The sequence below is a fragment of the Meles meles genome, chromosome 12 (assembly GCF_922984935.1).
Source record: "Meles meles chromosome 12, mMelMel3.1 paternal haplotype, whole genome shotgun sequence".
Lineage (NCBI taxonomy): Eukaryota > Metazoa > Chordata > Mammalia > Carnivora > Mustelidae > Meles > Meles meles.
In genome coordinates, this window is record NC_060077.1 from 51,216,900 (window position 1) to 51,288,988 (window position 72,089).

Here is a 72,089-nt window from a genome sequence, read left to right on the forward strand (position 1 = left end):
CTTTTATGTCAGCTGCCTGCTTGTTGCCTTTCCTTGTTCCTCTGGGGGACAGAAGGCACAGGGTACTGTGAGAGCTTTCGTGCTGTTCCCTAGAGATTAGGAACTGTCTCAGGTTCTCTTTCGCAAATCTGCTTGCTCACCTACCATTCTGGCTGTTTTGTAACTCTAGTAATTTCTAAATAATTGTTTAAGAAAGTATAAAGATAAAGCGGGTGGGGCATTGTTGTTATTAAACCTGCTTGCCAACTTCTTTATGGAACTAGCATGAGATTAAATCATTTGGATTGTTCTTTGATAAAAGACATTCCCCATGAATGCCGAATATCAGAAAAGAATGTTTTCTTTGAATACAACTGTGATTTCTCAATGATTAAGTAAGCCACAGATCTTAAAACAAGAGTCCCTTATTTTAAGGTTTCATTTTTGCAAAGTCTTTTAGAGTTGAAGGAAAATTTAGGGATAACTGAATCCCCCTTCTGATTTTCCATGAAGAAAACTGAGTGGAGGAAATGACTTGCCCTAAATTAGACAGAAGTTAGATTTGGCCTGGTCTCCCATTTCTGAGTCTTTCTAATTCATTGCAGTCCTCTATCTCTACAGACAACTAGCAAATAAATCTTTGGGGAACACTACTTTGAACTTGTCATTCTCCTATTTAAAAATTCTCAGTGCCTCTCTATGGACTGCTAATTAATTAAAGCACTGACTCCTCAACCCAGCAGTAGTTCCCTAATCTAGCCCATCAAACTACCTTTCTTCTCCTCTAGATCCTACTCACATACCAGCTAATCTGGAATATTCTCTGTTACCAGAAACCACTCTCTGCTTCCTTTTTTTTTTTTTTCTAATAAAGATTTTTATTTATTTATTTGACAGACAGAGATCACAAGTAGGCCGAGAGGCAGGCAGAGAGAGAGGCAGAGAGAGAGGAAGGGAAGCAGGCTCCCGGATGAGCAGAGAGACTGATGCGGGGCTCGATCCCAGGACCCTGGGATCATGACCTGAGCCAAAGGCAGAGGCTTTAACCCACTGAGCCACCCAGGTGCCTCTCTGCTTCCTTTTAAATACAGGATTGCCCATACTCTTTGCTCTTTGCCTTGAAAAATCTTTTCCTATTCCTCCACTGTAGTAGGAGCCTAGTTCAAACTTAAAAATTCAGCTTGAATGCCACTCCTTTTAATATATTATTTCTGAGTTTCTCCACTCGTGGATGTGATTTCTCATTCTTTCATATTATCATAAAAAGTTCTTTAATGTTATTGTATTAAATTTATCATATTCTGAGTTTTAAAAAATTTGCATTTTCTCTTCTGAATTATATGATCCTTGGTATAGAATCTTATTCATATGCCTATCTCCACAGAGTTTGCCTGTACAAAGGGGGAGCTAAATAAATATTTTAAAATTAAATTAAATATAATGGGAAAATATAAAAAAATAAATCAGTGCAAACAGAGCTAGAATAATATAAATTACACTTAAGAGAATTTAGTAGCTTTATTTTCTGTGAATTTGTGCCACTAATTATTCAGAAAAAAATAGATGATTCATTTATTGAAAGAGAATCTTAAATTCAATTTTAGCTTGCAATTTCAGGGAATATGAATAGGCTTTTAAATATTCCTATGAATAATGAAAGACTATTGTTACCTTTTATAGAATTATTTGAGTTTGTCTGACTTATAGATTAGAGAATGCACTAGACATCTAGGATTGCCTCTGTTAGCTTCTCTAACTCTTGAGCCAAATGTAGCTGTAGCTCCATGATGAAGGTCATCAGCTTCTCATGAGGTCGCTTCCATCAGCAAAGTTGAGGGCTTGGAGGCCACAAGAGGTAGGTGAATGTTACACTTTGTCCTGATCTTCTCCACTTTGTGTCTATCTTTCCTCCCCAACTGCCTACTTTGGTCACTACAGACATTCCAGACACAGGAGCAACAGCCATGCATAGACTGTTTAACCAGCTTCCAAATAATATAAGGTCAAACCCCCACAATAAATCTCTTATTGTGTTGTATATCACTCCTTATGGTCTGCTTGTTGATCAAACTCTGACTGCTACAAAATTTGGTACTAAGGAACAAAAACAGAACCTTAAGGATGGGTTCTCTAAATTACCTGGAATTGCTTCTTTTAATCAATTAGATTTAAAAACAGTAATAACACTGTTTACAGTCATAAGAGGAACACTAGTAGTTCATCACATCCAGTGGCAAACATTTAATTAAGTTTTCCTCTGTAATAAAGTGCTCATAGAAGGTATGGTTTTAGGTGATCAAGTATTTGCTACCATATTAGTGGGATTAAGGAGTATTAATAGGATTGTTTGGTTGCTTCTAAATAGGTGCAGAGCTTGGGGAAAGAAAATGATAAAATCTGTGCTTTAAATTTTTCAGTACAAGATCTACATAAGGAACTTGAAAGTCTCTGTGAGTGCTCCCCATCCTTCCAACCCTTATATTCTGTAGGTACAGGGCTGAGGTTCCTGAAATCAAACCCAAATTCTAATCCTGAAGGTAGCTGAGTTACAATATAAAATAAGTTCCCAATTTCACTGGCTCTCTTGGTTAAATAAAGTACTGATTGAGAAAGAGAGGGATCTTAAATATTGGAATGGAGAACTATGGGCATATTCTCATTAAGTTGGGGATCTTGAATCCTGCTGATCTTGAATCCTTGTTCTCTGCCAGTACACGCAACCCTTATCTTCCTACCTGAGACATTTTTTTTCAATATATAGCTCCAGAAATCTGGGAACATGTGTAGAAATGGATCATACGGTGTAGGATCAGGGTGAAAGGTATAAAAAGTTAGACCCAGCTGAAACAATTCAATAGTGGATGACTGGAATGACTGGAAGTAGTAATGAGAAGATCACTGCTCCTTCCATAATGGGCGTGATGGTATGTAATCATTCAGTCATCAGGTGACTGGTTGGTGCTGCTGGGGACTGATATGGTGTCATATTAGGATCAAGAGTCAGTTGGGAGTGGACTATGATAGTGTTTTCTACTGTTGGCAGGTTTGGTACTCAGTGGCTCTAGCCAGATCTGCTGGGGTGAACGGATGTACATGTTTCTGAGACCTTATATAACATAACTTCCATTTCTGCCATAATGACTGCTGTTTTCATAAGCCCATTGAGCCCCTTGTTCATAAGCCAGGTTAGCAGCTGCTGCTGCCTGCATCCGATTTTCATCTTCCACGTAATGGATTTGTGGTTCCCATAGGTCACCTGCATCAAGGAAGATGGAGACTTCCAAGTGGCAAGTGACTGGGCAAGTGACTGACACAGGTACACATTTCTCCAAGGCTACAGCTTGCCCTGCTGGGTTCCAGTTTGTCCTGCTCTCACCCACTCCACATGCAGTTATCTTTCCCAAATGCTTGCCCTGTCTAGCACCACACACGTAAACATCAGCCACGCACTAACTCTAATGGTTTCACATGACTGCATAAAACAAAACCCCTATTTAAAAATCCCTCTTTCTATTCCACTCCTAGTGGTTCTTCTTTTATGATCAAACTCTAACTGACAAAGTCTAGGGGATCCGTCCTAGAGAGCAAGAGTCAGAGACAAGAAGAGTGAAGCAGAGAAGGAGAGAGAGAGCAGACTGAGAATTCATTACCTAGTTGATTGCCATTAAAGTTGATTTATAGCCTGGTATTGAGGAACTGTCACAGCCTCTGGAGCAACAACAACAACAACAAAACCCCAGCATCTCAAGAAAGAGAATTTATCTGCCAGTTCCTATTTTTCATTGGCCAGAAGTTCACCCAGTGTGGTATTGAAGCTCCCATAAGCTGTTAATAGGGAAGTCCTGGGAAAAGACACAAGAGACCATGAGTGCATGCCTAAGGTAAGGGGCTGTCCGTGTGAGCCTGTGTGAAGTTAGCTGGAGCCCATTCAAAGCAGGTTGCTTCCGTGGTAGCTGAATAGAAGATGGGTAAGCCTGAGAAGGTCTTAAGTGGTGTCTGTGAGGTTTCTGATACTGTTCACCCCTTGTACCACCCTCATCCACTTCTGCCTACCATTATCTCCCCTCACACTATAATATCAGCCTCCACTTTTGTGAAGACAAGTTACACTCACTTTCTTCCCAAGTGGGAAATTATAAATCCAGTTGGATAGAGTTTCCTTCAAAACTGAAATTTCTAAAAGAATAAAATAAGAAGTTTCTCTCTTGCTGCAGCTTCTCTCAAGATCATCATAGATACTCGCTGCCGGCCATGTCCTTCATGCATTCTAAATTTCCTCACTCTCAGCTGGTACGTTTGCTTGTTTGGAGTGCTTGTCTGGTGTCACCTGAAATATTTCGTGCTTTATGCTCGTTGGACTGTGGTTGCTGCAACTGTTAATTTACTTTTCTCACTGAGAATGAAAGCACCAGGAGACATTCAAAGAATCCACTGAGTTCTAGGCTTCTGTCTTCCTGCCCTCATCAGGTTGTAGCATCTTTAGTTTCTTATGGAGATCAGAATCAAGCTCTCTGGCTCATGACTTTTTTCTTTGCCGGTTCCCCCAATGGCTTGAAGGGTTCGAAGTGTTCAGAAAGTTAATGGAATTTATTGTTTTTCCTACTTGAAAATTTCCCCTCCAGGAACGTGGAAATTGAAGCCAGCAGAGTTTGTTTCCAGGGATGGGAAGCACAAATTCTGCAAGTCATCCACTGTGAGTAATGGCGAAGGGGACCAATCCTTCCTCCACCATGTATTCGAGAGCCTTGTATTCCAGTTATTGGGACACAGCACTGCCATTTGGTGCACGTGTTACATCCTGAAGGTCAGCGCCCCAACCCAGGAAGTGTTGTTCTCAAGCTGGTGCATTAGCTGAGTCTCTTACAGGCTCCTCCATTTTTGACTGGTTATTTCTGTGTAAAACAATACATGGTCAGTCTAGTGGATTCCATGGTTGTGTACACATTGTCATACTTAATTTACCATAAAATGAGCTTCCTGATTGGAGGCAGTTCTTGATGGGATCGGTATCACCAGATCAGTCTTTCTGACTGTCCTGGATAGTGGTGCCGATGATGATGCTAAAGGCAAACCAACATTTGGAGTAGATGTAGATCCCAGTAGAGCAAGCTGCTGCTCCCTCCATAGTGGAAGAGGTCCAATGCAACCATCTGATGCCAAGTAGCTGTCTGGTCTCTACTGCAAACATGGGCATTCAGTAGGAGAAGTAGCTAGAGCTGTTTTGGTAATAGGGAGTCATGCTGTTGGGCCCAGGCATTGCTTTCATCCTTGCTACCATCATCACTCTGCTATTGGGCCCTCTATATCCACATTGAAGAGGTAGAGCCAGGAGGCAAGCTGATGGTCGCCCTGCATGATGGCATTGTTGAGACCCTCCCTTGGGGTGGATAACCTGAGATTCAAAGATCTGCATGCACTGCTTGTGCCCATTCCCGTAAGTCCCGCCATCCACATACGTCCCCCACAGATCTTATTTTCCTTGGTTTTTCTATCAGTTTTTTGGTGAACAAAGCCAAACCATTAGTTTCTACCCAGGGACCCTTGCATGTCTACCTCTCAAGCTATTCCTTCCATGTAAAGTGGATGAACAAATGCATTTTCTTGCAGCTTTGTTATCTGTGAGAATTCCCTTTACCTCTGTCCTTTAGAACCACACCTGAGGGGCTGTCATGGAGCCACAGTGTATTCTTGACTAAAACTCAACCCATATTAACCCATCTGTGACTCAGACCTAGCTTATTTTCTCCTTCCTGAGTTGCTCAGAAAGAACCCACCTTCAGACCATAGGTGTGAGCTAAAGAAGAGGAATTCATGCAATCGAGGCAGGTGACATGGGAATATGGGCTACTTATTCATGATCTATTTATGTGATTCACTCATACCTTCTAGAACTGCTGGCCCTGAACCCAAATATAACTTCTCTGTTATACAATGGATTGCTGTTGTGCACATCTGACATTATAAATTTGTGGATCTGGTAATACTCCACTCTTAAAAGGAAGGTTCAGTTACAGAGACACCTGGTGTCCCATGGTCAAGTAGAGCTTCTGTTAGGCGCCAATAACTATTTTTCAAGTGGAGATTACTCTTATACTGCTGAAGGCATGTCTTTGCTCCAGAACCCAAGAAGTATGTGTTGAAACAATCCTGTTGGGACTTGTAAGTAAGCTTACACAGCACCTTTATCTATCATAGGAACATCTGGTACCATCAGACATGCTGGGTCATATGGCCAGGGGGCAGAGAAACTTGTACCTTAGCCTGGGCTTGCTTCAGAGTCCTCTTTTGATCTCAGCCCCAGTTGAAATGGCAGTCTTCTGAGTGGCTCCCAACATGAGTTAGGCAAGATTCCCAATCACAGTGTTTGCTGCTTCCAAAATCCAAAGAGGCCCTCCAAGAATGAGGAGTCTTTCTTGGAGGTATAACAACTTGTCATTTAGCATAAAGGGAATGCCCCACATCTCCCAGACTGCCATATCCCTAAAATCTTCACTGATGTAGCAGACTCCTAACTTTCTATGGGGTTTAACTCCCACTCAGAGCACACAGGCATCTTCTTAGGACTTCAGGGGAACTTTCCTGTTCTGTAGGGCAAACTGACCTGCTGTTTTCAGTTTAGGGAGTGAATGTGATGATTTGTAGAATGTCAGGCTAGTTCAAGTCCCTATGGACCATATTATGACAAAAGACAACAGAATTAACATAGCCCTGGAGCAAGGTGTATATTTGATCTCTTCTGTGTAAGGATGATCTGTGTTTGATCTTTTCTACTGAAGGAGAAGAATGTTTTCACTAGATCAAAATCCACAAACTGGATGTCAGAAACTGTGTTATTTTGGTGCAGCAAAGACACCAAGTATGATCAGCTATCACTTGGTTCAGATTACAGTTATCTCTTGAAGAAGGATGCAATGAAAAGTATCACCCTTCCATCCTTTAAGTATTGGGAGACTAATCTAAAACTACTACCAGGATGTAGTATTGCTTCTGAGTTAGCCTCTTGGCCGGGGCAGGAAGCAGTTTCAGGGGATTCTGCTTGTCTTTTCCTATCATGATGGCTCTTATTCCACAACTAAGTGGACCAATGTGAGAATTATGTCACTTCTAAGTATATCTATTCTAATTACAAAATCAGAGACAGTGTAGGTCTGTGAACCATTAGATTCACTAAAAAACAGACATAGGTTGGAATTTCATTTACCATCAGGTCTCTGTATGCCTCTACTCTAACTGGAGGACACAATGGTGTTTTGCATCCCAAGGCATCAATGTCAGTTCAGACTCAATCTTACAGACCTAGAAAAGTTTGGGTATTTCCTCAATGCACAGTTACCCTAACTTAGAGAGTAAGTCCTTTTTTAAAAAGATTGGTGAATATCTACCATATATTCTTGTAATTGTTTTGCAAGGTTCTCCCTTGGAAGAATAGGATCTTTACAACCAAGGGGCTCTGTCTATAAACCAACATAAGTCTAGAAACTATGAGCACCCATAATTTTCCTCTGAGGCACTTTCCACCATTTTTTTGATGTTTGATGACACAAACTTAGCAACATCTAGATCAGTTGTCCAGATATCTCACCCCTAGATACAAATGATGTGTTACCCATTGCCACAGACCCTGTAGACCATGCCTCCTGAACACCACTCCAACCTTCTTGCCCATCATGGAATCATATCTACCTTGTCTCAGAAAGCGAAGTATGTATGTGGCTTGTATCATTCTGAAAACTCACTTTTGGTCAACATAGAGGTCCCTTTTTAATTCTCCCCAGTCTTTTCTGCTATGGAAAAAATGATAGAAGGTCTTGCCTTCTGTCACATGTAATGTGGTCTTTAAGAATTTAGTCATAAAGTAACTTCTATGTAATCCTTTTCAGTCTGGGAGGTGCCAATGTCTTATGACAGAGGAAGACTGAAACTCAGAGCTTTGTACATTCAGATGGTCAACATGAGGCTGCTGAGTGTTGACTACATGCTTGGTTATGAAGAAAAAGTGAGAAATATGACAGACTTTTTCTGACCCAAAGAATCTTCTCATTTTCCAGAGAGAACATGTACCTTTGGAAAAGTAACTACAAAAGATTGAACCTGACCTGGGGGTCAGGAAAGTCTTTTCTGAAGACTGATGAGGTCTTAGATTGGTCCCTATTGTTCAGGCACCAGTGCCTTCACAAAAGCTCCAAGGTAGGGAAAAGAATAGCTTATCTGCAGAGATAAATTTCAGCCTGGTTAGGGCATAGAGCTAATGGAAATAAAGGGGCTGAAGATGAATAAAGTCACAGATTTTTAGTTTATTTATTTGTTTCTATATTGTAGCTGTGGAGCCCACTATTTTAAACTATTATCTTATTAAAACGAATCAACACTTGAAAGCTTGAAATTCAATTAGATGTACATTCATTGAGCAAGACATGGTTACTTTGAATCTAACAGAGAAGTTAAGACATATTTTCATAATGTTATTAAGTCAGAATGTGCCTTAAGGGAAAGGCACAGCTCTATGTGAACATAGGAGTAGGTGCGTGGGATTTGTTCTTGCCTTCTTTTCTTCAAGAGATATTTACTGAGTACCTTGTCTGGGGTTACAAAGATGAACAAGATAAATTCATTCTACTGGAGGAGCCAGATACGTACATAAATAATTAGAGTGCTACATGTGCAAAGATAGAGCTATGCACAGGCTCTAAAGGGATAATAAAAATAATTTATTGAGTGCTTACAAATACTTTACACACATTTTCCCATTTATTTCTCACAGTAATCTTATGAGGTAGGTATTGCTATCCTCATTTTTTGAGATGAGAAAACTAGCACTCAGAAAAGTTAAGTAAATTGGAGAGGACCCAAGTTTGAAAGTTGAAGACATGGAATTCAAATCCAATTCTTTCTGTTGACAGCCCAGGCTCTTAACCACATCGTATGCTGTCCTAGTCACACATGCTCAGAGGAGGGGGTCTCATCCAAACCAAAGAAGAGGTGAGGAATGCCTCCTTGAGCTGAGAGTAGTGATTAAAATCTATAGGGGGGGCAGTGATGGACATAAGCGGGCGCTCAGCAGAGGAACAATGTGAGTAAATGCCCAGGAGGCAGGGAACCACCCAACATTGGGGGACGATGGCCATTCTGTGCTGTTGGAGATGCAGCAGGAAGGCAGGAATTGGTAACAAACATGACTGGAGAAGGATTGGATTATGGAGGACATTGCATGTGTGTTAGGAAACAGAATTGGAGGAGTAAGCCACTAAGGAGCTTTGCATGGAAAAATGTCAGGCTTGGGTTTACATTTTGGAGTGGTTATAATGGCAGTGGTATGGGGAATGGTGTGGAGGGAACAAGATGGGAGAAGAGAGGAGGGTTTGGACTAGGATAGTGGCAGAATGGATGGGAAGAGAGGAGAAGCTTGAGAAAAATGTGGGTGGTGGAGTTTGTGGGCTTTCCTTTGGCTGTGAGAAGTGAGCACAGGGAGAAGTCTGACTTAGATCCTTGGTTCCTGATGTGGAAGACAGAGTAGTTGGATGGTGATGTCATTAATTAAAAAGGTTTGGGGTTCAACAATGAGTCAACGTTAGTCACGGTGAGTTGGAAGTGCCTACGGATTATCCAGGTGAAGTCCATCAGGAAGTTACAAATCTGAGTCAAAGTGCACAATAGACATGTAGTCTGGAGAAAGAGATTTGGGACCATCGGCCTATGGGTAGGGTAGAGTTAAGGCAAGAAGAGTGGGAGAGTCTCAGGCACAGAGCAGATGAAGAAAGCTGAGTGAGAGATTGCTAGGGGAGAGTGGGAAGGGGGGATGAGGTGCGTGAGGGGCAGGTTGGAGGGAGCATGTGAGGAGGTTGTTAAAGAGAGGAGAAATGGATACTTTAGGCAGTGCGAAGCAGAATAAAATAGGGGGAAAGGTAAGAATATTTTTAAAGAATGTAATAGACTTTTAGGGGGGGTTGGATAGTAATGGGTTTGATGTAGTTATTTGGTGACATTGGATGAGGGTTCTATATTATTGTGGTCCTTGAATCCACCAATAAGAACCTGGGAGCAGAATGATAACTATAGAAAGTTTATTTTCAAAGTGTGCAGACTGGATTAAAGGGAGGAGTTATACATACAATACAATATTATTCAGTATTAGAAAGGAAGAAAATTCTAACACCTGTTACAACACGGATGAATTCTGACGATGTGATACTAGTGCAATAAGCCAGTCACAGGACAAAAGTTGTATGATTCCACTTCCGTGAGGGATCCAGAGTTGTCAAATTCATGGAGACAGAAAGTAGAAGAGGGGCTGCCAGCAGCTGGGGGAGGGAGAGTGGGAGTTATTATCTCATGGGTATGGAGTTTTGCTTCTGCAAGATGAAAAGAGCCTGGGAGATGGATGCTGGTGCTGCTTAAAAATGGTGAAGATGGGGGACACCTGGGTTGGCTCAGTGGGTTAAAGCCTCCATCTTCGGCTCAGGTCATGATCCCAGGGTCCTGGGATCAAGCCCTGCATCGGGATCTCTGCTCAGCAGGGAGCCTGCTTCCTCCTTTCTCTGACTGCCTCTCTGCCTACTTGTGGTCTCTGTCTGTCAAATAAATAAAATCTTTAAAAAAAATGGTGAAGATGGTAAATGTTATGCTTTATGTCTTTCACAGCAATTACAAACTTAAAAAGAAAAAAAAAAAGAAAAGGAAGGAAATAAAAAGGAGGGGGCAGTGATGAGGAGCGGGGCTTCTTCGGACACTGTTTTTGATCCCAGGTGAGTGCTCATGGGACTAGAACAGGGTAGGGCCCTGTGGACTGTCAAGAGTTCCTCTAAAATGAAAGGGCTGGGTTCGCAGGTCAGAGAGGGTCAAACACTGGCAATGTCATATGGTTCAGCCTAATAGGAAGGCAAAGGAGAGACAGATTCTTTAATGAAGTCCAAGGAAATGTACATTCTTCCCATTTAAGTTAAATTGCAAAATAGTTCCTGGGGCACTTGCTTTCAAACTAATAACCCAAATAGCAAATATTTTCCACTTTCAATCATCTTAGTTCAGTTTGAAAACAGCTTTTTATTTTTTATTGGAGAAACCCATACTGTCTTCACTTTGTTCAGCGTGAAGTAGAGTTGCCAAAATTGCCTTCAGTCCACATTTGTCTTTTGTGTTTCAAAGAGGAAAGTTTCCATTTCTTCATTTCATCCTGAACGCTTTCAGAGAGTTTGGGCAGTGACCAGTGCTGTTCCCGTAAGTCCTTTCCATCATTTCAGCCCTACTTCTTCAGCTGGCTGGCCTTGGATGCCAAGTTTCAGCTTCCGCACTGGTCAAAATCCCACGGAGGCTTTGCTACCAACAGCCACAGACCCTTCTCTGAGCCCAGAGGGGTTAGTTTTTTTAAACAAAGTAACAGAGCAAAGAGAGCAGGTTTTATTATTACCCATAACCCACCAGGATAAAAAAAAAATCACACACACACATACACAAGTGGCACTCAAACCTTGCTGCTTATGAGACTCATCCCAGGAGACTCTTAAAAAAAAAGAAGATTCCCAGGACACCTGGGTGCCTCAGTGGGTGAAGCGTCTGCCTTCGGCTCAGGCCAGGATCCCAGGCTCCTAGGATCGAGTCCCGCATCAGGCTCCCTGGTTGGCGGGGAGCCTGCTTCTCCCTCTTCCTCTACCTGCCGTCACCCAATCCCACCTTGTTCTCTCTCTCTGACAAATTAATTAATTAATTAATTAAAAAAAAAAAAAGAAAATTCCCGAGTGGGTTTCAGAGAGATTCTGATTTAGCATAAGTTGGGTGGGGGTACAGGAGTCTGTTTTTAACAAAGATGTGAATAACTCCGATACATGGTGCTGACCCATGCACTCTTTTCTGAGCACTTGATAAGCCAAATCAGGGTTTATTTTTGCCTAATGATAATTACAGTCATCCTAATAATACTGTCACTTTCAAAGTTTGTGGTCCCACTAGCGCTCTCTGAGTACGTTTTAGCTCATCATATTTTTGAAGAACATTTTTCTTAATTTTAGGACTATTTTAGGGAAATGAACAGATAAAACCAGTACTACATGGTTTGCCACCAGGTTTTCCACTCTTTAGGGACAAAAGGCATGGCGATCACTTTCCATGGCTGGGTTTCCATTTTCTCCAGCTAAGTATTCAAGTGCAAGAAGGAGGAGGTCAGAGCCTTAAGAAGGAAAGATTGTTGGAATGTCACTGGGAGGGTGAAAGTCACCCAGGATGGTACCAGGAATGGGGTAGAGAGACATGTTGTGAGCCAGATGGGGGAAATCCGAGGGCAAGTTGGGAAATAGGTAATTTTCAGAGTTGAGGAAGGGTGGGTACCCCTTTAACACAGGAGGTGTTTTTGAAGAAAGGTTATGGAATGGCAGTCTGGATGCGTTAGTGGCAATCACTTTCTGTCCTAGACACTGGGGTTCCAAGGGCATGGGAGAATGACTCATCTCTGCGGAAGCGGATGGGAAGGAATGTTGTTGCCAGGGGGACCCAGTGGCTAAGACAGAAGGATGCCAACAGAAGGTGCTGGATTTCTCCCAGCATCTTTGTTGTTGGTCTGAAGAGGTTTGCTCAAATAATGAAATATTGTTTGGCAATCCCACTGGGTATAAGACTAAAGCACAAGCAGCATTTTGAATGAGGATAAGGAAACCTGGATTGTGTAACACAAATATGGTCAAAGAAAATGTTCAGGGGGCACCTTGGTGGCTCAGTGGGTTAAAGCCTCTGCCTTCAGCTTAGGTCATGATCCCAGCGTCCTGGGATCGAGCCCTGCATCGGGCTCCCTGCTCAGCGGGGAGCCTGCTTCCCCCTCTCTCTGCCTGCCTCTCTGCCTACTTGTGATCTCTGTCTGTCAAATAAATAAATAAAACCTTTAAAAAGAAACTAATAATTAAAAAAAAAAAAGAAAATGTTCAGGAGCCGCTTTTCCTTTGGGAGTGTGGTAGATATGAGAACATACATGTCAAAGCAGGGATTAAAATGTGGGGCACTTAGGGGCTAGCCAGAGAAGGTAAATTAGAGATGATGCCCACAGTGTGATAAAATCACAAAGGCACAACGAGCTATAGTTCTGTAACTACACTGTTAGCCACGTTTAACATGAACAGCTAAGAATCTCTGGCTTCTCCAAAGGGGCTGAACTTGACTCTGCCCAGCTGTTTTCAGGTGAGCACATATATGAAGCAGGGTAACAAATTCCCTATTATTGATGAAAGAGTTCCAGTTCTAAAATGTTGACAACTAATTCAAATATCAAGTAAAATGCACTGTAGGCCAAACCAAGCGAATCTGTGGCCAGCTCTGGCATGTAGGCTGCCAGGTGTGGTCCCAGCTTTGCAGCCAAAGAGACCCTGGCAGGAAGCTCCTCTGCGACTAGCCATTAAACCTCTCTGACACTCAGTTTTCCCACCTAAAAATGACCAGTGGAATAATACCGAACTTCCGCTTGTTGGGGGGAAGGATTAGACCTACTCTTCATGTCATCAAATGAATGTATGTAAAGCAATTTTCCAGTGTCTGTTCCCTGCTCAGTAAACAGCTTTCAGAGTGACCAGAATCATGCATTTTTTTCAACATTTCGTCCCTAAACCTAATATACAAATACATCATCTTAGAAATCTGAAGGATTGCTGTGTCCACAGCTCTACTTCTGGTTAAGGTGTGACTGTTAGGATAGAGAAAACACGTGGCTTTGATAACTTCCCCCCAATTTTTTTAGGGCCTTTTCTTTAGATCCATGGACCATACAGTCATAAAGCAATAATGCACATATTACACACTAAGAGAAGCTGTAGAGGAGCCCTTAAACTATATTGTCAAGAGCATTTATCAAGAACTCTTTCTTTCCATGCAAGACTGTGCTCATAACAGTGCAAAACAAATTAAACAGACACACTTCCTTTCCTCGTGGAAGATCTTGAACATGTTCCAATGGCAACAGAGATTTTATATGCATACGAAGAGGGATGTAGCGAATGAACAAATGAATAAATGAAGTAAAAAAAAAAGTAAGGGAAGGAATGCCTGCATTTATTGGTAAAAGAAAAATCCGACTCATGTCATATCAGGAGAAAATCATTTTGCCTTTTTCTGTTGATCAGCGAGCTCATGAAGTCATGAGGTTGCAAAACTGAACCATCTAAAGAGATTCTTTGCTGACCTAACATGAAAGAAGTGTCTAAATATGAGAGAGGAGAGTATTTCAAAATAGAGTTTTTGAACAGAGGCCTAGAGATAGGAAAAATGATTGCTTAAAAGGATTTGGTTATGCCTATGAGGATAGGATTGTGGTGGATAAGATGCGTGTATGTGTGACCGGGCAGCTCTGGGAACTACATGGTGTGAGACAATGACGTTTTGCTGAGGTCCCCAGACTTGGCCTCCTCATGTGGGTGCTCCTGAAGGCCTGGGAAAGTGTGCCCTCTTCTAGCCAAGCACTTGTTTACCTTGAACTTTTCAGAGTGTTTTTCAGTTAGTTTCAGTCAACCTGCTCCTCTGGGGACAGGAAACATGACTGTTTACTTCTAGAAGTTTTTTTTTTTTTTTTTAAACTTCTAGAAGTATTTAAGGAGCTTTCTCTTGGTCTGACCTGATGAGCCACGACCATCTTCAAGTACCGATTTGGGGAAAGTTGGCCAGAGTCCCTCCCTCTTTCATCTAAATTCTCCTTGACCTTGCCCATTTGTGTCGCTGTCTGGACTTTCTTGTCAAAATGATATTTTGTTTTTGTTATGCTAAATTTGTTCCAGGGACTTCTTTTTTCTGACACTACATTCCATGATCAACTGAGAATTTAAAACAAGGGGGAAGAAAACTTAATTTCTTATTTACTTATTTATTTATTTATTTGACAGACAGAGATCACAAGTAGGCAGAGAGGCAGGCAGAGAGAGTGAGAGGGAAGCAGGCTCCCTTCAGAGCAGAGAGCCCGATGTGGGGCTCGATCCCAGGACCCCGAGACCATGACCCGAGCCGAAGGCAGCCTTTGAATCTGTCACTTTAACTCATCAAGAATAAAGGGATAAGCTGATTTGAAATGCGATAACCAGCTAAATACACACACGTGTATATATCTATATTTATACTGAAAAAGTTTCGAGATGCCAATATATATTTCTTGCTTTTCTCAAACCAAGGAGAGAGTTTGGTAATAGTCTTTGCTGCTTGGATTCATTCTGGCTCCTAACCCTAATTACCAGCTGTGATTCTTCTTTTTTTTGAGAGTTATTTATTTCAGAGTTGGCGGGGGGCGGGGAGGGACAGAGGAAGAGGGAGAGAGAAACTCAAGCAGACTCTGTGGTGAGTGGGGAGTCAGACATGGGGTTCGATCTCATGACCCTGAGATCAGACTTGAGCTGAAACCAAGAGTTGGCTGCTTAACTTACTGGGCCACCCAGGCATCCCACCAGCTGTGACTCTTTAGACAAGTCACTGAACCATTCTGATTTAGTTTTCTTTCTTTCTTTTTTTAAAAGATTTTATTTATCTGAGAGAGTGAGCACAAGAAGGGGGAGCAGCAGGCAGAGGGAGAGGGAGAAGCAGGCTCCCCACTGAACAGAGAGCCCAACATGGAGCCCGACCGCAGGAGCCGAGGTGAAGGCAGATGCTTAACCAACTAAGCCACTGAGGCACCCCTAGTTTTCTTTATTATATTATTGTGTGTGTGTGTGCATGCGTGTGGGCCTACATAACATCTCAGATTGACTATGGAGACTAAATTAATGAATAATATTTGATTATGATTATGATCTCAAATATTATTATAATGATTATGATCGAAATGAAAAAGTATGACTCTAGAGGTAGGACTAAACTGAGTTAGCCTTGGCCTAAGGTCCTCAGATGACTGAACTGTTTTTAAAGGCCTAAGGGCAACCATCCTTCAGATTTCAGAGCATGTTGGGGATGTCAGCCATGGCAAAGTCTCTGCTTGCCATATTCTATAAAAGCCTAGAGGCTAAAGAGGCCCTAAGAGGTTGAGTGACCACTTAGAGTAGGGCGATGTTTATGGTAGTCTCAGCCTATGAATTCCAAGTTCTACCAATTCTGCTGGTGATCTTTCAAAGGGAACTCACATTCAAAATTCCCTGCATCTGCTTATATATTCTTTCCAGCTAAACACTATGTATTTTAGGAGATAATACTTCTTTGATGAATAATTATTCATATGTAAAGTGGAAATCTTTTTTCCTCCTCTTGATTATAAATGGTATCCAAGTAGCTCTTGAATTGCTAGATAATATTTTATAGCCTGTGAAGTTAGAGAATTTAACAAGTAGCTGCACATTTCCACTGACTTAAAGGATATTTCCAAACACGCGTGAGAAAATTAGCAAGTTGAGTGTCCTGTACCTGCATTTCCATTGAAATTTATGGCAGTTCCCGGGCATAATCACATCAACCACACATATCCATAGGTAGTTTACCATGTTAAGTAACTGATTTTGGATTTTACTGCCAACTTTTACTCTACTAGTAATTCCAGACGGGAATAACAGAGTGAAGGAGCCTGCCCGGGTCATTACTGTTGCCTATAAAAACAAATAAGATCCTTAGGGTTTAATTAGAAGACTAGTAATTATACCTAACACATGCTAGTGTTAGAATGTGAACATTGGACATCTGGAAGATGAGCCTAGATTTGGTCACTTGCCTTTCAGAATCTAAATGGTGACGGTCCAAAAGAACAGTGATGTGCACACCTGGCGCTTGTGCCCAGGCAGAAATGACAATGGTGAATGTGAGCTGATCTGCAAACAGAAGAATTCAGAAATGATAAATGGAAGAGGTATTTAACATCACAAGGAATCCAAGATGATGACTGGCTTCTTTGGCTCTGCCATGAACAGAATCCATTTAAAAGAAGAGTAGGGGGGCACCTGGGTGGCTCAGTGGGTTAAAGCCTCTGCCTTCGGCTCAGGTCATGATCCCAGGGTCTCGGGGTCCTGGGATCGAGCCCCGCATCGGGCTCTCTGCTCAGCGGGGAGCCTGCTTCCTCCTCTCTCTCTGCCTGCCTCTCTGCCTACTTGTGATTTCTGTCTGTCAAATAAATTAAAAAAAAATAAAAGAAGAGTAGGTACATTAAAAATGTGTTCTTCCTTCATAACCCCCTTTAAAAATATACATATATATATGTATATTATATATTGGAGAGAGAGAGAAAGAGCATGAGGGAGAGGCAGAGGGAAAGAGAGAGAGAGAGAGTCCTCAAGCAGAGCTCACTGTGTGTGGAACCCAACACAGGGCTCGATCTCATGACCCTGAGATCATGATCTGAGCTGAAACCAAGAGTCAGCTGCTCAACTAAGCACCCCTTCATAAAATCTTTTTCACATGTGGCCTCTGGAACTCACAGCCACACAGGATGCTTGCTGGTGTTGGAGTTTTTTAGGAAGAGCATGACTGAAGGACAACCTCTGGTTATGTAGGCTAAGTGGAAAGGACATGGAAAGGAGAACAGACAGCGGAAGGCATAGAACAGCTTTGACAGAGAGCAACAGCTCTCTTCTCTCCCACCTGTGCCAGACAGTATTATAGACTTATATGTGTGTGTCATAGAGACATATATGTGAATGTACATACACATACATATGTGTATGCATATTCCATATATATAGTCCATCCTCATAAGTGTGTTAGAAATGCTAATAAGAGAAAGATAGGACACTTGTTTCACAAGTTATGAAAAGAAGGTTTTTTTTTCTTTTGGTTCCTCATAAGGTTTTAGGAATAACGCTGAGAAAATTGCTTCTATACTTTATAATAGATTCCACCCATATAAAAACTAGGTTTTTTTTTGTGTGTGTGTGTGTGTGTGGTTTAGGAATAAAATTTCAGGCTTCTTGGCATAGTTTCTATTCCCTCTCTTCCTCCATAAAAAGATCATTTCAATGTTTCCAAGTTACAAGGAGTCCACTCTACATGGTACAAAATACGATTTAGATTACTCTAGAGTAAAGCTCCTTAAAAGCAGAGAGCACAGTTTAAGTGTATGGTCTAGAGGCAAGAGTAAATAGAGTGGAAAGTAGTAAAAGGTTGGCTTAGAAGGTTTAATACTTACGATCGGAGAGCCCGCTGCAGTTTCGTCCTCGTTGGGAGACACAGATGGGACAAGTAGGCATGTGTGGAGTAAAGCAATTCATGAATACGCAGTCATGAAATGGAAAATCAGAATGAAATAAGTACAACTATAACTAGCTTGGTCTATTAATATTTAAATATTAATGCCTACTTTTCTCTGAGAAACGTTACTGAGTATTTATTTACTGATGAGAAGCAATGATCGATTGGGAAGAAGAACGTATTTGTGAGCCGCATTTAAACAAGGTTTGAATGATACATGGTTTTCTCGAATCAAAGCAACAGTCAACCAATTAAAATAAGTTCTCCATCTAAATGCGTCTTCAAACTTAAGGTCTGCTTGAAAAAATTTCCAAAATGCGTTACGACTTTTGATAGGGGTGACACCTGGTCCTATTTTCCAAAAACTTGGATTTAATATTCGAATGCAATGGTGTCTTGCAGTAGTATAGAATATTTAAACTTAAAAAGAAAATACCTTAATTTTTTTATGCATAAGCCTATTAAATATGTTTCTAGGGCTCTAATTTTGTTTATTCTCTAGAATATAACCTATCTTTAAAGTGGTATACGAGTTTTTAAAAAGTCATTCCCAAGCTAAGTAATTAGACTGGAAACAAAAGCTATTCTTAGAGCCCATTCCGCAAAGAAAGCTACGCACATGATGCTTTGATTCAAATAATATTCTTATAAAACTTTGTTATTGTTTGAGGCCTACATTTAGAGGGGCAACTTTGTTTTTGATGATTATTCCACCCTGAAACAATTTCCCTTCTGCCCAATTAAACCAGAATTAGGAGCACATTTATATCTGATGAGGCTTAAACTTTTCAACCGCCTGCTTCAGAAGAGAAGACCTTTAGTGGTTATGCTCATTCTGTCTCAGCACAGAGGCCTCAAAAGAAAACAGAATCAATTCCCTTAAGTTTTTCTGGAAGGGGAGGGTTGTTTTTGCTGCTTTGATCGTAGCATGCTGTGCATTTTTTATTGGCTGTTGAATATAAAAAGCCATAGCCTCATCTGGTTTTTCTGCTATATTCTCATATTGCAAATCACATACGCCTTCCAATCTAAAGTTGAATGCCTAGGTCCAAAATATTATTTCAAAATTGATTTATCATCACAGTTGATAGAAAGATTTCCAGGGTGTAAGAAAACTCTCCAGTGTGCGAGTAGTATGTCACAGACCGCTAAAAAGACATCCATGCATTTTAGACATCAAATTCCAGGATGTAGACATATACTCATGCTATTTTAGATCCCTTTTCCTATCATTGCAAGAGGCTGTTGAAGCTAATGCAGCAGCTGGCTAGGTTATTGCTTCTATAACATAATCCATAATGCAAAAGCAGCTATTTCCCAAACCTTTGAGAGCAACTCAAGTTGTTTACACGTCTCTGTAAGGTAATTTTCCTATAACTTTGTGCCAATTGGTGTCAAACTATGTGGGAAAAATCTTCATTAAATCGAGACAACTGCACTTAGTTAAACTCTCTCTCTTACAGAGAATTGTAGGAAAATTACAGTTAGCTGATTGGAGGCCATCATCATGGAGAAAATACAGGGTTTTAGAAAATGAATGCAAACTACAAAAATGGAGTTGTATAATTAAACATCAAATAGTCCAGGTAATAAAAGTCATAGATTAATTGTCTCTCAGTTCTAGTCAGATCCTTTAAATATTGTCTCACGACTTGAGCATTGGTTCTTTCATCAGAAGAGTGCCTATCCTTAAAGTTTGGAAATTTCAGCTCTTTTGGAGCACCCACGAGCTGTAAAAAGTAATTGGCATCTTCTTCCAAAGTTTCGAATTTCCCTACAAAATCATAGTTGATCAAACACGGATAGCAGAGTTTGCTGACCTTCTCCCAGTGAATGTCCATTCCTACGGGACGGCGGGAATCCAGCAAATAGTGCACGAACTCTTTGAATTTGACTCCAGATCCATTATTTAATGCTTCTTCACAGGCATTTGGTCGATATTTCTTTATAATCGCTTTCCCAAATACCGGATGGTAATAGCTATTGGGGTGTTCAAACTTGTCCCTAAATGCTGACACTAACCTTTCCATGGGATCACGAACAAAAACAGCTTTGGTGTAGGTGTTCAGACGAGTGTATATCCCTTTTAAGTCGAAGCTATCTAGTTTTTTCAAATGCTTCCCGTAGTGAACAGCATCATGGGAGATGTTGTATGCAGACGAAGCCAACCCACTTAGTACCATCAGAATTCTCTTCCAGTTGGAGCAGCCGGCCTTGGGCACCTCACAATATAAGATCTTGTGTTTATCTTCCACATAGATCCTGGATACCATATGAAAAAGATGTGACTGAGGACGACTCACCCCACCATATTTCTTGCAAAACTCCTGAAGGAAAGATCTGCGTGTCTCCTGGGCCACATCTGTTTCCTTCCATTTGTTGTCTTTGACTAAACTTTTGTTTAAAGGGTGGTTGTTCAATGGCCACTTCATTTCGTTGAACTTCTTAAAAACAGTCCTACTTCCTTCATGTTTTTCACTCAGTTTAATTGTTGGTGGCCCTGTGGTCTTACCGAAAGCTCCATCCTCTCCTTGTGGGTGGCTGGTCTTCCTTAAGAGCCTAGTTGGCCTCTCAGAGTTGAGCAGAAGATTTTCCTTTTTTCCCTTGGGAGCCTCAGTTATATGGAACTTAGGGTTCTGTTAAATGGAGAAGGAGAAAAGTTAAAAGCATATTCACAAACCTGGTTATACAAGAATCATATTTGTTTAAGAATACTATTGAGGAGAGCACATTTCTTGTAAGCTGCCAAAACAATTGAGTAAAGCATGCTGACTATACATTTTGTAGTTAAGTTTCTTCAGAGAAAATATAACAATGAAGAATGGTGTCTATGCTTCCTTCTAAACCGAAGTTTCACATTTTATATTATATATATTTGGGTTACTTACATGTTATCATTCATTTAATGTTAATGTGCTGCATTACATTAATAGATTTTTTTTTTACATTAATAGATTTTTTCATGCTATATTATGAGTATTATTGGGATAAAACTACTAGTATTGTTTTGAATCTATGATCATAGTGAATCAGTTATTGTTTTTGTACTATCTTTGTTATCTATGGTTATCAATTATGTAACCTTCCAAAACACACACACGGTAACCACAAGATGGAAAGGAGAGTATCCTGAATTTCCATCTTAGCTTTGCCTGTAAACACAATAGAACGTACTCCATCATCCTGTAGGTCTATGACTCTTGAGCTATTCAGGAACATATTATCTTCAGCACTGATTCAGCACTAGTGCACTGAATGTAAGTACAAAATGCAGCTGTATTTGGATTGAACTTTTTTTGTTGTTGCTTTTGGGGTATACTATAAAGCACAGAAGAGTTCAAAGTCATAAATTACGACTTAAAATTGTAGCAAAGCTAACTATAAAATCCTCAAGACCATTTCAGTATTCCAAGCACTTGCAAAAAGAGATAGCTTTTTCCCTTGGAAGTGTTTTATTTTATAAAATTTATTTATCATAATAACTTAATAACTATAATCATGCAATTTCATTCATGTACAAAAACTTTCCTCCTTCCCAAGGGAAGAATTAGGGAATCCAGAAAAGTTTATTTGATACCCTGCTGTATAAAATTGTATGAAAAGCAGAACAAGAATTTAGTTCTCTTGTCAGTGGGATGAATCAGCCTACCTACCATCTACAGTTCATCTGACTACATCCTTCCTACGGTTCTGGCAATGAATGACTACATAAGGGAAGACATGGAAGATGGGATTTACAAGGTGCTATCGTCTCTTAGGGATAAAAATTTTAAGGACTTTTGCTTTTACTCTGGGCAAACTAAGGAGATTTTGAAGGGCTCTGAGCAGAGAAGTAACGTAATCTCACTTAGACTTGAAAAGGATGGTTGAGGAGAAGACTGGCCTGGACACATACATATAGAATTGTCAGCATGTTGTTGGAAAACTAATGAATAAATGATGTGCTGTGGGAGTAATGCATGGGGCCACCAGCTCAGTGGTGAAGGGAGTGGTGGGGAAAGTTTCTTAGAGGTTATCTATCTCTCTAATTATTTATCATCCATCCATCCATCCATCCATCCATCCAACCATCCAACCTTCCACCCATCCATCCAGTTAACCACTGTATCCCCTGTGTCTAGAATGGTGAATGAATAAATGGAATTAGGTCTTCTAGGTTGATTAGGAATGTTCTAGAAAATTGAACAAAAGAGCAGAGAAGTAAAGTCCTGTGGATGGGACCCACTTCCAGGTATCATTGTCCTTCTACTAGCTGAGATTTAAGTGGGGTGGGATGGGGGTAGGGACTGCTTCTTTCTGGTGCAAGAAGATTGTGTGAATAACCCCTCATCATCATATACCAACTTGGTAGCCACATAAAACAGCTGCTCAACTCTTCCTTACAATTGAGTCAAATGTTTGGAGTCCTAACTCTAAAATCGTTTGTATTCTGTTTTTTCAGAGACCGCCAAAATGATGTCAAAACCCTGAATCCATCTTTACTCTTCTTATCAAAGACCTGAAGCCCATAAAATTTTCACAGATGATGTGCAATTTGACTTGAGCTTTGGAAGATCATGGAGTTATTAGTTGACTGCATGGTAAGTACTTAGCATAAGCCTGATATAAAACTGTCAATGTATTTCTGCTGCTACTTCTTCTACTACTACATCTATAAATAATAATTGCTATTATTATTATTTTATAGTAGTAGTAATAATGTTTTATCCCAGTGACCTAGTAAATTTCAAGATTTCCCAGCTGTCCATTATTATCCAGACTATAATTCGTGTGTCTCTACATGTACCCTAATTAGTTCTCTCCCTGCCCCACTGACAAGAACAAAAATGAAATCAGCCTTCCACTGTGCCCTCTGGACTTTCTGCTTGTGGTCATCAAATTCCCCTTTAATCTCCAGAGACTTCTGGAATGTTTGTTTCCCATGACTTTCTCTACATGAAACCTGGCTGGCCCCCAAGACTCTGCTTCCCTTGTATTTTCTCAAGTAGACACAACTTTATTTCCTTGAACCACTTGTCCCTCAGGCCAGAAGGGAAGGGAATGATTTCCTTGGACTTTACTGATGCTTCCAGAACATGTCCACCAGCAAAAGCTTCTGCTTCTGTGAAGTGCGTGTGTCCTGCTGAACTTCCCTTCCACCTCCTTACACCATCAGCTGCCTTTGCCCTGATCTTTCTGTTTCAGGCATTGAAGGGAGGTCCTAGCTTAGACTTTACTTCTCATCCCCATTCTTGTCACTGTGTGTGATGACTCTGACACCCAATAAACTCTTGGCCCCTTGAAGACCTCGCTTTTTTTTTTTTTTTTAAGATTTTATTTATTTGTGTGAGAGAGAAAGAGTGCAAGCAAGTGAGCTTGGGCAGGGGGAGGGGCGGGGGGGGGGGCAGAGGGAGAAGCAGGCTCCCCGCTGAACAGGGAACCCAATGCGGGGCTCAATCCCAGGACCCTGGGACCATGACCTGAGCTGAAGGCAGATGCTTAACCGACTGAGCCACCCAGGCGTCCCAACCACTTCACTTTTAACTGAAGTGTTCTTCATTGCACGTGGACCTTGCCACCACCAGAGCCTGTGCCACTTCCATCATCTCTCTGAACACCATCCCCTAACCTTCCAGTTCATCACTACTTCCAGTTTTGCAGTTCTCTACTTCTCACTATGTTATTCAAGCGCTTAGGAGCCAGCACACCTGGTTCTTCTCTTCACTCTCAGAAAATCACCTCTGTGGGGAGACATTCCCTGTCCACCTTCTCTAAATTATGTTCTCCTCTGAGATTCTCTCCCATATAATGTTCCCCAATAAGAACCCTGGTTATTTTCCTCATTGCATTTATTGCAACGTGAAATGATTTCATTTACTTACTTCTATGTTGTCTCCTCCTTTTCCTACCTCTATTGCCCTAGAATATGACTGTAGAGGTCTTATCTTTTTTGTTCTCTTTTGGATCTCTGGTACCTAGCGTGTTGCCCGACACATTGAAAATGATCAATAAATAATTGTTCAATGAGTAAATGTGATTCTCTAAAATCAGAGGTGGATTCTTTATCTCACAAGTTTCAAGGTGAAATGTGATTTTTTAAAACCAGAGGTGGATTCTTTATTTCATAAGATACAGCAAAAAAAATGTATCTGTATATCTATTAACAGGATTTATTTACACAATCATATTACACTTCCACCAGCCTTTATACCGTATTTAGTTAAAAAATAAATTTACAAAAAAGTCTACCAGGGTATTCTTGCCAATGCCAGCTTCTGGTCTTTGTAAACTTCTCCCAAACATCAATAGTGGTTTTACCTTGATTATATCATGATTATGATTTCTTCTACTTTTTAAATCAATTAATTAATGGATTAATTTTCCCCTTCTTTTTAAATCAAAGAGACTAGTGTCAGTTTTTTTTGTTATTCTAAATAGGAAAACAGTGCGGCACAATGACTCCCTGCACATAATCAGGACGTCCTTCTCATGTACACAAAGTGAGAGTTGTGCTTGTGCAGTCACTTGAAAATACAAATCATTTTCACCAGAGATATTTTAGATTGTCTTGAAATACCAAGAAGGAGAAATTCACCTTCTTTTTGATGACTACTACACATTTAAAAATCAGGCAGTGCCTCAGACAATATGACATTCAGAAATTTTACATTTTCATCTATGTTGGAGAGCAATGACGGTGGACAAAGATTTTCATGAAAATAGAAGTTTCCTTTGCTTTATTTATTGTGGTAAATGTGATTTTGATTTAGTGATGGGCTTCCACACAATTGTTTTATAACCTTGTCGAAGAAACAGTATTAATCAAAAGGTCAAGGTTAACTTGGATAAATACTTTGCCAATTCTTGACAAGGTGCTGAAAATCTGTATTCAAACAAGTCTTTGGCAGAAGAGAGCACAAATAAAATATGTACACACAGCCCCGCTCATGAAGTAGGCATGGAGGGCTTGGAGTCCTACCTGCCTGGCAAATCAGATCGGTTCAAAGTCACTCCTTACTGCCTGGGAATGTCTGGAGGCTCTCCAGCATCCTCCAGCCTCACTGTGGACACACGGAAGCCGAATCTCTGGGGGTGGGGCTCCCGACTAACTTAAACAAGCTCTCTGGGCACTCTGCAGGCAGTAATGGCATTTGAGGGACTGACCACTCAACAGAGTATTGCAAATGAAAGTGAAAAAGTAATAGTTCATCTCATACCATCCAGGAGAGAAAGACATCCAATATGGTGGGTGGAATATTTTAGTTAAGTAGGGACAAACAGTCCTCTATGGGTAGGGATGTCACATCAGGCCTCACACAGACCAAATGGAAGTCCCCGTTCCCCCTAAGCTGCTTGCTAATGACAAGTTTGGCTAGGGAGAAACTGCAGAAGGGCATTTCATTGGTCATAAATGAGACTTCAATCTCCTGTTAGTTTATTGAGTATTAGTTTCCTCACCTCTAAATCAAGGGATGGGCTAAGGTTAATTCTAAGTATTGACACCCCAGGAGGCTTCTTGTTGGAGGACGTTAGACCTCCTAGTTTCCCTTATCTCACCATCACCATTTTTAGAAAAACCATTACTGGGGAGTGGTAGCCTCCCTCTCCACCCCCATCCCCACTCCATTTCCTTCAATCACAGCAAAGGCTTTCCATGACTGAGGGGTTTGGATTACTAAAACTGAGATTAATGGTATTTTATTTTATTATTATTTTTTACTAAGTTTTAAAATTTTAATTCCAGTACAGTTAAACATACAGTGTCATATTAATTTCAGGTGTACAATTCACCTGAACAGTAGTAATCGAACAATTCTATACATTACTCAGTGTTCATAGGATAAATATACACTTAATCCCTGTCATGTATTTCATCCATCCCCCATCCATCTCCTTTCTGGGAACCTTCAGTGTATTTTCTATAGTTAAGAGTCCATTTTTTGGTTTGTCTCTATGTCCCCCCCTTTATTCATTTGTTTTGTTTGATTGAAATTCACAAATGAATGAAATCATAGGGTATTTGTCTTTCTCTCACCGACTTATCTCACTTAGCATTATGCCTCCTAGATCTATCGATGTTGTTGCAAATGGCAATATTTCATTCTTTTTTATGGCTGAGTAATATTCCATTTTGTGTGTGTGTGTGTGTGTGTGTGTGTGTGTGTGTGTGTGTGTATGTGTACACACACCACATCTTCTTTGTCTATTCATCAGTCAATGGACACTTGGGCCATTTCCATAATTTGCTTATGAGATGATGTTATTTTAAATTCGAAGCTTGTACTAGTGAATTTTCACCACCATCATCACCATGCTGTTAACAATAAAAACAGTAATAAAAAGAATAGACTCTTACATCCCCATTTTCCTTCAGGACACCTTGTTCTACTTGTCCCCAAGGCAAATGTCTATAAAGCCAAATGTATGTTGTTCCTTCTCAAAGTGGCTCCTCCTGCGCTTTTTTCTATTTCTGAAATGGTTCTACTACATTCTTGCCACCCACTCACAAAATCTGAGAGATGCTTTAACAATCAGAAAGTAAATTGGTTAATTTACATCTCATAATGCCTCTTAAAATTCTTTTTCATTTATTATCACTTAATTGGATGTTCTTTAGTATCCTAATTGGTCTCCCTGAAAATTATTGCCAAATAAGTCTTCCTAAAACATCTTACTTTTCATCCCTTAAAATCTGGAACGGGCTCAACTATATATAAACCCGAGTCCTGATTCTTTAGCTGGCATCGGCAGTCTGTCGCCACTGGGCTGGTCACTTTGTGCTCTGTTCCTGTCTTGACGTATACAATCTTTTCCTTGCTTCCTCTGGGCTCTCACCACCCTCCACTCACGTTCTCCCTCTTGCGTGGGACTTTCCAAATCTCCTAGGCTGATAGAAAATCCTGCTCTCCCCCATGAAAACCACCCATGACTCCAGCAAGGGATTCTACTCTCTTTAAAACATTAGCATTTCGTCTGCACCACCTGTGAAAAAAGTGATTTTATTCCAGCTCACATTGTTATTTGATTTTCTCATTGGGAAAACTCTTTTAGCCACAGCTAAATTGTACACCAAGGCAGAAAGCTATAGTTTTCCATAAATAACTTTGAAGAATGGATCTGCCCGACAAGTCAGGTGGAAGATAGGTCACTACTGGTGAAAAAAATGAGTATTCAAAGAAATCTAATGGAAAGAAATTGTGGACTATTCATGAACTCTGCAGTAAATCTGAAAGCTTTGTTCTTCGTCCTTAAAGCCTCTATTTCCATGTGCCTCATCTGTACATTGACATTAATTGCTCTTTCTTCCTCTAAACTCATTGAGGGTCTACCACACACGGCACAGGGCCAGATGCCCAGGATAGTGGACTGTGTAAGACCTTGCCCACCCAGAGCTGATATTCTTATAGGGGGAAAGACCCTAAGTAAATAACCACAATTAATTACTCTATTATTACAGTGGCAAAGGCTCAGCAGCATTCTAATGGAGGCTGGGGGAGCGGAAGTGGGACAGCAGGGTATAAAGGCAAGTCTGACCTGGTTGAGCGTTAAGTCTTTTGTTGAGCACCTTTTATTTTACCCTGGTTAGTTGTTACAGTTGGTTGTTTAGGTGACTGTTGCTCCCATTTAGTTTAAGCTTATTAAAGGTCAGTGTATACATCTGTGGAACCCCCACTAGCATCTAGAATAGTCTTGAATAAACCAATGTTTTGCATTTAATTGAAGTAAAGAGCATTGTCATTCCCATACTTTCCTTTATTTGGGTAATTAACTCATATTGGCTTTATGCAGTTGACAAGTACTGTACTTCTGTAAAACGTGATCTACTAATGGGCTATTATGTAACTGAAGGACTTGGATCATTCATCTGTCACACATATATTGAACTACTACTATATGCTGTGTTTGGCATTGTAGAAACAAAGATAAAATAGATAAATTTTACAGCCCTCTGAGGAGGCCAAAGTTTAATTGGATTGATAAAAAAGGAGTTTATGAAAAAAATGTGATAATTGCTGTAATAAAAGGATACATGGGGTATTGGGGAACAGAGACAAGGGTACTTAGTTTGTCTGAAGAAATTTTGCGGGGGGAAAATTTCACAGAGAAGTGAAGCCTGGATGAATCTGGGAGGATACTGGGGAGTTGGTAGCTCAACAAGCCGGGGATGGGAAAGACTATCCAAGAGGATAATGAGAAGACACTTGGGAGGATGAGATGCGGATAAGAGGAGGAGGCAGTTGAGGTTGGGATGGACTCCTCACACCCATATCAAGAGTCTAGACTTTGCCATGTAGATGACAGGGATTTTCCATAAGGCAGGGACGTAGAATGAACATTCTAGCCACAGTGGGGAGGTGCAGTTGGGGGTAAGCAGATCTAGATGTAGAAGACAAGTGTGACAACCCATCAGGAATTCTTAGGACAGGAACCAAGGCAATGAGGTAAGAATGCAGAAAAAGGGAATTATTTGAAGTAAATTTAAGAAATTGATCAGACTGGGGGCGCCTGGGTGGCTCAGTGGGTTAAAGCCTCTGCCTTTGGCTCAGGTCATGATCCCAGGGTCCTGGGATTGAGCCCCACATCGGGCTCTCTGCTCCGCGGGGAGCCTGCTTCCTCCTCTCTCTCTGCCTGCCTCTCTGCCTACTTGTGATTTCTTTCTGTCAAATAAATAAAATATTAAAAAAAAAGAAATTGATCAGACTGTTAGAGTGGGGGCAAAAGAAGTGTAAGGAATGCCTCCCCATGTCCCAGAGAGGGAGTAGAAGCGACCCCAGGAGGCTACGGGGTGGGTGTAAGTATTCACTATCTTCAGTTTCAGACCTTTTGAGTTTGAGGTGCCCTTGAGAGATAGGGGTGTTGGTATTAGGACTCCAAAGCTGGGTATATGGATTTGGAAGTTGTTGGCTGGGGGAGGTTCTAGCTCAATTTATGGGCCTTGAAGGTGTTCCTTAGAGCTGCCATAATGATCACAGCGTCTGCCGATTTTGAGTGCCTGCCACGTGGCAGCCCCGTAACCCACCAGCACCTATCGCTATGGTCATCTTCCATTTCCATTGTACGGATGAAGAAATGGAGCCTCAAAAACATTAAGTAACTCGATTAAGGCACATAGCTTGCAAAAACGTACATTACATGAGCCCAGGTTTTTTTCTGAGTTCAGAATGTCCACAGTGCCCGTGTCTTTTGTGGGGGGACCTTTGTGGTCTATTAACAGCTGCCCTTGGTGATGATAATATTGGTGATTAGGTGTGCCCCTTCCTATCACTGAATTTTGACATTTTTCTAGTTTAATGACATAACATTACTTTTAGTGATATATCTTTTGTGATTGATCTTTCCAGATATGAGCAAGTTAGAATTCTTCAGACCCTCCTGAAGCCCTAGTTATTTCTAGTGGTTAATAGGGGTGATGATGGCAGTGGGTGGGTCGCTAGAAAGTGGGTCCTTCCTAAGTATGCAAACCAGTGTGTCTGTCTGGTCCCTCCTTGCCACAGCTGTTCCTCTCAACTCTCAAGCCAAGGGCTTCCGAAGCTGATTGTTTAGTTAGGTGAGGGATGAAGACAGACTGCATTTCCACCAGGACACTGGGACAACGGGAGATGCATGTGAGCATCCAGTCCTAATACCCAACGCCATCAGCCCTGTCTCCTCCATTCTCATCCCCCGCTCTTCCATCTTTAGTTACACATCGAACAAATGTTTTCCTGAGCACCTACTGGGTACCAGACACGGGGCTGCATTTTGGAGGTAGAGCTAGCAAGTCATAATTGGTACCTGCTCATATGGGGCAGCCCCAGGGTCAGGGGGTGAGGAGCGAGATACAGAAGAGAAAACGAAGAATTAGCACACTTACAGCAGGAGGCAAGACAGGAAGGAGGTGATGGTAGGCAAACATAAAAAAAAGGGGGGGCGTTTAATCCCAGCTTGGAGGGTGGGGAGGGTTTCTTGGAGAAAGTGTGTGCCGTGCAAAATCATTTCTGTTTCCTGTCTCGGTGACTTATGTCCTCTCTCTAGAATATTCTTCTTCATTGTGTTTGCCTAGTGAAAAGGCGAGGGGAATGGAGCAAGCTAATTTAACCACTGCATCAACCCCAAAACGAGATACGGATATGTTCATTCTACAGATGAAGGGCTTGAAGCTCAGGGAGTTTACAGAACCGGCCCAAGTTAACACAGCTACTGCTGAAGTCGTGCTTCCCATCTCGGTCTTACTCATCCGTGGCTTTTTTCAGCTGCATCATACATCAAGCAATTTACTCCCCGTTCAATGCCCATTTAATGAATTGATGTAAGTAAAGCATAAAGCATATGTCTGCCACAAGGGAGGATGGTAGCTGAGAACTGGGATTTCTCAGTCACGTGGACCTGGTTTTGTGGCCCCTGTTTCTATCATTTTCTATCAGAGCAAACCTGGCTACCCTGTTTTAGTTCTGAGCTTCAGCCTCCTTATCACTAAAATGGGGGTAATAATAGCATCTACCTTGCAGCGTAGTTGAATGGTAGGAAGTGTGTGTGGAGTGCTTAACGCAAAGTTTGTTTTCTATAAATATTAGGTATTTTTATTGATTTGTTCCTTAAATATTTACGAGCATGTCTATGTGACAAGCATTTTCTAGGTGAATAGGAATGCTTTTCCTCTGCTTTTTCAGTCTTTTTATCCTCTTCTCACTTAACATGACAGACGTAAGAGTCTTTGATAAGGGGTGCCTGGGTGGCTCAGTGGGTTAAGCCTCTGCCTTCGGCTCGGGCCATGATCTTGGGGTCCTGGAATTGAGCCCTGCGTCAGGCTCTCTGCTCAGTGGGAAGCCTGCTTCCCCCTCTCTCTGCCTGCCTCTCTGCCTTCTTGTGATTTTTCTCTCTGTCAAATAAATAAAATCTTAAAAAAAAAAAAGAGTCCATGATAAATGCTCAATGGGGATAAAGTTGAGTGGAAGAAAGAAGGCAGAAGACAACTGAGAGACAGAAATGGGAAAGAAAAAAAAATCAGTGGTAATAAAGACGATGAAAATAAAATAAAGACGATGAAAGAAAACAGATGAAAATAAAATAAAGATGATGAAAGAAAACAGAAGAAAAGAAAGCACACCTACAGTCCCAGGAAGAAACAATGAGCACTTGAAACTGGGAGAGCAGTGGGGGGGGGTGGGGGTGGGGAACTAGTGACTTTTGGTTCTCTCTCAGCTGCCACCTTCAAATCATTGAAGCTGCTTGAACACAAAACGCTTTCAATACTGAGATTATTCCAACTGGTCCAATGAGCTCATTTCTATAGTCAACTTGGATGCAGGGACTGAAATTCTAATTTCATTTGCCAGTCCTCTCAATTTTGGATTTAATTCCTCTCTCTATTTTTTCCCTTAAAGCCAAAGGAACATAAAAGACAAGGACGAAGGGCGATGTCAACATCAAGGAGGAAGTTTCTACTGAGAATAGAGCCGTTCTCTGGTTTGGCGAGATCCCTGGAACCTGGAAACAGACATAACCTCGATGTATGTAAGTAGGTAAGGCTTCTGTCCAAGGAGTCCATTGTGCTTTTATAGATTAATCATTTTATCTTTCTTCTAAGGTTTCTTGAGAAAAATGAGGCTATTGTTTTCAAATTCGTGGATAAATAAAACTACTTGCGTAGTAATTTACCCAAGGTCATTCTGCGGAGTCAGTGGCAGAGTCAGGAACACAGTCCAGTTCTCTACTTCCATCCTAGGAAGAATGAGCACAACACTTTGCTTTTTAAAGAAACTCAAAACTTTAATGAAGAGCTGCAGGGGGTTAACGTGAAATCCATTCCGAATGTTTGATCCTTGCCATGTTGTCTCCGGGGTGTGCCCTGCATGTGGCCAGTGGGAAGGAGAGTGACAAATACAGTCAATGATATTTGCAATAAAAGAAGGAGATAAGTGGATGTTGCGCTGCAAGGATTTTGATAGCTCACCGGAATTGTAGATATCTAATCGATTTGGAGTAGGACTCTCTAGTATCTCCAAGTTGGTGTTGAGTTTTCTAAAAATTACTAATTGTCAACCCGCTGCTTATCCCCTTGCCTTGAAGATGAACAAAAACAAGAGTGTGTATACCTGAGAGGGTTCTGGAAGAGACATGGAGGAGGCAACCTTGACTCTGACACCTTCTTCTAGACAATGCAGTTGCTAGACCATTCTTGCTCTTGTTTACAGGGGTATAATGGGGAAGAGGGAGCCTGCTGCCCTGGGTTGGAAGCCTATGTGTGAAGTTTTCTTTTTTCCTTTCTAACTTTCTCCCTCCCTCTTCCTTTCTCCCTTCCTTCCTTTCTTCCTTATTTCCTTCCTCCCCCCCTTCCTTCTCTTCCTCTCTCTTTTGATGTTATAGGTATGGATTAGCAAGCAAGGGGAATGAGTAAATGGGGAGATACTGAAACAGGGGACTAACTTGGGGTGGACCAGTGGGCCAGGAAAGGCCAGAGCCCTGGGTCAGCCATGGAGAAGGGGGCTTGGCTGCTTTCATAGAATGGAGATGTAAGTGCCAGAGAGAAGAAAGCCGCTGTGAGGCCAACAACATGGTGGCTGGATAGATCCATAGAATATAAAGAATATTTAATTTTGAGTCAGATCAACTAGGCTCTCCACCTATTCACTGGGCAATTTGAGGGCAGTGTCTATTTGTGTTTCCCTAGAAGCAGACCTTGAGTCAAAGATTTGAGGCAAGTGGCTAATTTGGAGTAGGTTCTGGCAAATACATGTAGGACAATAGGAAAATAAGATAGGGAGGAGAAGGCAAAGAGGACAGAGTGAATTTTAAAGAAAGTTAGCACAGTCGGAACTGGATCTCAGGTCCACTGGGGAACTTTGAGAGCTCCAGAGTTATCCCACCAAATCCCATCAGCCATGGTTGGAGGCTCCTACAGGGAAGAGGTCTGGCAATTCTAGGCTGCTCTACAGGCAGCCAGGGTAAGCTCCTTCAGGCAGTGAGTCACAGGTGTTGGTAGTCAGCTGGAAGTCTGGCCAAAATGCAAGGAAATATTAAGAGATGAGAGGATATTACAAAGACACAGCCAGTGTTGTTATAGGAAGTCAATTAACATTCTAGTTCTATTTTTCCATTTTAAAGTGAGAATCCTAATATTTGTTCTTGGACATGTTGAAATGGAAGTGATAGCATTGGCTGGCATCCAGGATCCCAAACACCTCGCCCTTTGGAAGTGTCACTTGCCCTTTGGAGATGTTCATAGTGTGCGTTTGTGTACATATATATACAATAAGGCTGAGAAAATGAACCCATTATTCATTTAGAATCTCATCCTATTGAGCTGAACAAGACTATATAGATTGGTAAGAATTCTCTTGCCCAGAGCAGGCAGTCCTGTGACCTAGAACCAACTTTGAGCCAAAAAGCATCTTTGGACCCACTTACCCAAGGCCATCCTAAAATCTCAGCCCTCTGATTCTGACACACTGGTGGCAGAAAAAAAAAAGGAGTCTTTTTGAGAACGTGTTAGATAAATGCAGTTTCAAAGGGCCCAGTACAGTGTCTGACATATAGTAGTTTTCTCCAAAATGTTAACACATCCCGTCTCTGTGCCTTTCTTCTCTGGTTGTCCCTTGACACTGGGCAGCTCATGCAGAAGGCCCGCCTTCCCAGCTTCAGGCTGAAGTGACTAGAGCAACAGGTCCTATTCCTGGTCGATGTGATGAAGGTGGACACCAGTGAGGAGTGAGCACCTGCTGCAAAGGCAGCCCATCCCTAGGCCAGCAGGCAACCAGTAAGAAAGTTCGGAGTGATCACCTCTGCTCAGGGGTGTGGACAGTGACAGGCTAAGTCCATTAACCCATCTCCCCTCTGGCTGTGGGCTGGAAAACTAGTTATCGGTAAAGAGAAAAAAAGTAACAGCCTTAAAGAGATGCAGAGTCCAAGAGAAGAGCTTCGTCAAGGCCATGGTGGTGGTGAGGGTATGGGCGTGGGCGAGAACTCAGTCCCAGGAAGCGGGGTGTACTCCAGGCCTTGTTTCGTTCTATTGCCTATCAGTCCAAAGCCACTTGAGTTCTGGGAACGGCCACACTGTGAGAGCCACCGTGACACTGGCAGGAACACATTCCATTCGTCTTATTTGGTTAAGTGCCTGCCAGCCCCGGATCAGATCTGCCTGTGTCAGCACCGTTGAGCACCACACAGGCCTCTCTGGCTCAGTTGTCTGCATATCTGACAACTCAGCTTTACCCAAGGCTGCCTCCCCAAAGCCTGGCCCGGCTCTCTCAGTCCAGAGCAGGCCCCTCAGCCTTCAGTGCCCCTGTGGCTTACCTGGGCCCTGCACTAGGAAGAGAGGGTTGCCTTAGGCACCAGATCAGGCCTTGGCGATTGTGAGGCCATGCTGATGGGGATTTCCCGTGTGAAAAAGAACGCCCAGGGAGAAAGTAAGACAAACTCACAGCAAAGGAGAGGGACAGAGAGGCAGGGGGCAACAGAGTGAGTTACAAGATGAGGACATCAGAAGGAACAGATCTCTACCGAAACGATGATCAAAATGTCTATTTGTAGGTCTTATCTCTTCATGCCCTCAATTTTACCCATTTTATCTTACTGATATTATTTTAATCCAAATTTTGAAGATTTGGGGGGTTTCCAAATGAGTTGTTTCTCCTGAAGGTGAGTCTACTTGATTCAAGAAGTCATGGAAACTAAGAAGCATTAAGGGCCTTCGCCCTGGATACTCCTCTGGGTCCCCCTTTCTTCGCAAGGCCAGGTATGAGCAGCGCTGGTCCCGATCCCTTAGCTTGAGGCTGGGAGTCTTCAGGGTCTGTACAACTTCATTCCCCAAAGCTGGGATAGAATGAGCTGTGAGTGGACATGGGAGGATGACAGAGAGGTGCCTGCCCTCTGCAGCCCAGACTCGGTAAGTGCGAGTGGGACCCCGGTCAAGGCAGGCGGTGGTGCTGGGGGTCATCCAACCCTTTCCGTTGCTTTCTTTAGGCAGAGCCCAAGTCCCGGGAAGCAGCACGTACCTGGGGAAACTCTCCTGCCACCACCCAGTACCTATTAGTCCAAAGCTACTTGAGCCCTGGGAACAGCAATGCTAAGTGGGAGGGCAGGGCTTGTGTTGACATCCAACTACCATTTTCTTATATCCAGTCACTGATGGACTGTCTAACCTATTTATAGAGACACTGATATCATCCAGCCAGCAAGCAGGATTCTCTGAAGGTCCTTCAGACATGGCATCCTTGCCTCCCTTGCCTCCTTACAATGCTGTAATCTGCTCCTTGGAAGGAATGAACACATCTCGGCACCCCTCGCTCAGAAATAACACCACAGCTTCTTGATTCCACCTACTTCCCACACAAGGGAAAGCTGTGTGCAACCAGGGGAAGGAAGCCTCGGGCTCCACACAGGGGATTTCCGTAGGGTCTTCTAGAACTGAAGGCCACTGGTAACTAGCCTGTAGCCTGTAGCCTGTAGCCAGTGTGGTGACTGAAAGTAGATGGAGGTGTGCTTCTAGATCAGTTCTCAGACCCATGGGGAAAAGCCTCCTGCCTCACCTGTGACTCAAGATCCATCCAGTGAGATTCCCAGGTTCAGAGCACGCTCCCTCCTGAGCGAGGAGGGGTATGCTGATACTAGACAGCAGGGAAGGGTCAGTTTGCCTGTCTTGACCCCCGCCAGGTCTCTGGTCTCCTTTAGTTAAAGGCAAGCTCCTGGACCGAGGCCACAGGGAGAGGATGAGTGTGAGTTGGCATTGGATCGATATACACACGTTGCTTAACGTGAAACTGTCAATTGCTATTATACCAGTGCTTTTCTACCAAATCAACCTCCCTCACTGGAATAGCATCTCTAACAGAAGAGCTTGGTGGGAGTTGACTCAGCTTCCCATCCATAAGACAGAGAATGGTGCCTCCCTAATGCAGCTGTGAAAAATAATGAAATATATCTATAATGCCCAATGTGCAGTATATACTCATAAAATGTGGCTTTTAACTATGACTTTTATATTTCTGCTGAGAGTATCACCTTTCTGCGGTAACCCCAGGGACCTCGCGTTAATCTTTGTCTTAGACTGTTACTTCCCTTCATATTCAGACACCAAATTCTATTCAGTTTTTCTCTACAGTGTTCATTCCCGGTATCAATATAGGATGCACACACATTTTTTTTTCATGCCCAGACTACTGTTACTGCCTGCCCACAGGATGAATTAAGTGAAGCATTTGTTTGAGAAACATTTATTGAGCATCTAATATGTGTAGTGTTTAATGCCTTGGGACAAACAACTCTGAGAAGGGTCCTGCTCTCCTGGTACTCAGGTTCTTGTGGGTGGAGGTAGCTAATGTGCAAATAAACAAAGGAATAATCAAGAAAAAAATCATCACTGGTGGTAAGTGAGAACAAACACCAACGCGGACAGTGATGGGAGTGTGAGTAACGGGGCCGGAAAAGAAATGGAGCCACCACAGATGGTAGATGGCTAGGGAGGATCTGTTTCGGGAGAAGCTAGTGCAGCAGAGGTCTGAATGACAAACATGTCTGTCAGGGGCAGCGAGTGAAAGGGTCTTCGTGTGGGGATGAGACAGGCCAGGTGGAAGGACGCAGGGTAGGGCCCGTGTGGTTATCGCATGAGTGGGAAAGGCACAGTGACACAAGACGAAATCGAAGAGGAGGGTGGGACCCTATCTTGTAGGACAATCAGACAGTGGAGAGCATAGGAAGGACGCTGGGTCTCATCAGAAGCGTCATATTAGCCGCTGGAGGTCTCAGAGAGGGCAAGAACATGATGTGACTAATGTTTTATAAAGCTCACTCTCCCAGCCCAGTGGAGACTGGACCGGGGGCCTGGCAGGAGGGGAAGCAGAGTAGACTGGAGAGAGGCTGGTGTCTGGGACCACTGGAGACAGAGCAACAAGGAAAATACAGGATATGGTTTTAAGAAAATTCCACACTCGTTTTCCCGAGGTCATTTCTCAACTCTCAAAACTTTGTTGCCAGCGCATTGTACTTCCCGCTGAATCAAATCTAAATAAATTTGGCTTCAAGTTCTCCATGATCCTTCCCTGGCCTCTTTTTGTTGATTGTTGACTTCTCCGAACTCCCACAGTGTCTATACCGGGTGGTTAAGAGCAAGTAAACAATAACACAGTCTGTCATTCTATGCAGCACTTAAGGCGTGTTAGTCTTCTCTTCCAAGATAGACAATTCCCTTAGAAGAGGGTCGGTGCTGGCACTTTCCTCCATATCTCGTCGCACTAAGCTCAGCTCTGAGCGTAGGGCATGTACTAAAATTGCTTATTGATTGATTAAAAACATACATGAGTAGCATTCATCTCCTCCGTATTTCTTTCATATGAGGAAGGGTGATTATCTGTCAATATTCATTGCGCCATTGAACCAATATGCAATGCATTAATCATCTCTGAGATAACCAGATGAGGCTTTCTTGTAATCTTTCTATTTTGCTGAGATAATTTCACTTGCTTTGGAGTTTATGAGGCCATAAGTGGCTCCCATCTGTTGATGAACATATTTCTAAGAGTCATTTAGTATCAAGTATGGAATACTTGAGGGGAAGTTAAATCGTAACTTTTATATTAAGTGTCATCTTAGTAACAGAACCAAAATTGGAAGCATGTGTTCAATTTTGGTCTTTCATTTTCAGAGCTTTAGGTCAGGCAGAGAATTAATTTCATTTGTTTACAAAGTAGATTATGCCTAATAAAATCTATTTTGTTTATGGTCACATTTTAGTCAATCCATTGCCTTAGAAAATGAGAGAAATCTGATTGGCTAATCATTCAACAAAGTAAATTACATTATTCCACATCCACAGAACATTGGCCTAATTTAATTATTCAGTAATAGCATGATGAAAATACTCCCCTTTAATACATTTTGAGCAAGGCGCATACCCATGATGAAACAGTGAAGAATCGCGTTTATTCCTTCCTTGTTTGATGACTGACCATGGAATGTAACATAACATTTCTGTGAATAATAACTTTTTCCACAGGGAGGATAATAAACACAAGGTAGCTTTCACTAGGGATCCTTTCTGGTACTCTGAGTTTTCACTACTCGTCTGTATATTTTACAAGAACAGAAATCGGTTCTCTGTAAGTGCTACTTTACAAATAAAGTTGAAATGATATTGGTTTCAAGTTATGCATAATGAAAGAAATAAGTGGGCTCACTTTTTTCTCTCTACTGAGAGGTAGAAAAAAAACTCTCCAGGACACTTTCTTTGCCTCCTGAGATTTTGACAAAAGACCAAGGAACATTTCCTCAACAAAATGCAGGTACACACAAAAGTTCACACAAACTCAAAAGGAATCTCTTGATGGATGCCCAGGGGATCTGCACTGAGGCGGTTTAAACTGTATATATAATGTGGTTTCTGGAGAGTTGGTCTAGTATTAATGACCACTTCTTGTCCTTTTTTCCTTTTTGGGGGTTTTAGAAATATGTAGGGTGGTCAAATATTGGAAATAGTGAAATTCACACTGATAAAGATCAAACAGTATTTAAAGTTTCAAAATGCAAAGGAAATATGGAGTACATCTGAATTAAGCAATGACAGGTATACACTACAAAAATACTTCTGATCCCTTGATCACTACTTCTTAAAACACAAATTTTTATGTCAACCAGCCACTTTTACTCAAAATGATGACCCTTTAAGCACCTCTTTCCTGCAATCCCAAAGATACTAAGTTCTCACTTGATGCTTACTCAGTTCCTAATCATGAGGAGAAAGAGCAATATGGGTAAAATAGTTTAAAGGTAGACAAAACCAAAACCAAACCAAACCCCGTGGTTTCGAGTATATACCAAACTAGGATGACATGTTGGCTTCGTGGCCCATATTGATCAAAGCTTTAATCCTAGAAATGAAAAAGAGACATTCCACTTGGAGGTGGTGTTCGAGCTGGGGAATACTAATCATTGCACTCTTGGCGCCTAGAACTTGGCTGCTGAGGCTCGTTGCTCCGTGTGGAAAGAATAATCCCAAACGAAGGTGCTAACCATTTTGGCTCATAAAATCTGCTAAGTTGAAAAATTCCTATTACCCAAATTATTCATCTTGAGCTCCAAGTGCTAGCAAGGAGGGAGGGATGTGATTAGAAAAACTCAAAAGAGGGGAAGAAAAAGAAGGAAAACAGATTGACAAGAAAATCATTCGTGGGATCCATTTCACTGGGTTAGCGGTAGCGTCTTACGGTGGTGTGATTCCTTCACATGAGATGGCAAATTAGCTCTTTTTGCTCTTTTTCAGAAATGCTACATTTTTGGTGCAGAGCTTCCATATCCCAGGTTTTCTCACATGAGGGTACATACAATGACACAGTGATAACTAAGAATGAAGAACTTTTAAGAGAGTTTTTAGAAGTAAGGTACTTTTCTGGAAAATAAAGGAACAAGAGCATATCTTTATAGTTGGTCTATTTCCATTCTGCTTTATGTTCATGGTGTTTCTGCTGGGGTTCGGTTGAGGAAAATTGCCAGTGGGCAGCAGATTATCCCAACCTATACTTTTTTTTCTCAGTTTTTAATCTCTATTCAGGTGACAAAATCGTTTTTCTCTTGGACCAGATTCACTTGATTTTTCACTTACATAATTTAAAAGGTAATTTAAGGCTTAACAGGAACCCCAGAGTGAGTATAGGCTCATCTTGTTGCTCTGGGGGGAAAAAACTTAACATCATAAGTATCTGTGTTCTAGGGTCTCACCATCAGTGGCTTTAGGATTAGTGTCAAAGTTGGGGTGCCGGATTAGGGTGGTCATGGTGGGATCATTTAGTTAAGAGGAAAACTTCCAGACAAGTAGCGATATAGACCAATAGCGAAGAGAAAGGAATTCAGAATGATAATATATCTGGATTCTGATTCTGACTCTACCACTCACCAGTCAGGTGCCTTTAAATAAAGGTATTTCAAGCAGTATAGAATAGTGGTTGGTGCTTACACGGTCAAGTTCTATTATTTCAATCCTGGCATGTGATCTTGGGCAAGCCACTTAATGAACCGTGAATCCCTTGATTTGTACCTACCTCGCAAGATCACTGCTTGTAAGGTTTAAATGAGGTTTAAATGAGATAATTTTACGTAAAATTGAGCCTCGTGCCCGCACACAGCTCATCAAGGCCTAGTAACAGCGTTGACTGGTATTATTAATAATTGAGTGCAAAGCGTTGCAGAACCTGAAAAATTACGAAATCTTTCAAGCTTGAGTTTCCACCTGTAGAAAAAGGAGATTAAAATATGTATCCTCATAGCGTTGTGACAGATAAATGAAATGGAGCATTGAGTGGTTGGCACAATCAGTGGGTGCAATTATTCGGACGCATTTTGAGTGCTTGAGTGAGAACTATCCGCATATTTGATTGCTAATAGATCATGCAGTGTTGCTAATAAACAATTCTCTTAATCTCCGTCATTATTTGCTTCTAGTGCTCATGCTTTTAAAGTACCCGAGAGCCATTTTCTCATCCTCCCTCTGTCTTAAGGGTTTATTTCCACAGACCGCTCTCTGTTGTCTGTTTCCTCAGACACCCTTACACAATATTTTAATTTCCTTGGCTTCTGATTAAAGAGGTGAGCTCCAGCCTTTTGACATTTACACCTACGTATTTTCTAGATAGGAAGCCATCTGACCTTTAATAAAGATCATCTTTTATAAATCCTGCTTTGTTAAACACTATGCACACTACTATCACTTTGGGAGCCTTTCAGTCTCGCTTTCAAGCATTCTTTAAAAAGGCTCATAAATTGGACAGCTTTTCTAAAGCATAATTTCCAGTTCTGGAAGGTAATCTTCAAAGAGAATGAGGGGGATGGGATCTTTATGAGTTCCATTAGTGCTAAACTTGAAGTGAGAAACTCTCTTTAGGTCAAAGTTGTCTGCTTGAGTGCATGACCATTTTGATAAGAATAGTGCGAGGTAATATAATCCCACTTTAAATTTAGAAGTTGTGAAGTTCATGCTACACTGAAAAGGTAGCAGTGAATGGCACTGCCATCCTTGCATTCGAGAAAAAGAAAAAAAAATCAGGTGCTCATGTCTTGACCCAAGCAAACCATTTAACATCCTACAGGATGTGGTGGGATGTGGACACGAAGATAAAACAGAGGTGTGGGTCTTCCTGCCCTTTGATTCTTTCATCCCTCTGACAGTGGGATCATTATTCATAGAGACCATGTGCATTCTTAGCTTATCATTTCTGTTTCTACCTGAGATTTCTTGCTGGGGAGGGCAAAGGACAACGCTTGGTTCCCATTGTGTAGGTATCAATGACAAAACAGTTTAGAGCAGCTCCGTGTATAGGGAGTGGGCAGCCCACATTTAGCATCCCTCTGGCTATCCAGACAATACTTTGGTGACTTGAAAAAGTTACATCTGACCAGCAACTGGTTGGCTATTTATGATGTGCAAGGTCTAATGGTAGACACTGAAATGAACCAAACATGACTTTGTCTTGTTAGGATTAGATCATCCAGTTACAAAATCATATAGGAACAAATAATTGGAAACTAGAGTAGAACATGCAAAAGTAGCAAAAGGACTGAAAAATAGTATGGGAGCATAGAAGAGGGAGAAATTATTCTTAGCTACATAATGAAGGAGAATTTCATGGAAGAGGTGGTATTTAAGTTAGGTCTTGGAATATGAGTAAATTTTGCATGTGCAGGAAAAGGGGTTACGATGTTGGTGGAACAGGTTTCCATAGCACACGATCATTTTACAGAAAGGAGCAGAATGGGAAATGAATCTAGGGAGGAGTGTCCAAAGTATTATGGGGTCACAAGGCCCTGGGTTTCATACTCAAAGGCTAGCGTTTTATCCTATAGACAATATATGAGTGGGTTCAATCTGGGCTTTTTATGAGACTCACATATTGAGTTTCAAAGCTGCAGGTGTGTGAGCAGAATCATTCTCAACATTTTTGGGCCCAGAGCAAGAGCACGAATGGAGGCCCACATCCTGTGTGTCTAAATATTTCGAAGTTTCAAAGTAACCAATACCCAATATATGGTCCTCATTTCCACCCAGGGTCTGCAGCTTGTCCAGAGGGGGACCGTCCTGGGCCTAGAGGCCATAGGAGCCCTGCTCTCCCCGGGAGCCACCCTGCCACTGACGACCTGAGTGGTCCGTGGATCTTTAGGAGGAAGTCAAGGCAGAAGCCACAGTCAGGCCGGAGACTAGATCTGCTGAAGGAGGTGGATGACTCAGGCTCTTTAGTTTCCTTGGCCAGGGTGGGGTGGGGGGCAGGGATCATGCTTCACTTACCTCACAGCTCACTTTTCTGACTTCAGCATTGTGAGACGTTTCTAAATATCACCTGAAATTGCATCCCCCACTCCACCTCTCTCCAAAGCAGAGAGAAGGGCAGAAGTACACCTTAAAGCTCTCAAAGCCCCTCCTTCCTTGGTTTCCAAGCCCAATCCTACTCCACTGGATGAAGGGGTCCGATTCAGCTGCTCTGTCCTGCTCCCTCCCCCCATCTTAGGTGCACTCCACTGAGTATCAAACTTCAATAAAACACCAAGCTCCAAAGAAAAAAAGTCTTTGCATTTCTGCATTCGTGATGTCTGGGGTCTTGGAAATATATGACCCCTTTTGGCCTGGTCTAAGGGTTGTGCTAGGTCTGAATCCAACTCCTGACCCAGAATTTCTTGGGGTGGGGTAGGAGTGCAGTCTCAGGTTTGTGCAACAAAACCTCATATGGGAGTATAATGCACAAGGGGGGCTCGTCATTACTGCTAAATGGGGGGGAGGTGTTTCGGTTTGATTTTTATTTTGCAGCAGAAGATGGATACAGAGGGTTGGTATTTCAGAAAGCAAAGAGGAGGAGCAGGGAAGATGAATGGAAAGGCGGTGAACAGAAGCAGGAGAGTCACAGGGAGCAAAGGAGATGAGGGTCTGGAGGAAGCGGGGTTGAGGGGAGGGTTGGGAGGAGGGGGAGCTGGAGGGAGGGATGTCAGGAGGTCACATCATAAATGCTCAGTGGTCAAAGGGAAAGTTAGGTTCAAGGATCACTCAGAGGTCCCAGGATTTTTATGGTTGAACTGTGTCTCCCAGACAGGTGTATATAATTCCTAACTCCTGATATTTGTCAGTGTGACCTTATTTGGAGAGAGGGTACTTGCAGATGTCATCAAGTTAAGATGAGGTCATTAAGATGGCACCCTAACCCCATATGGCCAGTGTCCTCATAAGAAGAGAAGAGATGGGGCGCCTGGGTGGCTCAGTTGGCTAAACATCCTGACTCTTAGTTTTGGTGCAGGTCATGATCTCGGGATCAGAAGACCCACCTCCAACTCTGCGGCGAATCTGCTTGAAGCTTCTCTCCCTCTGCCCCTCCCCCCACTCTCTGTTTCTTTTTCTCTGTCTCAGATAAATAAAATAAATCTTTAAAAAAAGAGAGAGAGAAGAGAAGAGACATGCAGGGAGATGCCACGTGCCCACAGTCAGAGATGGAAGCTGGAAGTCAACACCAAGGACTGCCGGCCGCCACCCAGCAGCCAGGAGGAGGCAAGGAGGGATCCTCTCCTACAGGTTTTGGGGGGAGCAGGGAGTCCTATCAACACCTGGAGTTTTTGGACTTTTAGCCTCCAGAACAGAGACAACCCATTTCCATTGTTTGAAAGCACCCAGTTGGTGGGAGTTTGTTACCACAGCCCTAGGAACGGACGCACAGCTTCACGGCGCAGCAACAGGGCTGGCCCTCTCTCAACTGGCATGCAGTGAGGGCCAGCCTTTGTCCCAGCCAGCGTCTGGGTGGGGATGTTCTCTCCAACGTGCATGTCCTCTCCACAAGAAATGAAGCCCCTCTCTGTCACCTCGCCATGCAAAAACAAAGTCTTAATTCACAATGGGTTTCAATCCTCTATTATTCAAAAAGGCATACACAGAAGGTATTAATTTACTACAGGTTTCCCTTGTCTACTCTGTAAGAAGGCAGTTTCCAAGTTGAAGTGAAAAGGTTTTATGTACCGTATTCCCATTCTGTACGGGCGATATTCTAATAGAGGTTTCGAAGGTATTTTTGGTAGCATTTTAGGGTATTATCTTTCATCTCCCCTAGTAAAAATTATTCAGAAAACCTAAAGGAGATTTCATCTCTAGAAGGAACATTTTTCAGAGAGGAAATGGTTGCAGCACCAAACTGCCAAAGAGACAGCTGAAAAAATGGGTCATGCTTTCATCCCATTCTGGGACATAAGCTGCCAAGCAGTTCACTGCTCATTTTTGTCCTCTTCTCGTAAACAAGCTGCGTTAACAAGTTACTTTAAAAAAGCATACTAATTTCCCCAGTGAGTTACACAGGAAAGAATCCAGCATTCCCTCCAGAGAACTCAAATAGTTGTTTGTTCTCAGAGCTCAGGTGTGGTAAAATTGCTGTTGGCTAAAAATGCAGGCTGGCTATTGGCCAAGGGGCTGGAGCTTTCCATCCGCTCCAGCCATGATTTCTCACATTGGTGTGCAATTCGTCGCTTACTTAATGGAAAAAGAAAAAAAAAAAAAGGACTCGATTTTCAGTTTCAATTTAATTACACAATCTATAGTGCCCGTTGGGAAGGATTTAGGGGCAAAGATTAATGCTCAACAGTGCTCCGTTTTACATTCTTCTCTGATAAAGAACACTGTATCGATCATCCAAAGTGAGTTTTCAAATTCGTTTTTTAAAAGCCAAATTTGGGGGGGGGGGGGTTGGCCCATTGATTTAAAGAAGGGGTGTGACTTCATTTCTTGATTCTCTGCCAAAATCAATAAATTAGAGGTGTAAGGTGCTTCTTTGTATTGTATTGTCTGTGTGTTCGTGAGAGTGGAGAGCTCTTCTCTACTTGGGAGAAGAAAGAATAGAAATTCTCTTGTAAAATTAGACATACCAGCTGCAGACACCGAACAATACAACTGTCTGTTCTGAGAATGACTGAATAACAAAATATACTTAAGACCCTTCCTTGTATAACGAATGTACTGAAGACCCTTCCTTATTATGTTAAAGTCCAAAGAATCTCCCTCTCTTATTGGGACTGGAAACCATTATGATTTCATCTGGCAACACATCAGTGTTTCAGATTACAAGTAAATATTTGGTGTTCTATTTTGGTGTCCACATATTCTGTTAGTTTAGCCAAATGTAAAAAGAAGGAAAGTATAGGAAATGAAAATCTGCCCATAAGAGGTGGCCTTAATATATGTGTTGGTCAACTGCTTTAACTTGTTAACTTAATAAAGAAAACAGGTCTCTTTATAAGAAAAAGTATTCCCTATGTGACTTAAATAAATAAAAATGGTAGCAATAAACTTTACCGGTGAACTGTTGCTCAGCCTTACCAAACGACTTGAGCACATACAAATAACTGAAAATACAGTGATCAAGAAATGAAGCTCAAGGAGCAAATAAACTACTTGAAATGGCTCACTGAGTTTTCCATTGCGCAAGGATGACAGTTTCAAATATCAAGATGGCTGCTGCTATCAGTCAACATATCCAATTACAGGCAAAAGAAAAATGGTACCTGATCAGCATTAAATTTTGCGTCCTGAACTTGCGGTATAGTACATTAGGCTAATGAGTTAACTATTTTTAGAGCTTGATGAGTTACAGGGCATCTGGCACAGATTAGGTAAAGCTAGAACTTAATTGGGGTGGAATGACAATGAGGGCGAGACTTGGAACTTACTTGGGAGGGCATTAGAAGACTTTGGAAAATGTACTCTTGACTGGTTTAAAAGGAGACTTACCACTCTTCTCCTTGGCAAGGGTGAGTTATCATTTATGCCCGGGGAAAAACCATTAAAAAATAAAAGGACATGGAGATTTGTGTTTGCGAGTGGAGACCAAGCATGCCGCTATTGGCCCTCCTGGAGTCTGGTGGCATGGGCAGCCTTTGGGGAACGGCAGTCCTAACACCTATGGAAAGAAGAGGTGGGGTGGGAGGAGACAGGGTTTGGTGAAGCTCTCCCTTGGTTTCATGGGTGGCTGTAGTCAACTCCCTTCAACAGTGACACGGAATGACTCCATCTACCAGCAAATAAAATAAGTCTGTAACAAGACTGTGTAGGAAAGCAGTGAAGCAGACAGGAAGACGCTGGCCAACCGTGCTGCATAGAAATCAAAGAACAGAATGGAAAGTCAACCTGTATGTTTCCCCTGGGAGGGGTTCTGTTTGGAACTGTTTGGGAGGGAGTGACTTTTAGCTGGCCAATTTAAATCTTGGGAAGCTCACACAGGAGAGTCACCTTAGTTAAGGGAAAATTAGATACAAGTGTCTATTTGTAGCCATGAGAATATCAATGCAGAGGTCATGATATGTTGAAGGGAACCCTTGTAAATCAGAACTGGCAGAGTTTTACATCACTGTTTCCTTCGGATGGGGGTGTGTGGGGAGAAGGAAGGAGATGGGGAGACAGAGAAAGCAGGTGATCATCCATGTCTGACATGGATGTACAATGTACAAATACAATGAGAACAATGTATTCGTTCTCAGAACCAACGGCATGTATATTGCTTGTACTTAATTATTAGCAAAACCTTTTTTCCCCCCATATTTACAAATGCTTGACTATTAACATCTAAAGCATAACTCTATAATTTATGAGAAGGGAAGAAATACCTGGTCGGTGATATGTTCCTGGATTTTTTCTCTAGTCACTGAAAGAGAAAGCAAAAATAAATGTGACATTAAAGTGTGAAAAATGAATAAAATGCAGTACTGATCCCTTTTTTTTCTCACTCAAATTCCAAAGCAGTCAAGGGCTATCTGCATAAACACTTATATTGCGATATGGACCTTTATGATCACTCCAATAATTGCAAGGAAAAAAAAAAAAGCCAAACCTTAAATAAACCACATGAGGCAAAAATGTTAGAGAATGGAGGGGACATCCAATAAGGGTGATAACCCGAAGACTGCATGAAACTTTGGCAGAGAAGTGGAGAGAAAAAAGGACTGAGTAAAAACTTGAACAGCCAATCAAAGGTTTCCAAACCATGACAACCTGCTCAAGTATAATATGAACACTGAGCTCCCAGAACCTTGAGGACCAGAGAAGGAGCTCTAACGTGGCAGGTGGCAAGAGCACTACTTTTAAAATATTTTCTTTAACTCCTGAAGATAATAAAGACATTATTATACATTGTTGTTATGGTGCCGCAGAGATTAAAATGAAAACCAACAGTTTTATGAAAGGTATCTTGGTCAGGACAAAAAAAAAAAATCATGGTAATGTATGAAAGGTAACAGGGATATAAAGAATAAAGATGCTAAAATGGTAAAGCTTCATGGTGAAAAGAGCCTGAAAATGATCAGTGTTGTTTATGTCTTACATAGAAGAAAAAAATCCTTAGTAATAATAAATGATCAACAAACCAATCGACCAAGAAAGAGGGGAAAGAAGAAATTTTGCACCACTATAGTTATTAAGTGCTTGTGAACATCTTGGTATGATACACACTTGATTAAACATGTCCTTAAAATTTTTTATTTTATTTTATTTTATTTTATTTTTATTTTTTCTATTTTTATTTTTATTTTACATAAGATAACTGTGCAGTCACATGTATTTTTAGGAAACAATACAGACCGATCCTGGGTACACTTTACCCAGTTTTCCCTGATGGTAACATCTGGTAGATCAAAAGCTAGGATGCTGATACTGATGCAGTCGGGACCCAGAGCATTTCTGTCACTGCAAGGATCCTTCCTGGTGTGCTCTTAGAGCCCCACCTATTTCCTACCACCCCTTCCCTCCTTTTAGCCCTGGGAAACCACTAATCTGTTCTCCATCCATTTCAGAAATATTATATGAATGGGATCCTCCATTATAACCCTTGTGGTTGGTTTTCCACACTCAGCAGAGTTCCCCAGAGAGGCAGCCATGTTGGCCTGTGTATTCCTGTGCATTTTTTCCTTTTCATTGCTGCATAGTACTCCATGGTATGGAGGGACAAGGTGTGTGTTGCCATTCACCCACTGCAGGTCATCTGGGTAGTTGCTAGCTATTATGAATAAAGCATCTATCAACATTTGCATGCAGGCTTTTTTGTGAGGGTGAGGCTTTATTTCTCTGGGATAAACGTCCAGGAGCACAATCGCTGTGTTGTATGATAGTTGCAAGATTAGTTGTTCAACAAACTGCCAAACTTTTTTTTAAAGACATGTAATGAATAAGTGATATTTACTAATCAATTAATGAACCAAAAAAAAAAGCACATTTGAACATTTCACTAACGATTCAAGCACTAGGCCAAGTGTTTTATGAGACACGGCAGAAGTGTAAGGAGCACAGAAATTGGAATGACAGCGTTAAGAGTGGACTATCATGCCACTGTTACAAAATGCCAGGGGCCAAATTGGAGTCTTCAGATAATAAGAACCCATTTCCTTCCTTTCTTAATGGCATTGTCCTATGAGATACTCTTGATATGTTTTTTTTTAAAATTAATTTATTTATTTTTATTTGCTTATTTACAGCATAACAGTGTTCATTGTTTTGGCATCACACCCAGTGCTCCATGCAGTACGTGCCCTCCCTATTACCCACCACCTGGTTCCTCAACCTCCTACCCCACCCCACCCCCTCCCGCCGCCCCTTCATAACCCTCTGGTTGTTTTTCAGAGTCCATAGTCTCTCATGGTTCATCTCCCCTTCCAGTTTCCCTCAACTCCCTCTCCTCTCCATCTCCCCATGTCCTCCATGTTATTTGTTATGCTCCACAAATAAGTGAGACCATATGATACTTGACTCTCTCTGCTTGACTTATTTCGCTCAGCATAATTTCTTCCAGTCCTGTCCATGTTGCTACAAAAGTTGGGTATTCGTCCTTTCTGATGGAGGCATAATACTCCATTGTGTATATGGACCACATCTTCCTTATCCATTCATCCGTTGAAGGGCATCTTGGTTCTTTCCACAGTTTGGCGACCGTAGCCATTGCTGCAATAAACATTGGGGTACAAATGGCCCTTCTTTTCACTACATCTGTATCTTTGGGGTAAATACCCAGCAGTGCAATTGCAGGGTCATAGGGAAGCTCTATTTTTAATTTCTTCAGGAATCTCCACACTGTTCTCCAAAGTGGCTGCACTAACTTGCATTCCCACCAACAGTGTAAGAGGGTTCCCCTTTCTCCACATCCTCTCCAGCACACGTTGTTTCCTGTCTTGCTAATTTTGGCCATTCTAACTGGTGTTAGGTGGTATCTCAATGTTGTTTTAATTTGAATCTCCCTGATGGCTAGTGATGATGAACATTTTTTCATGTGTCTGATAGCCATTTGTATGTCTTCGTTGGAGAAGTGTCTATTCATATCTTCTGCCCATTTTTTGATATGATTATCTGTTTTGTGTGTGTTGAGTTTGAGAAGTTCTTTGTAGATCCTGGATATCAACCTTTTGTCTGTACTGTCATTTACAAATATCTTCTCCCATTCCGTGGGTTGCGCTTTGTTTTGTTGACTGTTTCCTTTGCTGTGCAGAAGCTTTTGATCTTGATGAAGTCCCAAAAGTTCATTTTTGCTTTTGTTTCCTTGGCCTTTGGAGACTTATCTTGAAAGAAGTTGCTGTGGCTGATATCGAAGAGGTTACTGCCTATATTCTCCTCTAGGATTCTGATAGATTCCTGTCTCACGTTGAGGTCTTTTATCCATTTCAAGTTTATCTTTGTGAACAGTGTAAGAGAATGTCGAGTTTCATTCTTCTACATATCGCTGTCTAGTTTTCCCAGCACCATTTATTGAAGAGACTATCTTTTTTCCATTGAATATTTTTTCCTGTTTTGTCGAAGATTATTTGACCATAGAGTTGAGGGTCCATATCTGGGCTCTCCACTCTGTTCCACTGGTCTATGTGTCTGTTTTTATGCCAGTACCACGCTGTCTTGGTGATCACAGCTTTGTAGTAAAGCTTGAAATCGGGTAACGTGATGCCGCCAGTTTTGTTTTTGTTTTTCAACATTTCCTTAGCAATTCGGGGTCTCTTCTGACTCCATACAAATTTTAGGATTATTTGCTCCAGCTCTTTGAAAAATATCGGTGGAATTTTGATCGGAATGGCATTAAAAGTATAGATTGCTCTAGGCAGTATAGACATTTTAACAATGTTTATTCTTCCAATCCAAGAGCATGGAACAGTCTTCCATCTTTTTGTGTCTTCTTCAATTTCTTTCATGAGTGTTCTGTAGTTCCTCGAGTACAGGTCCTTTACTTCTTTGGTTAGGTTTATGCCCAGGTATCTTATGGTTCTTGGTGCTATAGTAAATGGAATCGATTCTCTAATTTCCCTTTCTGTATTTTCATTGTTAGTGTATAAGAAAGCCACTGATTTCTGTACATGGACTTTGTATCCTGCCACGTTACTGAATTGCTGTATGAGTTCTAGTAGTTTGGGGGTGGAGTCTTTGGGGTTTTCCATATAAAGAATCATGTCATCTGCGAAGAGAGAGAGTTTGACTTCTTCCTTGCCAATTTGGATACCTTTTATTTCTCTTTGTTGTCTGATTGCCGTTGCTAGAACTTCTAATACTATGTTGAACAAGAGTGGTGAGAGTGGGCATCCTTGTCGTGTTCCTGATCTCAACGGGAAGGCTGCAAGCTTTTTCCCATTGAGGATGATATTTGCTGTGGGTCTTTCATAGATAGATTTTATGAAGTTCAGGAATGTTCCCTCTATCCCTATACTTTGAAGCGTTTTCATCAGGAACAGATGCTGGATTTTGTCAAATGCTTTTTCTGCATCAATTGAGAGGACCATGTGGTTTTTCTCTCTTCTCTTATTGATGTGTTCTATCACACTGATTGATTTGCGAATGTTGAACCAACCTTGCAACCCAGGGATGAATCCCACCTGGTCATGGTGGATAATCTTTTTAATGTGCTGCTGGATCCTGTTTGCTAGGATCTTGTTGAGAATATTTGCATCCATATTCATCAGTGATATTTGTCTGAAATTCTCCTTTTTGGTAGGGTCTTTGCCTGGTTTGGGGATCAGGGTAATGCTGGCTTCATAAAAAGAGTCTGGAAGTTTTCCTTCTGCTTCAATTTTTTGGAACAGCTTCAGGAGAATTGGTGTTATTTCTTCTTTGAAAGTTTGGTAGAATTCCCCAGGGAATCTGTCAGGTCCTGGGCTCTTGTTTTTTGGGAGGTTTTTGATCACTGCTTCAATCTCATTACTAGATATCGGTTTATTCAGGTTGTCAATTTCTTCCTGGTTCAATTTTGGGAGTTTGTAGCTTTCCAGGAATGCATCCATTTCATCTAGGTTGCTTAGCTTATTGGCATATAACTGTTGGTAATAATTTCTGATGATTGTTTCTATTTCCTTGGTGTTAGTTGTGATCTCTCCCTTTCCATTCATAATTTTATTAATTTGGGCTTTCTCTCTTTTCTTTTGGATTAGTGTGGCCAATGGTTTATCGATCTTATTGATTCTTTCAAAAAACCAGCTTCTAGTTTCATTGATACGTTCTACTGTATCTCTCGTTTCTACCTCATTGATCTCTGCTCTAATCGTGATTATTTCCCTTCTTGCATGTGGAGTTGGTTTGATTTGTTGTTGATTCTCCAGTTCTTTAAGGTGTAGAGACAGCTGGTGTATTCTGGATTTTTCAATGTTTTTGAGGGAGGCTTGGATGGCTATGTATTTCCCCCTTAGAACCGCCTTTGCTGTATCCCATAGGTTTTGGACCGAGGTGTCTTCATTCTCATTGGTTTCCATGAATTGTTTAAGTTCATCTTTGATCTCCTGGTTGATCCAAGCATTCTTAAGCAAGGTGGTCTTTAGCTTCCAGGTGTTTGAGTTCCTTCTGAACTTTTCCTTGTGAATGAGCTCCAGTTTCAAAGCATTGTGATCGGAGAATATGCAGGGAATAATGTCAGTCTTTTGGTATCGGTTGAGTCCTGCTTTGTGACCCAGTATGTGGTCTATTCTGGAGAAGGTTCCATGTGCACTTGAGAAGAATGAGTATTCTGTTGTTTTAGGGTGGAATGTTCTGTATATGTCTATGAGGTCCATCTGGTCCAATGTTTCATTCAATGCTCTTATTTCTTTATTAATTTTCTGCTTCGATGATCTGTCTATTTCTGAGAGAGGCGTATTAAGATCTCCTACTACTATTGTATTCATATCAATATGGCTCTTTATCTTGATTAATAGTTTTCTTACGTAATTGGGTGCTCCCATATTGGGGGCATAGATATTCACAATTGTTAGATCGTCTTGGCGGATAGTACCTTTAAGAATTATGTAGTGTCCTTCTGTATCTCTGACTACAGTCTTTAGTTTAAAATCTAATTTACCTGATATGAGAATTGCTACTACGGCCTTCTTTTGAGGCCCATTGGCATGAAAGATGCTTCTCCATCCCTTCACTTTCAGTCTGGGTGTATCCTTAGGTTCAAAATGGGTCTCTTGTAGACAACATATGGATGGGTCCTGTCGTTTTATCCAATCTGCAACCCTGTGTCGTTTTATGGGCGCATTTAGGCCATTCACATTGAGAGTGATTATTGAGAGATAGGTTTTTATTGACATCGTGTTGCCTTTGAAGTCTTTCTGTCTATAGATTGTTTCTATATTTCTGTTCAATGATATTCTTAGGATTTTTTCTCTTTTATAGGACCCCCCTTAATATTTCCTGCAGTGTCGGCTTGGTGGTTGCATAGTCTTCTAAGCCTTGCTGGTCTTGGAAACTCTTTATCTCTCCATCCATTTTAAATGTCAGTCTTGCTGGATAGAGTATTCTTGGTTGCATGTTCTTCTCATTTAGTACTCTGAATATATTTTGCCAGCCCTTCCTGGCTTTCCAGGTCTCTGTGGAAAGGTCTGACGTTATTCTAATGGGCTTTCCTCTGTATGTAAGAAGCTTCTTTGTCCTAGCTGCTTTTAAGAGGGTCTCTCTTGAAACATAATTCCCCATTTTAACGATAAGGTGCCGTGAGGACTTTCGAGAATCTAAAATCTTGGGAGGAGATCTTTCTGCCTCTAGTACATGAACATTGTTTCCATTCGTGAGATTGGGAAAATTTTCATAGACAACTTCTTCCACTATATCTTCTAGACTTCTTTCTTTTTCTTCCCCTTCAGGGATTCCAATAATTCTGACGTTGGAACGTTTCATGGCATCGTTTATTTCCCTGATTCTGTTTTCGTGGCTTCTGAGCTGTTTGTTCCAGGCTTCCTCCTGATCCTTTCTATCTGTTTGTCCTCCAGATCACTAATTCTATCTTCTGTCTCAGTTACCCTAGCTTTTAGAGAATTTAGATTGGACTGGAACTCATTGAGAGCATTTTGAACATCATCCCTGGTGGCTTTCAGTTCTGCCCTAACATTGTGAACATCATCCCTGGTGGCTTTCAGTTCTGCCCTAATCAATTCTGTTTGGTCATCCATGGCTTTCTCCAACCTAGCTATTGCCTGGATAATTGTTAGTCTGAATTCCTTTTCTGACATATTGTCTATGTCGATAGCCATTAGTTCTGTTGCAGAAGGCCCATCCTCTGTATTTTTCTTCTGTTGGGTATTCCTCCTCCTAGTCATTTTGGTAAGAGATGACTGAACAGATGCAGCTGGACTTATCGATTGTGGTGCAGTTAATGTGCACCCTGGAACGCTTCTGTGCAATCAGGATTCCCCACCCAAATGAGAGAAAAAAGAAAAGAAAAAGAAATAGAGAAGAAGAAAGAAAAAAAAAGGGGAAAGAAAAAAGGAAGAAAAAAAAAGAGAGAGAGAGAGATAGGAAAAAAAGGGAAGATACAAGAGAAGGCTCAGCCCAAATGGGCCACAAGGTAAGATTTGTGGAGTATACAAACAAAAACAGACAAACAAAAAGAGTGATAAAAGTATATGACAAGAGAAAAAAATATGTATATATAAGCAAAAAAAAAGGGAAAAACCTCCTCAGAAAGAACCCCAAGTATAAGATTTATATATTGTCAGGACAGACACAAATTCACAGAAACACTGACAGAAGGAAAAATTGGGAGAATGGTTATAGATTCTCAGTGTGGGTGAGGAAGGTTATTTTGATTCTTCCTGAAGGTATCTTGATGTTTTTGTTAAGGGACTCAACTTTCCTAAGTTACAGGGGGATTAGAAACTGGTTTGCCTATAGGGGTAGCATTGATTGGGGAAAGGGGGTTACCTTGAAGTTTAACTCTATATGTATAGTAGAAAATAAAAATTAAAAAAAGAATAAACTAGACTAAACTAAGTTAAAATTAAAAAAATAGAAAAACAAAAGAAAAACACGGGTGTATGTATCAAAAATTTCAGGTTAGAAGGTTATTAAAGAATTTGATGTACTGGACATCTCAGTGTGATGGTAAATAGGTTAAAAAATTATCAGTATGTATAAAAAAAAAAGAACCAGAATATTGGTAAAGAGTTAAAAATGAAAGTTGTATTTATGAAGTAGTGGTGGTTGTTCTCTTGTAGTCTTTTTTTTTTTTTTTTTTTTCCTTCCTTCCTGGTTGGTTTTCTGGGGGAGGGGCCTGCCACGTGGGTTTTCAGACAATGATGTTCCCTGAGTTAGGTCCTCCCACTCCCCTCAAGGGGGTGAGCTCTCTTTTTTTCAGGAAACTGGTTTTTTTTTTTCAGCCTTTTGTTCTCTGGGGGTTTTTATGTTCTTTCATCTGCTTTCTCTCGCCTTGACAGCTTTTGATGGTTTTTGGAGGTTTAGAGGAGAGCAAACAGCACCCCAACCTCCCTCTCAGAGAGAAGCCTCAGACTGTTTTGCAAAAGCTGCTGGCAGAGTTGGTTCTGGGTCACTGTCCCTGGGGATGCAGGAGCTCCTCATTGTGCCCAAAACCAGGGCAGCGGTGGCTGTCTAGGCAGCTCCAGACCGCCAGAGAAGTTCCGAGCAGAGATCGCGCACTGAGATTTTCCCGCTGTCCCGGGCTGGGAATGTCTGGTTTTTCCTGCTGCCAGAGCTCCAGGCTAGCGCCTATGAGCACCTATCCCAAGGGAGGGTGTGGGACGCGCGTGTTTCAGGATTGCCGTCAGGCCAGGCTCCCAGCCCCTCACCGGAGACAGACCCCACTCGTTCTCAGGCGCGCTGGCGTTCAGGTGCACTCGCGGCTCAGGGACGGAAACCTGATTTCTCCGCCGCACTCTCTCTGGCTCCGCGCCAGGGGAGGCTGTCCTGGGCCCGGGGACTTAGGTCCCTGACCCTAACCGCCCAGGTTCCCACTATTACCCCCCCCCACCGCGATCCTTTGCTGTTTGTTTTTTGAGTGCTTTCAACCAGACTCCAAGTTAATGCTGGTCCCCAGACGCAGAGCACTCTCGTGTTGGGGTGTTACTTTCCGATCGGTCACCTCTGGTGGCTCCCTCCCCCTTTTGTTTATCTTCCGATATCAGTCCGATGCTCCCAGTCTGCTTTACCTGCCACTGGCGTCTTCTGCTCCTGTAGAGATCCAGACGTGTATAATTCTGATCTCAGGCTGATTTCATGGGTGGTCGGAGTTCTTTGGTAGGTAATCAGCTCACTTTAGGGTACAGGTTGAAATGGTGCCTCCTCCTACTTCCCCGCCATCTTGCTCCCCCCTCTCTTGATATGTTTTAATAATTAGATTTCTTGTGTTGGATTATACGCAGAATGTTTGAAGAAGAGGCAACATGATTTGTGGAAAAATCTTGGCCTTTTGAGTTAGAGCGCCAGTCTTGCCTAGAAAAGGGAGTAGAACATCCAGCAGAAGGAAGAGCATGTGCAAAGCCAGGCGACAAGGGGGAGCAGGGCGTGTCCAAGGCATGGAGAGGAAGCCATCATGGCCAGAGTGGAGACATAGGGTGTGTGGTGTAATTTGAGGCAGGGAAGCAAGTAATATAGACCACTTCTGGGAGATTTATGATCATTGCAAGAGCCGTGGGAAGTCAGTTATTAAGGAAATTTAGGGCAGGGTGTGGGGAGGAATATTGGACCTGTGTGGTCAAATGTGCATTTTAAAAAGAGCACTCAATACACTGTTGGTGGGAATGTAAGCTGGTGTAACCACTCTGGAAAACAGCATGGAGGTTCCTCAAAAAGTTGGAAATAGAGCTACCCTATGACCCAGCAATTACACTACTGGGTATTTACCCTAAGGATACAAATGTAGTGATCCAAAGGGGCACATGCACCTGAATATTTATAGCAGCAATGTCCACAATAGCCGAACTATGGAAAGAACCTAGATGTCCATCAACAGATGAATGGATAAAGAAGATGTGGTGTGGTATACACACACACACACACACACACACACACACACACACACACACACTGGAATACTATGCAGCCATCAAAAGAAATGAAATCTTGCCATTTGCGACGATGTGGATTGAACTAGAGGGTATTATGCTTAGCAAAACACGTCAATTGGAGAAAGACAACTATCATATAATCTCCCTGATATGAAGAAGTAGAGATGCAACGTCGGGGGCTTGGGGAGTAGGAAAAGATCAAATGAAACAAGATGGGATCAGGAGGGAGACAAACCATAAGAGACTCTTAATCTCACAAAACAAACTGAGAGTTGCTGGGGGGAGGGAGAGGGTGGGAGAGGGTGGTGGGTTTATGGACATTGAGGAGGGTATGTGCTATAGTGAGTGCTGTGAAGTGTGTAAACCTGGCGATTCACAGACCTGTACCCCTGGGGCTAATAATATATTATATGTTTATAAAAAAATTATAAAAAAAATAAAAGAGCACTCAATGCTTGTTGTTAACTGCAAAGAGGCAGGAGGGGAGCCTGGGTTGGCAGCAGCAGTACAAAGCCTTCCTTTTGTTTCCTTAGGAACCAAGGGAACTCTGAAGGAACTCAAGAGAAAAATGAGAGCCCAAGCAATCAGATCATCATCATCTAATAATGCAGCAGCCCACTGGACTCTAGTAAACGGAGCAGAGAACAATCTGGTATCCAATCACAGCCCTGCCATTTACTAGGTGTCTGATTTGGGGCCAGTTAACGAATGCCCAGCCTGTTTGGCCATCTATAACAAAGAGTTCACAATATCTCCTTGTCTCCAGAATTGGGAGGATTAGAACGAAGGGAGCATGCATTTTGCAGGCAATGGATAAGCGACGGGCATTCCAGGGAGTTGTGACAGGAAGTATAGTCTTAGAGGCGAGAAGAGGGTGTATTTGGATGAATCTCGAGAGGTTCTAGTGGTTTAGAGAATGAGAGCATATACCAGAGCAGGTGGGAAGTAGCGGGTGTTGGAAGAGGGTAAGAGAACAGCTTTGGGGAGTCGCTGGCTTGAGGTGATGTTGAGAAGCGTTTTTCAGGCTGTGGAAAGCGAGCGGAGGTTTTTCAGCAGGGGGGTGAGATGACCAAAACCGTGCTTGAGAAAGATGACTTCGGTGACTGTGTGGAGGACGGGGTGACAGTGAGTGGGACACGGTGGCAGAGAGAGCAATGAGCATGTCCAGTGCTCAGGCAGGAGGGAGGAGGCTTTCAGCCCAGGAGGGAGAACAGAGATGGAAGGATGCCCGGTCATTCTGAAGTAAGTTCTGGAGACTGAGTGGATGTGGCAAGTACAGGAGAGGGAGCGAGAGCAAGCCCTAGGTTTTCAGTGAAGGGAACGTGTAGATACTGGTGTCCCCAAAGAGATGGGGGGGGGGGAAAGAACAGAATGTAAAGAAGTCATTAAGGGAGCCCTATGGACTTATCCCCATAACTAAAATGAAGACATCTAGGTTATGAAAACTGACATGGCAAGTATGGTAAATAGAATAATGCCCCCCCCCCCCGCCATGTCCATATCCTACACTCTGGACCCTGTGAATGTGGTACCTTACATGGCAAAGGAAATGTACAGATGTGATTAAATTAAAGGTCTTGAGATGGGAAGATTATCTGGGATTATCTGGATACGAGCGATGGCATCACAAGGGTCCTTTTAAGAGAGAAGTAGGAGAATCAAAGATAGAGGAAAGGGGGTATGACAACGGAAGTGGGGACCAGAGGGCTGCCGTGGCCGGAAGAGGCCATGAGCCTGGAAGGTGGGCAGCCTCTAGACTTGGAAAAGAGAAGGAAGTGGGTTCTCCCCTCAAGCCTCCTGAATGTATGCAGTCTTGCCATACTTTTCTTCTAGTCTATTAAAACCCATTTTGAACGTCTGACTTCCAGAACTGTAAGAGTAATACACTTGGGAGACCCCTGGCTCCTGCTACAGGTAGGAACCCAAGACACAAACCTGGGCCATGTCTTGGGATGACAAGACAGGCTGGATACAGATTTCCTTGGCAAAGGATCCGAGTGAGTCCGGGATTTGGGTCATCTGTCCAAAAGAGGAAGAGGCAGGTGACAGTTGGTGGTAGAAGTGGTAGGAAACACTTCCATGTTTGGGACGGACTTAATTACCAGGTCAGACAACAAGGTAGGTGCCATGCTGGGGGAGCGAGGGGTAAGGCAAGGGCTGATTCAGAAGATAACAGGGCACGCTTCTAATTCCTGAGGTCATTCAGTCGCTAGAGGATCCCAGGGGCTCAGAAGCCAGACAGACCCCTTCTGTGAGTTACAGCTATTTAAACATAAGAAAAATCATCTCCCTTTAGCTATTAAAACTGTAATGACTTAAAATATAAAATTATATAATTATTTTGTGGCCCTAGTGGTTATGATTGCAGTTAATGATAATTTTTCTTTTCTCCTGCTTATGGGTAGTCTTAGGCTGGTGGAGATGTACACGTTCTCTGGCCGATGCAGGAAAAAAGGAGGGAATCCCACTCCAGGAAAACATAAGTCATTCCCAAGTTTATTCAACTCATATCTGAAAAGGAGGAATGGAATTTAGGGGATAAATTGTAACTGCATAAGCCTTTGCTAATAAAAGATTAAGAAGTATGCGTTTTAGCATCTTTTAATTATTTTTTTTAGCATCTTGAATATACAATGTTTGAAATCTCTGGTTGGATCAACATTATTTTGCTCAGAGGTTTGTGGACTTTGCATACTGATTCTTTCCTGTTTCCAAGTACATTTGCTTTTAGGCTATTTTTATTCACTTTAAAGGAATTTTAATAACTTTCTGTTGACAGCATGGACAGCTGGTCTTGAGAATTAAAGAAAATTCACTTGCTGACTGAGGAAGGAAGTGACATCAATGAGCTTCTAAAGTCAGCCCAGAGGGGGAAATTGGTTTGTGAGAGAGTGGCCTTTCATTGCCCTGTATTTATCGAGCGATGCCTTGAGATGCAAATTGCTGTATCAATCAAACTCGTGGTGCCTACCTCCAACCAACTTCGTGCAAACTGAAGGAACAATGCCCTGAAACACTGAGAGAAAAAAGGATGAGGGGTGCAGGAACCTAGGGCTAAGTGAATTATGGGAGCTCATGATCCCCTCTCTGGGCTGATACTTCCTTCTCTGTCAAGCCTCAGTTTCTTTGTCTAGAAAATGAGTTTGATGCAATCTGTTGGTTGAAATCAGTCTGTTTCTGTGACAGATGGCTACCAAGACCACGTCCCCATATATATAGTGTAGAAATGTTATCTCTCCACTTGGTCCGGAAGAATGCTATCAATTGCTTTATATCCCCCGCTGAGAGCTATCTGGAAAGAGCGATCATTAGGTAGTCATATGTAGCTACTAACTTGATCTCTTGACACTTTAAAGATCAGCATTCATTGTTTATAACTCTACTGCAGAAAAAGTCAGGCACCCAATTGGGACTTTAAATAACAATGACAATAGTAATAACAATTTAATTGTCACAATAATGAATGACTTCATTCTTCACCACCATCAGAGAAATTCCCTCTGGAGTTAAAGCAATCCATTTTTCAAAGATAAGTGTGGTGCAAGTGGGTTGCACGCACGCGGGTGCGTACGTGTGTGTGTCATGTGACATGCTTGTGTGTATACACTCATGCCAGTGTGAGGTAGGCAGGAAAGTACCTAGATACATTTTATGGTACGAGCTGAAAAATTAGATTGCTATTATTTATTTCTTAGCTTACTTTAGTTAAGTTGGTTACAGTGATTACACTGGTTACAGTGACGGTTCAATAATAAATAATTTGAATTTGAGTTAACAGTCTATTATCAAAGTGAATTTAATTCAGCCTAAGAGATAGATGCATTAATATTGGTTTCTTTTCTTTGTCTCAAAATATATTTGGGGTATTCAATTAAAAGTTCACATTTTGTGAGTTCAGTATGTAATCTGAACTACTCAAAAAAATACTGGTTAAGTAAAGAATGGACGAGCTCTCAATAGCCACTGTCCTCAGGCCAAAGGATTTCAGACTATCCCCAAGCCTAGAGATACTTTGAGTCTAGCGAAATTCATTCATTTGATCCTACAGCAATATTTTAATGAGCATCTATTCTGGACAATATGCTTGGTGTGCTGGAGGCACAGAATAAAGTGGAAGAAACAGGATGAGCACACAAAAAGGCAACCATGTGAAATCGCGGAGCTGTAATGGATTATTAGTAAATTGTATACGTATGCAGATCAAAGGGTATTTAAATCTTGATATAGTAGAAATGGTGACATTCACTTTCAGACTTTTCTGGTCTTGGCTTTGCCGCTATCAAGCCCTAGGGTACTTAGTAAACAACTTTACTCCTTCAGTCTTTGTCTTTGGTACATAATGATAGTGCTTCAAGGACAGAGGGTTTCTAAGATTGTTTCTAAGTACTTAAGCTCTTTGGCTCTAAACAGAATGAGGGAGCTTGAAAATTTCCATAGAATTTTCACCGCCCCCCCAAAAAGAAGAGGTGATGTTTGGTGGGGACACCTAGGGATGCCTCATGGAGGAGATAGCGTTAGATCTGTAGGGCATTAGCAGAAGATGATTAGAAGAGAGTCATTTTACCCAGAAGGAAAAGCATGAGCAAAAGCACAGGATCAGGAAGTGCACAGGGCAGGTACGGGAAGTCTTAAACAGTGGCACTTGACTTCAGTAGAGTCTGTACCTTAGTGAGGAATAAGAGGCAAGGCAACAGCTGTAGGCTAAACCAATGTCACGGAAGGGTTTAAATACTTAGGGGGAGGTTTTGACGTTTGTTTGGTAAGGGAGCTCTAGAAGGTTTTTGAGCCAGAAATTGATCAAAACTGTCTAAAGATAAATCCAATGGTGTTATGGCTTGAGGAGGGGGGCCGCTGGTAAGAATGAAGGTAAATGTGATACACTGGGTGAGCAAAGCAGATGTAACAATTCAGATGGGGGGCTGAGGCGGTGGGACAATGGAAAGAAAGGAATTAAAGATGGTCAAGAACTTTTGTGTTCTTGCTTGGTGTGTGTTTTTTTATTTTCAAATTTTTATTCAAGTATAATTAACAAATCCTATTATATTAGTTTCAGATCTATAATTATAATGATTCAACAATTCTGTACGTGACTCAGTGCTCAAAGGTGACCAAGAGCTTAAGCTTAAGTGACTTGGGAGAAGATGCGCTTCATGCAAATGCGGAAACAAGGAAGTGGAGCCCGTTTAAAGCAGGTAATTTGGCAAGTAATGGTGGAAATGGGATCATCAGCTCCATTCAGCACTGGTTAAGTTTAAAATACCAGGAAGGCATCCTAGAGAAGGCATAGAGTAAGCTCAAGGAAGAGGTCAGTATCAGGCAACCTTCTGCAGAGAGATGACAAAGACTTGTTTTACAAGTAGAGAGACAGAAATAAATGTCAAATGACAATCTGGGGCAACAGTTGTACTTTATTTATATTTGAGTGGTTTGATGCCTCCTCAGGTAACGGAATTCAAAAGTTTACTTCGTCTGCAGTGAGTATGAAGAGAAGCTGTCTCTCTGCTAAACCAAGCCAAGCTAACATAAAGATTTACTGTCAGGTGCTAGCAAGTTAGAAGTCTAGTTTCAGAGCATATCTTCTCACTGGTCCTGGATCCGAGTCAAAGGTTATGAATTCTGATACCAGTCTGACGTGCGTTTTCTCTTTCACATCAAATAATTAGTTCTTCATGAATGCTACTTGGGTATCCCATACATTTAACTCAGTTTGACACTGAGTTAGAGTGTCAGGTCCCATAGATTGAGGGCTCAGTCTTAAAGGACTAACTCACTCCCCCCATTGCCCACTTTAGGTGCCAGGTGCTAGTCCTCAGTACTTTTGACTGACCGGGTATAGATGGAAAATGTCAACAATCCCCTTCTTCCTGGGTTTGATTAATTTGCTGGAGAGGCTCACAGAACTAAGAAATATTGTACTTACAGGATTATTGGCTTATTATAAAAGGATATAACTCAGGAACAGCCCAATGGAAGATGCATGGGGCAAGGTATGTGGGAAGGGGGCAGAGTTTCCATGCTCTCTGGGCAAGCCACTCTCCTTGGATCTGCACGTTCTCTAACCCAGAATGTCACTGAACTCTGTCCTTTAATTAATTACTTGATTCTTTTATGGAGGCTGCTCTGCATAGCCAGGATTGATTAAATCACTGACCACTGGTGATCACACTTAAAGAAGAGTTTTGCTTTCAAATTCAAACAGGATTTTAAGTCAAACAAGTTTTTTTGTTGTTGTTTTTGTTTTTGTGATTTTTTTTTTTTAAGAGCAACACTAAATGGGAACACTGAACAGAGCTGGTTAATTCCTAGCTAACTTGTAGACTGCTAGAAATTTCCGACAATATATATGGATCTTTTTTCAATTACCTCTTTTCCATACATCAACACTAACTCACTTAAGGCTAGAACCAGCTGAAAGGATTGCTAATGGGCTGTAATTGTTAGTCAATCTCACAGCTTTTTGTACAGGAGGTAAACATACCTCCAGAGTTTGTTTGGATAGCTTAGATCACGGTTCCTCTGGAGAGAAAAGGAGAAGGCTAGGGTTTTTTTTCAGGGGTCCCTCTGTATGACCCAGTGTCATGCTGTGCATGCGGTGGGTCTGTGGTTCAGGCAACAAAGACCGGGTGTAAATGGGCAACTTTTAGGTGGCTCCATATGGCACCATTTTCCCAGTATCAACCTACAAGATCTACCAACCAGAGAGGACAGATGCTTGACTTTTATACTTTTATTTCATTTCCTTTACTTGTAGTATATGTTTTTTTGACAATTTGGGGAATGTTGCCACTGTTAGTTTGTTTTACATTTCAGAGTTCCTAAGTATCTTCTAATCATCTCTCCTAGCCCAGGGGTGGAGGTAAAGAGTGAGGGGTTGAGGATGGGGGAGATGGTAAGAGAGCTCAGGGAGGTGTCATAAGTCATTTCTGGGTGGGAACTCTTTTTTTTGATACCCAGGAAATGGTAGAAATCACAAGGCTCAACATGTTGAGCTATGTTCACTATGGTTGTACCCTAGTGACTTCTTTCATCAAAACTTACTTATTTTACATCATTAAAATTAATTAGAGGGAAATTATTTCATATTCCTTTAAATCCAAATTGATCCCTAGCTTCTTGCTTTTTGTTAGAAAAGATTTTGGGGTTTTAGAGCTCACCATTTTTTTTTTTAACTTAACAAGAAAACATGTTGATTATTCTGTTTTTCAATGGTAACAGAATAATTTTCTTTTGTTATTTTCCTTCCTTTTGGAAAATTTATATCTCTGATTAAGTTTGGTTGGTACTGTGACAGTAATAATTTGAACAAAGCAGTTACACTCATAAATCCTTAAACCATTTCATAGATGAATTTTCATATGATTTTTTAAATTTGAAAATCTCTCTTTTTTTCCTCCTTGAAAGAACGAAGAAAATAAACCTTTAAAGTTTTATGGTAAGGCAAATGATAGCAATTCTGCTAGAGTGCCATAGTGAGTGCTTACATCTGTATAATTCTTCTTACATTTAAAACACCAAGTAGTATAAATAAGAACTTAAGATGAGAGGAGATAAATTTCATCAATCTCTGTTAACCAAGTTAGGGTCAATAATATTTTGGTAGTTTGAATCACCAATCACAATCTTATATAACTAGCAGATCCCTTCTTCTTGACTTTGTTAAAATTCAGTACAGATAGAGATTTTCTTTTTTGTCTGTGAGGGAACACTTGCTATGTAAAAACTGGTTATAATAACATGATGCTAGTTCTGAAATAACTGGATACATTCTGTTTCTTCTGTAATAGCACTGACCCTGGGAGGGGTCTGTTTCAGCAAGCAGACTGTGAATACTTGTTATTTTAAATTGCTACCTAAGATTTCTTCCACATACATCAGAGCATTTCTGAAATCTAGATAGATCATAAGGATTAGCTATATAGCAATGATCATATAAAGTTAATTCAACACCCTTGATTGTAAACAAGACAGAAATTTGAAATCCATGGAAGTCTCATCATGGCCATTGTGTTGAGATGATTTTCAGAAGGTCTGGGTCAGAAGCAGAGGACAAGCGAGGATGCCATTTCAGCCCTCTTGGGGAAAGGCGAGAGGGTGAGGAGATCCTGAGGGCAGCCAAGTGGTATTGGGAATTAGAGGAGGGACCCATGGCTGAAATGTGCAGCAGGTAAAGGCAACTGCTTGATGGGTTAGTCAAAGGGAGAAATCAAGACAATTGGCAGGTTCCAAGTTTGGTGTCTCCTTGGATGGTGATGCCGTCCATGGAGCAGTTTTTGAGGGTAAGTTAATGATTTCTGATCCGTACATGGTGAGACACCATGTGAGACATCTAGGGATGAGAAGAAATCTAGAATGAGAAGAAGTCGGGCTAGGTGTGATCGGAGGAAGAAGTGCTCAGAAAGCTAAAGAGAGTGGCCGGAAGTCATAAGAAATGAAACGAGGGAGTGAGGGAGTGGTATCAAGGACATTAAGTCAGGAAGGATCCACTCTCACGTTGCTGGCCCTGGAGGCACAATGACAACCCCTTAGGAGGAGAATTCGTCAGCCTCTAACAAAATGTCATAACAATTTGCCCCTTAAGTCAACCTTGTGACTCCTACTTCTAGATCTGCCCTCGAAGACACACCCGTGCCATGTAAAAGGTATATGCACATGGTTGTTCAAGATAGCACTAGAAGGAATAACAAAAGACAACAAATAACCCATTAGAAACAACTAAAGTACACCCACACAAGAGAGAACTATTTGTTTATAAAAGCACACTACGGAAAATCTCTCTGAGATAAGAACATGAATATATCTATATGGTTCTATTTGCAGAAGAAACGTAGAGGAAACAAACCAGAGACTACTGAAAATACTTCCTTATGGGGAAGGGTATGGCTGGGTAGGGTGGAAGAGAGTATACTTGGGAATAAGACCTTTGTGAGAAGACATTTTATTAGAGTCGTGACCTTTGAACCATGTAAATACCTCACGTGCCCAAAATATGCCACCCATCTACCTCTCCACACAGTGTGCTTTCTGCTGCCCCAGGTTGTCTCCCTTCAAGAATTCGACAGACTCATTTTGTCAATATGGTACTTAAAGCCCGACGCCTTTGCCCCTTCAGGGACACCACAGATTCTGGATCTACTATTACGTCTTGTCTTCCTCCAGATGTACACTTTTACGTAAGGCTGGCAGTTACCTCCAAGCTTCTAGAAGTCTGCAGCCTGGAAAGTCATTACCGGGACTAGTCGTAAAAGCTAATGCGGGTGCTTATTACTGAGCCGTTGGGTCTATTTTGGAGAACTCAGAGAATGAAAAGATCAGCTGCCTTCAAGCTCCCCCATCTGTTCAAATGGAATAACTTCATGGAGCCCTAGGGTGCCGGGCGGCATGGATTCCAGCTTGTACTTTTAAAGGGCATTAAAAAAAATAAGTGAAACAACTCTTTATGTGTCTCTTCAAATGCATACACTTACTGCAACTTAAAGAATATTCCGTAATGGTAGGATGTAGTGATTAAGAACACAGACCTGGGTGTCAGACATACATGGGTTCCAAGATACATGAGCACCAACTCTTCTCTTCACCAGCTGTGTGATCTTGGACAATTTACTTAGCATCTCTAAACTTTGTTTCTAAACTTCGTTTGTCTAAAGTGGGGATTATCAGAATAATACCTACCTCATGAGGTTTTCATAAAGGAGGAATGACATAATGCATGTACCATAATTAGCACAATGTCTGGCACATAGTAGATGCTCAGTAAATGCAGCCAGTATCTCTTATCATGATTATAGGAAAGACAGAGGAAATGATTGTAGGACCCAAGCATTTATCTCCAGGACAGCCAAATCATGGACTTACCAGAAGAAAATTTTAGATACATTTAGAGAGAATTCATAAACTTCATTTTACATAAGAATACTGAAGCAAAACTGAGATCTTGATGTAGCTAACACAGGTCTGATAACATGTACTAGAACTCTAAAGTTTTATAAACATCGGAGAAGAGAGAAAGACAAATACTGTGTGATCTTCTGTGTGGAAGTTAAAAAAAAAAGAAACAAAAATCATAGGAAAAAAGATCAGACACGTGGTTACCAGAGAAGCAGAAGATGCCGTGGTTGGGGTGGAGGGACTGGAGAAAGGTAGTCCGTCAAAAGGTACAAACTGCCAGTTACACATTAACAAGTATTATGATGAAATGTACAATCTGATGACTACAGCGAACACTGCTGTTAGATACACAGGAAAGCTGTTGACAGAGTAAATCCTAGGAGTTCTCAACACAGGAGAAACCTTTTTTTCTTCTTTCTTTTGTTTTTGTTTTATCTATTATGGGACGATGGATGCTCGCTGAACCTATGGTGATAATCATTTCAGAGTATCTGTAAATCAAACCATCATGCTGTACTTGAACATACACATGATAGGCATCGATTATTTCTTAATATAAGCAGAAAAAACTGGAGAGGAAATCTAAATCCATATCATGTCCTTTATCCCCTTGCTCACATTTAACTGGGCCACTAAGAAATCAGTGTAAAATTTTACAGGTTTACTTAGAGGCAACCTTGTTTTGTATGTTTCAGTTAACAGCCTTCCCGAGATATTGGTTATAGGGCGTGTACATTCGTTCTCAACCATCCATCTGGTTCCTGGACTAGTGCCTAGAAAGGCCAGCCTGCCTCTGCTTTGGTCTCTTTGCATCTGTCTCCTACAGGGGGCTGGGAGGGTTTTGTTACCACCTCAGCAAAGGACAATCACGTATTCATGGGAGTGCAGGCAGGGAAAGAATGCTTCCTCTCCCTGCCCAGAAACAAATACGATCATTTCAAACTTCAAATTTTTTTTTCCCATTTAGTGCACATCACTTACATGGTTTTTTTGTTTTTGTTTTTCCTGATGCATAAGCAAGAAAAATCGAAACTAGGTCCAGGTCATGGTAATGGACAATCTAGTGTTCCCTATGGCCAAGCTTCTCAGGCCTGCACAAGGAAGAGGAAACAGCTGTGCCAAATTACTGATCCATCCCCCCCACCCCCCAACCCCTAGCTCCCAGGTCTCCAGGGCCTTCGCCCTCCCACCTCCAGCAGGATTGTCTGCTTGCCACCAAAATGTACGCGCATTCCGCGTTAGCAACACCATTTTCTATGTGCGTGGTGATGTGAGAAAGGGGGGAAGGTCCGTGTGGGAGGAGGAGCAGCTTGGAGTGCTGCCCTTTCAGAAAGGGACCAAAGGAAATGCACAGGGCCCGGCCTACGTTTCACAGTATTGCACATGGATGGAGCACGAGGCGATCCCACACACGAAGGTGCAGGGCAAGAAGTAATATGGGAGGTCTTTTTGTGTCGTGGTCAGTCAAGAAGGCAGGAGTTTCCATTTAGAAAATAAGGGGTGCACCTCCTTCTTCATGTTCGGAAGCCTTATCTGCTGCTTCCCTTCATTCTTTGTTGTCCAAAGTCAACACCTTCTTGAGAAGCTTCTTTAAAACAATGTAAAACTTGGTATGAGGAATCACTCCCAATGAACAGCATTGGGCCAGGCATTATTTGGGTTTAAAATTTCAGCTGTGACTGGCCCCTGAGCCTCAGGGGAGGAGGGTCACGTGGTTGATGGGTCACGGCCTAGGCGGCCCAGTGTAGCTCGCAGTGCATTTCACAAACATATTCCTGTGAGGTAACCCGTACTTGTGCCCAGAGGGTGTTATTTCCACTTGTAAGAGCAGTCCAGTTTGCTGAGAGGGCAACCAGTTGGTAACTCTGTGAAGACTGGTTGAAGACTGGTGTATGGATACCCGAGTGTACTGGCAACATAGTATTCATTTACGCCAGTAACAGTTCTGCTTTTTATAGATCGGAACCCCTGGGCAGTGGGCCATCTGGCTTGCCCTTTAATTTGACCCTGGCCTGTAGCACGGGCTTTGGCAGACACAGACCTGAGTTCAAGTTTGAGCACTGCCGCTCATTAGTTGCGTACCTTAGGCAAGTTCTCTAACATCTCCAAGCCTCAACTGCAAATCAGAGAGCTCTGGGTAATAATGGGAGGACTCTAGGATGTTTCTTTGCAGACTCAATGAATAACCCACTGCCAAGGGCCTAGAAGAGCTGACTCCATGTTCTCTCTTCTCTTTACCCCCTGCAACCACAGGACAAAGCGCCTGGAAAGTTAATGGTAACTAGTTCTCTCGTTAGTACCATCAGAGGCTAAACCCTTTCATAGGCATCAGAGAGGCTTTGTGGCTGGACTGGTAGGCCTAGGGAGAGATTCAGGTAGGAAACATCTCTTAGTAGGACAAGAAAGGATAGTCAAGAAGTGAACGCTGAAGAAAAAAAAACCCTCTGGAATTCTGACTATCACTCAGTGAGATGGGATTGGCAATTAAAATGAAACAATGGTATATGATCCCTCTCGGTCTGGTAGCAAAAAGACGTAATTTATTCATAATGCTGCTTTCATTCCTTTCAAATAATTGTTTTGTTCTTTTCAAAGTCTCTAGCATTCCCAATGGGTGGATCCAACAGACCGTTTAATGTGGGAAGTGTAAGTTAGGAAATTCAATATTGTTCATAATTCCTAATAATTTTTTTGGTGGGAGGTCCTGGGTGGCTCAGTCCACTGAGTGTCCGACTCTTGGTTTAGGGTCAGATCATGATCTCCTATGCTGTGGGATGGAGCCCTCCTCCTGGATCCTTGCTCAGTGGGGAGTCTGAAATATTCTCTTCCTCTACCCCTCCCCATGCTTGAACACCACATACTCTCTCTCTGTCTCTCAAAATAAATCTTTGAAAAAAAATTTTATGTATTTATTTGACACTCAGAGATCACAAGTAGGCAGATAGGCAGGCAGAGAGAAGGGAGGGGAGGAAGCAGGCTCCTTGCTGAGCAGAGAGCCCGATGTGGGGCTCGATCCCAGGGCCCTGGGATTGTGACCTGAGCCTAAGGCAGAGGCTTTAACCCACTGAGCTACCCAGGTGCCCCTCTCAAAATAAATCTTAGAAAAAAAATTTTTTTTGGTAAGTCTAAAAGGTGAAATACTTCATAAAAACTATACTCTCTATGACCACGATTATTAAAAAAAATCAAAGATAAACTGTAATTGGTAGGATATATTAAATTTTTTTCTAAAGAAATTACTTTTAAACTGTTGAAAAAAACTAGCACAACAAAAGTGAGTCAAAGCCTGGAAAAAATACGTTCTAGTTTTACACTCTACAACAGAAATACACAACCGTTTTAAGTTGCAAGAATAATATCTAGCCCTTTGGGGCTTCAAAAACTTTCATTTCCCTGCCTTAAATTCTTTTGAAACAACATGGCAGGAATACAAATATTGCATTGAGTACTTCTTGATTTAAACTGAATCCTCAACAAAATGCTGATACTGGTTCAGAATCTGCTCTGCGTTGCACACATAGATCCAGTTGCACACACGTGTGCGAGCATATACGTGTACACATATACAGTTCTTTGTAACTGTTTGGCCTTCCAATGTATTAATCACAAATCTTCTTATTACGGCGGGATGTCTTCTCAACTGTCCCATCAATTTCCTAGTTCCCTGGGCGATGTTGGAAAGGATCCTGAGTTGGTATCAACTAAAGAGATGAAGGGCAGTTGGCTATTTTGAGGCACATGAATTATTTTAGCATTTTAGGTTTTCCCTGGTTAGTGTTTTGGTGATCACCGGTGATAAGAAATAAGACTTTAATTCTTCCTCTCTAGGAGGGATTTACAGAAGTTCCTGTAGAAGTTTAAAAGATTCTGGAATGCTACGTAACCTAATGCTCCCGCTGGCAGATGTCTTGGGCAAGCCTGAGGATTCGCATAATTTGAAACTCAGGAATAATCAAATGAACACTACAGATACCCTGTTTGGGGGATTGGTCAAAAGGATAGTGTGAACGAAATGTTGAGGGCTTTATTCTTTCTTTTATGAAATTCTAAAAGTAGCCATATTCCCTGTGAAAAAATTGTCCAGTATTAAGAGAGTTTAAAATAGAAATTAAAAGTGTCACCTTGCTCCCTGATCCTGCTCCCCAGGGGAGGCACAGTTAATAGCTTCTTGGACAACATTCTGAAAGTTTTTGTGGCACATGCAAGGATTTTTACCTCTGTGTTCCTCTATCTTTTTGCCCTTTTTTTTTCTTTTTTCTTTTCTTTCTTTCTTTCTTTTTTTTTTTAAGTAGGTTCCATGCCCAGTGCAGAGCTCAATACGGGGCCCAAACTTAGAACCCTGAGATCAAGACCTGAGCTGAGATCAAGAGTCGGATACTTAACCGATTGAGCCACCCAGGCCCCCCTGTCCTTTTGTTTTTTAACACCAGTGTGCCTTTGCTATCTGTGCTGGTTAGCTACTTCTGATTTTTCTTTCACTTAACCAGTATTTTAAACTTTTCTTTCTCAGGCCCTATAGATACACCCTATCGTTTATGCATCATATTCTCCTGAATAGAAGCCCTGTCACTTTTTGAGCAGTTGGGGGGACATTTCTGAATTACAACCACTTTGTCAATGAACTTCCTTTTACCTTTATGTACTCATAAAGGTATATTCTGTAGGTTCAATTCTTGGAACTTAAACTGCTTGGCCAAAGGGTATGTCTATGTAAAATTTTGGTCATTAAAGGACTATAAAAATAGTTACACAAATTTACATCTCACCCAACAGCGTATGACAGTATCTTTTCCCCCATGTCCTCTGGGCTTTAGCATTCTCAAGCTTTGAAATCATTGTCATGGCTAACTAGTGGATTTAAGTGGAATTCCAAAAATTACAAGTGAGAAAAATAGCCAAAAACTATCATGAATGAGGCTGATTCTTTTATGTTTATGAATCACTGGTGATTATCTTTCTATGAGCTGTCCATTGTCCTCACATCTACTTTTTACTTGTAATAGTTTATTACCCATTAAATTCATTAGATATTTGTTGGAAAGGTCTGAAGAATTTTTAACTCTTTGCTGTCTTTCGACTTGGATCATGGAAAATTCATTTTGTGTGGACGGTTTTACAATTTGTGAAGTAAACTGATGAAATGTTCTACTATGCTACATGCATTTCATGTCGTTCTCAGAACGTGTTTCTTAATCCCCAGCTGTTTTAAAAAGTCAGCTATTTTTTTCCCAGTTCCTTTATGATTTATTATTTTTGACTTCTGATCTTAAACTTGGGTGTGCCTGAGGTTCATTTTGGTGCAATGCTTGGGCAAGGGGGTTGGGTCTCCTCTCATCTCCACTGTCGACTATCTCTTCTTGTTTGGATTCGTGTACTTTTATGTTTTAATGCTTTACCATCTAGTCTTGCTCCTTTCCCCCTCCCCCAACCCCCTCCATTAATCCCTAAATAATGTAAGGTACCAAAACCTCTATGCAGGTAGAAGGTGACCTCTGGTTGGTAGTATGTGTTTGGCAATTTTGCTTGTAGATTGAAAACTGTTTTACTCCACAAAATAGTTTTTGAAAGACCACAGGCCAGCCGCTGTCCTCGCCTTTGAGGACAGAGCAACAGATAAGAACGAAAATGTCCCTGTTCTTACTGAGTTTATATTATAGACGGGGACGGGGATAGATAATAGGCAAATCAACAAATACAGAATATAATATTGTGCCAGGAAGTGGCATGAAGAAAATAAATTATGGCGTGACACTTAGCAAGAGGGAGGAGGGAGGTATCCTAGATTAGCTGTGTGGGGATGGTTTCCGAGTGACATTTGAGCATCGCTCTCAGTTAGTCAAGCTTCATATCTGATTTCCTGCTCAACAGCTTGACCTTGACACTTCAGCGTCTAAAATAGAGTTTGTTATCTTTCTCTTAAAATCTCT

At 41.7% G+C, this 72,089-nt stretch overlaps 1 protein-coding gene across 1 annotated transcript; it reads right to left on the reverse strand.

The window, feature by feature from the left end:
- Positions 1-19,476: 19,476 nt before the first annotated feature.
- On the reverse strand, positions 19,477-48,023 carry CHST9 (carbohydrate sulfotransferase 9). The gene is made up of 3 exons (XM_046024353.1): positions 48,014-48,023; positions 46,654-46,691; positions 19,477-20,729 (listed from the first exon to the last, which is right to left on the reverse strand). Exons 1-3 carry the CDS (start codon positions 48,021-48,023, stop codon positions 19,638-19,640), a joined length of 1,140 nt encoding a protein of 379 aa, XP_045880309.1. The 3' UTR covers positions 19,477-19,637.
- Between the last annotated feature and the right edge of the window lie 24,066 nt (positions 48,024-72,089).

What these genes read in the sequence shown, in the direction of transcription:
- CHST9 (XM_046024353.1), bottom strand. An exon ending in AGGAACATATCACCGACCAG is followed by an intron (nt 20,730 to 46,653) that starts GTATTTCTTCCC and finishes TCCATTTAACAG; the next exon opens with AACCCTAAGTTCCATATAAC.